Below are 72,089 nucleotides of genomic sequence, written 5' to 3'. Positions count from 1 at the left end.
AAGCAAGATTAAGAACATGGGTAGGAAATTTCCGTTCTATCAATCAACATTCTTTCCACAAAGACCATTGGAAATGGTTTCGCACAATGGTATTTCTCCTCTTGGTCTAGGAATGCGAAGATTACCTAATGGAATTTTGATAATCTTTGAAATTAACTCTCTATCAACTAGAATCTTTTTCTTATTTATCATAGTCTTGAATACCAATAAATCAAGATTAACATCATGGATGTTAGCATAAAAGATTCTTGTTAAAGTGTCAAATCCTTCACCAAGACCATTAAAGATGTTACCAAGATTATACTTCTCAAAACACACCAAATCTTCTTTATGACCACTTTCCTCTACTAATTTCTTCTTTAGTATGAATCCACTAGAAGAAATCTTAGCAAACATCATAGTACTACAATTATTGATGAATCTAATTCTAATAGAGCCTTGGTCACTTGGTATGTTCATACTCATAAGAGAAGATGAAACAAGATTTTTTGACATCTTCTTTGAATTCTTATCATCATTATTGAGAAAGATAAGAGAAAGAAATTGAGAAAGATAAGAGAAAGAAAATCTTAATTGATATGCTCCTTGAAGATGATAACAAGCCTTTGCCTCTTTTAGACCTCCGAAATTGGTTTTAATGGAGTTGATACGTGAACCCTAAAAGCATCCTTGTTCACGTATGTGAACAAAGAGATGAAGTATAAGGGTACACACACTGTAACCCTTATAAACCCGGTAGTGGGCTTGGACCCATTTATGAACTTTGACCCATAAAATAAAACATGATTCCAACTCTAAATCCTGAACCATGAGGTTCGCACACTGAGGAAATTTTAGATAGTAGAAAATTACATGACATTATTTAACCTTAGGTGGACAAAACAATTTTCTTTCAAAAGGAGCTTTTCTTGTTAAGAAGAATTTTACACTTCAAAAGCAAAACTAACCCATAATACACATAAAAATCACAAAGTTAATCAAACCGTTACTTACAGCATCTCAAGTTATATACAGATGGGGTGGGGCCAATTTTGTTACTAAGAGGCTAGATGGACAGAAGATCCCTCATGCACCATCTACGGTTGATATCTGTGAAATATACCAGAAGTATAAACATAGTAATGATGATACTCAGGGTTAATTGAACCTTTTGACTCCTTTTTCTTATGATTAAGGAAATGAGTTTTCCGACAACTGGAACTTGCAACAAAAACAGCAGAAACCTTTTTATCGATTTTACTAGAGTTGTTGACAAGACCCGACTGCACGTCATGTATACATGAATTAACAGAATTGGAATTTTCACCAGTACAAACCTTTCCCTTAATCAAAATTATTCATTCCATCGATTTAAAAACGTTTTCAAAAGCCTTAAATAGATCTTTGTCGGTTGGTCCATCATGATAGTATTCTCAAATATATTGAGAAACAGTCTAGTGAGGTTCCATATCCTTGAGCTTTTGTTCACACGTTTCCTGTAACAGATCTTTTTAAAGGAACCTTTATTTTTTTTCTCTTAGATTGTTTTCCATCATCTAAGATTTCTAATGTCTTAGATAACTCGAGATTATCTTGGGAGACCAGAGGTTTTTGGGAAAATAAACTCTGAATAATCTTTGAGGATTTCTGTTGTGCGTTACAGATGCACATAACAAGTTTCCCAAAGAGATTTCCCATCAGGACAGTCTTTAAGATCAAACAAACACAAACTCATTAGGTTTATAATGTTTGCCTGCTCTGATACCAATTGAAATAGCGGGGGTATAACAACCACACCCAATAATTCGTTCGAAAATTTGTATGGACTAACTCCAATATAATTCCGAGAGCACCATCTTATAAAGCGATCTCAATCAAAAAATATATCAAAGAGTTATATCTCAATATCTCAATATAATCTGCAATCAAACAAATAGAAATTTGTGAGCCCGATTGATATGAGAAATAACTTGGACGGTACCAAAGACCAATTCTCAAGTGCCAATCAATTCATATCCAACAATCAAGGTCAGATTTACCAATTGATTGAAATACGCACAACCTATGATATTTCAATTATATAAACAAATATAATACGTAAAAGAAATAACACGGACACCAGAAGTTTTGTTAACGAGGAAACCGAAAATGCAGAAAAACCCCGGAACCTAGTCCAGATTTGAACACCACACTGTATTAAGCTGCTACAGACACTAGCCTACTACAAGTTAACTTCGAACTGGAATGTAGTTGAGCCCTAACCAATTCTCACACCGATTAAGGTACGGTCGCGTTCCTTACGCCTCTTGAACCACGCCGGATTCTGCGCACTTGATTCCCTTAGCTGATCTCACACACAACTAAGAGTCGCTAAGACCCAAAGTCGATGACTTATAAACAAATCTGTCTCCTATAGATAAGTCTATTCTGATAGATAAAATGTCTGCCACAGAAGCACCTATGAAGTTTTTTTCTGGCTTTTTATAAATCAAGGTGAACAGGAACCAATTAATAATCCGGTCTTATACTCCCGAAGAGCAGCCTAGAAATATCAATCACCTCACAATAACTTAACTATATGGTAGTAGAAGAAGTTATTTTGGAATCACAAAGAATAAGACGAAGAGATTTGTGATTACTTTTTATATCGTACATATCAGAGATAAATCTCGAGCAAATATTAGAGAATATAGAACTCAATACGATAGAGAAAGTAAGATCAGAACACGCAACTACATAGGAAATAGTTGGGTCTGGCTTTACGAATCCCAAATGAAGTCTTCAAGTCGTTAACCTATAATGGTTTTGATAAAACATAGGTTAAAGGAGAATCGACTCTAGTCGCAACTAGGACACAGGAAAGTGTCGGGATTAGGTTTTCCAGTTGCTAAAGTTCTCCCTTATATAGTCTTTTAAATCAGGGTTTGCTTTCAATCAAAGCTAAGATATCTTAGTAACAAAGTATTCAATATTCACCGTTAGATGAAAACCTGATTTAAGATTCAAGCTAAGTCTGCTTAAAACTAAAGCAATATCTTTCCACCGTTAGATGGTCTTAGCTTGTTACACACAAATGAAATATACCTTCATTTAATGATAAGTGCATATTTCACATATATTTGGTGTAAATTCCATGCTAGTAATTGCTTATATTCTTGCAAATTATGTATATTATGCTTGTTTTCTTATATTTGTCTTTCATTAGGTGAATCGTTTAAAAAGAAGTGGAAATAGCTACAAAAGTGAAGTTCACAAGTGAAGAAGCGCCAAAGACCTAATGGAACTCGTTCAAATGGAGGATTTCTGGTCATCATTTTGTAGAGGACAAAAAGACGAAGTTAATGGTGAAAGAACAGAGTCACTCAGAGTTTGTATGAATAAGTTATGGGCAAAACAAGAACTTGGAAGACTAGAAGAGCAAAATGGTCATTTCATATGACAAGTGCTATCGACACCTTCTTGTACGTTAAGGGGTAGTCTTTCTGTTAAGGGGCTGCCATTTTCAAAGGAACTATTAAAGGCAGTCAGGTCTTCTACTTAGGGGGAAGCCATAGTTCAAATATTACTAAAGGAACCAACAGGGGCACCACCATCTTCACCCCCCTTTCACCGTCGACAGGTTTAGGTTATTTCTTCACGGCAGCAACTTCTGTGGTTGTTTTGCAGAGTTTGTTGAGGCTCGAACAGAGCTCATTGGGTCGTTAATATTGTCAGGAGATGTGAGCCATAGTTGAGATGGAGTTCTCAAGAACATGGAAAGAACTGGAAGGAGGAGATACAGCTGCCATCATTGCCGGCAGTGGTGATTGAGTTGCAGTTGGAGGAGTCTTTGATATCGATGATGAAAAGCTAAGGACTCGAGTTTGTTGTGATGATGGAGCTTGGGTTGTACAGAGAAGTGAACGAGATGGCAGTCATGGAGTTCGAACGAGGAAGGTTTGGCTTACTGCCATTACCGGAAACTGAAGATGATCGTGAAGAACGTATGGATATGGTGGTTAACGAGATGGAGAATATAGAGCAGTCACAAAGAAGATTTGTTGCTGCCATTAATGGAGTTGAACTCGAAAACTCAATGACAGTGATGATCATAACGTTGATGAGAAGACGATGCTGCTACCATTGACGATGAAACTGAGATGCATGGCAGTGATGACCAGATGGAGGTTGAGTCCGAGTCAGAGAAGAGAATGAGTCTGATGATATAACGAGAGATGAACGAGGAACTGTTGCCGATAATATCTTGGCAGTAAACGGCTAGGATTGTTAGCCTGGTTTGATGACTGAACGGAGGAGATTGAGAGGCTCTGTTAAGAGTTTATGACGGTCAAGAGACTTGGTTTGCTGTTAACTGTGAAGACTTGCGAGAGAATTCAGCTGGAGAAGGGATTTTAGTGATATTAGATAAGTTTCAGAAGCTAGAAAACAGCTACCAAGAGGTGCTTTTGCCGTTGATTTTAGTGATGGATGGCGAGGATTGAAACGCGTTTTAGTGTTTAAGTCGGCTAAGAAGAGGTTGATGATTATCAGTTACAAAAGGCTATAAATAGAGGTTGATAACATCAGCGGAAGGCACCTTTTCACCCTCGTTTTTATGCAGAGCAGTTGTTCGACAGAATTCCTGAAAGAAAAGAGAAGCCGAAGGAGATAGTTATATGCAGCAGTAGTTGAGAGTTTATTGCAATTCTGCAACTGTAGTTTGTATTATATATTTTCTCTACTTTCATAAACTCCAGTATGAGTAGCTAATTCTTTTCTTTGGTTAAGGATGTAAACCTAAGTCATAAGCATGTTATTCAATTGATGCATTAATCTCGTTATTCACTCTCAAATATCGTTCATGTTTTACTACGCATAATAATTGAATGATTGTGTTCATTTGATATGATTAGTTGTTTCGTATATTTAAGTTGCAAATTGAATATCTTAATAACTTGTCTACAACTAGTTAGGAGACTTAGATATCTGTCAAGAATCCTAATAATAAGTAGTGATTTGTGATTACTAGCGGTGTGAATCGTGAAGGAAGTCATAAGTAAAATTTGGCCTAGGTTGAATATGACACGATTGTGTATGTATTTCCTATGAGTAACTCGTCTCACAGACCTTAATGATTTTTTCAAGTTGAATCTATTAGCAATGAGCAATAGGTTATTTGATGAAAAATAATTCATGTATTAGCGATTGCAATATGTGTTGATATTAGGAGACGTAACGAAGTATTACACCGATTGGGGATATTTTAGAGTTATTGGTATTGTAAGAGAGTGATGATGATATTGACTGCTTAATTGAGTAGCATGTGTAATGATGGATGGCTAATTTCTTAACCAAGCTTTTCTCCTCTGATATTTTCTCAACTATTTACAACTTTTAGTTTAATTTACTTTGAACAACCAAAATCCCCCCAGTTTACTTAAGTTTTCAAATACGAATAACAACCCATATCTCCCTGTGGAACGAATCTGTTCTTATAACTATACTATTATTTATAATTGTGAAGTGAAAGAACTTAAATTATTTTTGCTAGGCTGACAGCCGACCAAATTTTGGCGCCGCTGCCGGGGAGGCATAGCGGATTGTTATTTTGTTTTTGATTTCTTATTTTTTTGCTTTTAATTTTGTTTTTGAGAATCTTGTTTCAGGTACTTGATCTCTGGCACCCATTACCAAAGGTGCGGAATTTCAACTCGCAGAGGAACAGTACTACAAGAACCTCGAAAATCACAACAAAAAGAGATGGTTGGCGGAACGAACCACCAAAACACTGGTAACCAGGGAAACCAAGGGAACCAGGGAAATGGCGGCGCTCCACCACCTCCACCTCCCAAGAGGACACTCAAAGATCTGACATCCCCATCGTTTGATCAACAGAAGTTGTGTGTCAACTTGGAAGATTCAATTGAGCTCAAATCTCAGTTGAATCATTGGTTACCGAAGTTCAAAGAGCTTCCAGGAGACGATCCAAATCGTCATTTACTATTGTTTCAACATAGGTTGACAAGTTTGAATCCAACTGGAACTGATCAAGGAAGAGCTTTACTGACAACTTTCTCATTTTATTTGATTGATTCTGCAGAAGAATGGTTTTATGGTCTTCCACCTGGAAGTATCACAACATGGAACGAGATGCAAAGAGCATTTTTAGAAAAGTACTTTCCCGCTTCTAAAGCATCAACTATGCGTAAAGAAATTAGTGGGATTAAACAAATTACTAGTGAGACTCTTTACGACTACTGGGAACTGGGAAAGGTACAAGAAGTTGTTAGCGAGCTTCCCACATCATCAAATTACTAGTGAGACTCTTTAACCACTAAGTTTGCAAACAGGTACGCAAACTATAGCTTCCGTACTTTGATCTTGTCCAGCAGTTTGCAAACGGGTATGCATACTACTGTCATGAACCTTAACTCAGGTAGAACCGTTCGCATACTGGTATGCAAGCTTGGTTCCCGGGTTTTAACAGTTAAAACCGTTCGCATATTAGGTATGAAAACAAGGTTCCCGGACCTGAGTCATACCAAAACAGTTTGCATACTAGGTACGCATACTGTGTTGTATCCAGCTAAAGGTTTTTGTTCTAAACTCCCATTTCAATCATTGAAACATCCTTAAAAGACGGCAATAACTGTCTCACACAAACTATTAGCTTATAAGTAATTTTAAAGTGATCGAATAATCAATACGAAACTTTCTGATTCGACATCAAATGATTGTCTCACACAATTCATGTAAGATATTTCAAGACAATTTTCACATGATCATCTTTTAACTTATTATTTAGTTTCCGACAACTAAATTGATTCCAACTAAACTCGTCAAGAATATGATGAACATAGCTAAATCAAAAAGCTTCCAACACATATTTCGAGAAATAGATAAGCGAGTTAAACTCAGCTCGAAATATCAAATGTGTATAATGTAAAATTATATATAGCTATACGAATTTGTCTCATTAGGAGATAGAATAGAATAGACTTCTGAGTGATAGATAAGTTTTAGTCTCCATATACCTTTTGTTGATGAAGTTCCTCCAACCTCTTCTCAGTAGATCTTTGTCTTCAATCGATGAACGCCGTGAAGTCTAAAGCTCAACTACACATTCTATATCCTAATCCGAGACATAACTCTAAGTAGACTAGAAATCAAGACTTATAGTTTTGATCAACTAAACTTGACAAACAAGCTTGAGATAGCAACACTTGCGAGTTAGACCGAGCAGTGCTCTAACAAGGACGACTCTAGATACAACTAGGACACGCCAACAAGTAGCGTCGGGATTCAAAGATACCAGTTGCCAAGAGTTCCCCTTATATAGACTTCAAATCCTAGGTTGCTTCAGATTTATGCTAAGATAGCTTTGGAACCAAGCAAACAACATTCACCGTTAGATGAAAGATTTTAATCTTATTCACATATACAAGATATACGTTATGGTTAGGTAAACCATAACCGAACCGTGTATAAAGACTATGTTTAACATGTTTAGCCGAAATTGCCGATTTGAAATTAAAAGCTTAACACTCAATTTCATGCTCACTAAGACATTAATACTGACTCACAATCATGTGATCAAATGAGTCTAGTGTTAGTTAGAGAATCGATTAAATGCGTTAGAGCACTGCTCGATTGAACTCGCAAGCGTTGCTATCTCAAGCTTGGTTGTCAAGTTTATTTGCCAAAACTATAAGTCTTGATTTATAGTCTACTTATACCTATGTCTCGAATTAGGATAAAATGTGTAATTGAGCTTTAGACTTCATCGATTGAAGATGAAGAATTACTAAGGGGAGCTTGGAACTTCATCAACAAAAGGTATGTGGAGATTTGAACTCATCTATCACTCGGAAGTCTATTTCTATTCTATCTCCTATTGAGACAAAAGTCGTATATCTATATAGACTTTATATTATAGACATTTGATATTTAGAGCTGAGTTTAACTCGCTTACATATTTCTCGAAATATGTGTTGGTAAGATTTAGCTTTAACCAAGTTCATCTTTATTCTTGACGAAATTCAAAAGATAATCATGTGAAAATCGCATGGTAACATCTTACATGATTTGTGTGAGACAGTCATTTGATGTAGACTTGGAATGTTTCATATTGATCTATTGATCACTTGAAAATTGCTTTGAAGCTAATAGTTTGTGTGAGATAACTATTCCCGTCTTCCAAGAATGTTTCAATGATTAATTTGGAGTTTAGAACGATTAACCATTGATTGGATATAGCACAATATACGTACTTATATACTAACAGTTGCAAGTTATTCCAAGTCCAGGAACCATAGTATGCATACCCGTATGCGTACTAGTTGGTTAGTTGAAAGTCCGGGAACTTAATATGCATACCAGCGTAATAGTTTAAGTCCGGGAATTCAACTGAGTTTGGTGGTTTACGACAGTATGCGTACCCGTTCGCATACTGGCAAACCCAGACCAAGTCCGGAAGTCTAAGTATGCGTACCCGTTTGCATACTTGAGTGGGTTAAGTTCTAAAATCGGTTTGTTCATAAACAAATACATTTATATATTAAGGAATGAAATCTTTTGCAAAGCGTGGCTATAATGTTCATGAATTGATTCAAGTGAATCAAAATCGATTTTGCTTCAATTGTGTCTTGTATACTTCTATGAGAATATAAACAATTGAACTACTCCATAACTAGTTTCATTTGAGTCATTTGAACTAGTTGTGATTAAGATGAACAAGGTTGATACGAAAGTGTTCATATGGCTAACTTCGGTTAACTATTGTTGAGCCAACTATGTGCACACGTTTGGGTACGGTTACTCATACCTAAATGAAGTCACATTACATTTGTATTTAACAAGCTAAGTTCGATCTAACGGTAGAAAGATATTAGTCTGACTCTAATCAGGTTTTCATCTAACGGTGAATATTAATGCTTTGTTACCAAGGTAGCATTGTTTGCAAACCCTGATTTGAAGACTATATAAGGGAGAACTCTAGCAACTGGGAAACCTAATCCCCACACCTCCTGTGTGATGCTAGTTGCGACTTGCGACTAGAGTCAATTCTCCTTTAACCTAGGTTTTTCCTAAAGCCATTATAGGTTAACGACTTAAAGACTTCATTGGGATTCTGAAGCCAGACCCAACTATTTTCTCTGTTGTTGCATGTTCTGATCTTACTTTGTTCTATCTTATTGAGTACTATCTTCTCTAAGATTTTCTCGAGATTTAATCCTCGATAGGTAAGATAAAAAGTAGTCACAAACATCTTTGTCTCATTGGTTGTGATTCCACAATATCTTGTTTCGCTTCCATAAGATTAAGATTATTGTGAGGTGATTGATATTACTAGGCTGTTCTTCGAGAATATAAGACTGGTGTATCAATTGGTTTTTTTTTCACCTTGATTTATCAAAAGACGGAACAAAAACTCGTAGTTATTTCTGTGGGAGTCATATTTATCTATTAAATAGACTTTTCTGTGTGAGACAGATTTGTTTATCAAGTCTTCGACTTTGGGTCGTAGTAACTCTTAATTGTGGGTGAGATTAGCTAAGGGAATTAAGTGCGCAGAATCCGGCGTGGTTCAAGAGGCGTAAGGAACACGATTGGTTAGGGCTCAACTACATTCCAGTCCGAAGTTAACTTGTAGTAGGCTAGAGTCTGTAGCGGCTTAATACAGTGTGGTGTTCAAATATAGACTAGGTCCGGGGGTTTTTCTACATTTGCGGTTTCCTCGTTAACAAAATTTCTGGTGTCTGTGTTATTTCTTTTCTGCATTATATTTTTATATAATTGAAATATCATAGGTTGAGCGTTGTTCAATAAATTGGCGAATCCAACCTTTGGTTGTTGATTGAAATTGATTCACACTTGGATATTGGTCTTTGTTACCATCCAAGTTATTTCTCATATTATTCTGGCTCAGAGATTTCTATTTGTTCGATTGCAGATTGATTTGAGAAATTGAGATATAACTCTTAAATGTATTTTCCTTGATTAAGTACGACTGTCTAGTTGATTCTCTTAGAAATATATTGGATTTAGTCCATACGGATTGCCTAAACGAAATATTGGGTGTGGTTGTTAGACCCCCGGTTTTTCAGAATGCAAATTGCTTCATAGAAATAATTTGGTCGCAATTGAATCATAATCGACATAGTTTGTAAATATACAAAGTACAAGTACTTGAGTCGTTCGTGAATCAGCCGAGTCACAGTATGCGACCGGTTTGCAAACTTATATGCAAGAACCGAGTTCCGGAGTCTACAAAACTTCTCAGTACATAAACCAGTTTGCAAACTTATGCAATTACCGAATTCCGGACTCTACAGAACTTTTCAGTTCACGTACCGGTTTGCAAACTTTGAACCAACTCAAAATTACGAAGTCAACGGAACTTTTTAGTTCACGTACCGGTTTGCAAACTCAAGACCTATGCCGTTTCCGGAGTTCACAGAACATTCAACTTGCGTAACGGTTTGGGTACTAAACTGGTTCTAGAACATAGAACTGTTTTGGATCGCATACCGGTTTTATTATTTTAACCCGGTTCCCTCACCACATTTCCACAATGGTTTGTATATGAATATACCTACCTATCCGGATCACGAAACAAACAGATTTTCCCATGATGTACATACGAGTATGCATATCACACAAATCTGAAAGTCGATATATAGCTACTCTGCTACGTATACGAATACATGTAATACGGCTTCAGATATATAACAGTTTTCTCAGTTTATAAGACTGATAACACTGTCTTGTATTCCGAATATAGTAGTTATTATTTCTATAAATCGATTCCAAACATTCCTGAATAACATCAATGACACATATCACTGTTCCAGGCTATTTTTGAATGATGAACTTGAATCACGAGTTGGTTCCGAACAATAAATTGTTCTCCACCGAATTTGACCAAGTATGAACAAATATTCATTAAGCTTAGTCATTATATTTCGAGAAATTCGTAAACTAAATAATTAGTTCTCGACTCGAAATTCTTGTCTACGCAAGCTAGTCTAATTAGTTATGCAACAATAATCTCAAGGATAGAAAAGTGAATATAACTTTAGAAATAGGTGGTTCAGTCTTCACTTACCTTTTGTTGATGAAGTTCTCCAAAATCTTCAATTGATCTTCGCCTTCAAACGGTAGAACCCAGACGATGACTTGTTCGTTTCTCAAATCAACTATCCTAGACCGAGAATTAACTAATTGTAGACTAGAAATCAAGATATAGTTTTGGAAACTAACTTTGACAACAAACTTGATATAGTAACACTTGTGAGTTCGACCGAGAAATGCTCTAACAATCTCGCCCTTTGTCAATTTTAGTGACAAAACTATATAAATACATATGGATAACAAAAATAAAGTTTTGAAAAAGAACTCCTCGATCCACCATGTCTTCTTGATTTTCTTGGTTTCTGCAACTCTCCTTGAACTCTTCGTTATTTCAAGTTGCAATGATTCTGAACGTGTTCAACTCAACATCGTTGTTGTTGAAGAACCGATTCCATAGTGATAACAACTTTCTGAAAAAAAATATTCTGATCAATCGTTGTTATACAAAAGCATAGTATTATTATCTTCTCTCCAAAGTTCAATTGTATCTCAACTCTGAAGTAATATTATAGTGATATGTTTCTCCCCCTTAATCAATACTTACATCTTTTGTTTAATAGGTAAACCTATTTCTTAAATGATTCATTCCCCCTTACATGATGATACACAAACCATATTTATGTAGTATGAAACTACTAAATAATTCTCCCCCTTTTGTTAATAAAATTAACAAAGGTACGAAAATCGCGGGATCATAATGAATACAACCAAAAGATATCTCAAGTTTTAAGGAAGATGGAGATACTACATAAAAACATAGTTAATGTAACTCCTAATACCAACTTATTTAGATGATATCACATAGTAATAAATACTTAGCGCTCATCCTAGGAGATTAAAAAAGATACAAGCATCCCCTTTATAATTCCACAATCACACTCCCCACAAAGATATAACAATTAAGCACAAGTTCATTTAAGAACTCTCCCCCATAAAATGTCATTCTCGAGAGGTGAGTGACCTTACTTTCGTGAAAAAGAAGGATTTTGGACATTAACAAATCACAAGGATTTGTATCCATAGTATCAACATAAATTGATCTCAAGGCCAGTTATGAACAACGAGACCATTTTACTCTATTTTACTCAACATAATAGAATCTTATGGAGTGTGTCAAGCATCAAAACACGAAAGTGTGATCACAAAAAGATCAATACTGCGAGAAAAATCTCAAAGAGTTTGTTCTATTTTCCGTTTATAAAAACATAATAGATTTAACTTTTGAGCATATATGAAATATTAGCTCGATTCACGAGAACGTAAAAGCATAAATATTTCTTAAGAAGTTTGCAATAATTAAACCAATAATTTGTACATACTGCAAGTTCATCTTCCAACAACTCTAGAATTTAAATAAATAAATCTAAAAACATGCAAGATGAAAAACGTTGGAAATAGCTATGTGTAATCACAATCTTTGCTATACCAAACCTAGTTATCCTTTTCAAGAATAAAATCCTCAAAATAAGTTTCCTAGATATGCATCAAGTTTTTAATATCCTGAGCAGAGAATTCCTTCTCATTGTTGAAAAACTCATTAACGATGGGATCATTTAGTTTTTCTAAGTCTTCAGAGATGTCTGTCAACTCACTAAGTTCTGCCTTCAGTTTACTCAGAGTATTTTTCGTCCAAGCCAGTGAGTGTTCATAGTAAGTTATATCATCCAAAGAGAGATTGATTCGGAACTTTAAATCATTCCTCTTAGATACGAAGTTTTTCACATTAGCCCTAAAATCATTACTTGATGACAAATAGATAAGAAACAGGTTAAGGAAAAACCTTTTTCATTTCCAGTTGACATCTCCTTTTTGTTCCCTGATGATTTGATTCTTCACACAAGTAGACGTTAACAGCTTCTACTGCATCCTTTTTGGTGATTCCTCTTGGCACAGGAGCCATGGAACTGATACTTACTTAAGAAGATGAGAGTAATTGTCAACCCTAAATAAACAAAATGACTTCCTTTATAAGTGTTCGTGAACCAGTGGACATAAAATAGACGTTGTCGTCTATGAGCCCAAATGATCATGCACAAACTTTGACCAACACCCTGTTATGTAAATTGTGGCTACTCAATCCCAATATCTTTATGTAAAATTGTAGCATCGCATTAGCTCAAATAAATAGAGTTTGGATCACAAGAGATGACCAATGAATCAAGTATGGATCACAAATATGCGACCTAGAATTTTTGGAGCTAGCTAAAAAAAAATCGTTCATACTGACCGTTTTATGAGATGAGACGAGTCACACAAAAATATGGCCAGTTTATACTTAAGCAGCCTTGTTATCACAAAAGGTATAATGTGATGAAATTTTATACAACCTCATTCCCTCAAGCTAAAAATGAGGTTGCATTCATTACTACAGTTAAGTAGTAATGGGGTGAGCGGAACACTCACCGCTTGCATCACTCGGTGGCTTTTCAAGGAAATTTGTGCAGGCAGGAATATTACATTTTCTGGTTCTTTTACTCATTTGTCTTCCCGGTTTTGAAGTTCTTTAATTGTTCTTTAACAATTGACTCATTTTTTTTGCATATCATTATGAAGTTTAACAATTCTTGTGTTATTCTTCTTGAACTTCCGACATTTTTCCTGAACATGTCTCTTACATCCACAGAAGGAGCAATGCAATGTGAGATCAACTTTTGAAGATTCGGTGACCTATTGAATACAACCAACAGTTTTTTCTTTAAGCGAACCGGCAGGAATGAAACAATTTTTGGTGATAGATGTTTTGCCTGAAAAACCAATACCGTTAGTTTTACCAAAGGACTTTTGCCAAACAACATAGATGAAATTTTGACTGAACTGCCTGAGAGCCCGTGGAGATCACACTTGAGGGTATTACTCTCTTCCTCTTTAACATACAGAGTTTCAGTGAATTTTTCATTAAATTTTCCTAACTCAAGACTCTCCACCTTAAAAAGATGATTCGAGTTTTTCCACAGTTCTCTTCAACCGTAGGTTTTCTCGGTAAATTTTTTCATTTTTATTCAAGAAATCTAACAACTCCTTTTCTGACTCAGAATCATATGCTAAATCAGAATCAACAGATGTTTCTGCATATGGAGCATAATTTTCTGTCTGATGTTCAGAAGTAATCTCACCAGCGTAAACAAGAGTCACAATGAGTGCATTATTTCCTTGGAGAGAACTTTCTTCTTGAATAAGAGAATCATCTTGAAATTTGGTTCGCGCACATCGTTTCCCAATTTGTATGTACTTCCTCGGGAATTTTTTTACTTGCTGTGTGACCAAGGATAAAGTTTCCTCATCACGATCAATACAACAATCGCCAGCCCAAGACAAGTTTTCCTTCAAAGAAGTCATGCTTATGTTGGTTGTGGCCTTAAGTGCAGTTGTGTTATCTTTAGCCACACTATGCTCATGATCAAGGATCTTTAACTTCCCAACGAGACTGTTTCTGGAAAGTGTATCAAGGTTATTTCCTTCTATAATGACATATTTCTTAGCCTCGTATCTTGCTGGTAAGGATTGGAGAATTTTCATCATAGTGTCCTTTAGGGAGATCGTCTTCTTTAATGCAAAACAAGCATTAGACGCCTTTTGATTAAATTCTTCAAATGAATCCTCATCAAACATACAGAGGTTTTCCCAGTCAGAAGTTAGGTTTTGAATCCTAGCAGCCTTCTCTGAAGTATCTCCTTCAAATAGGTTTCTAAGATATCCCAAACATCTTTAGACTTAGTTCACGAAGTCACATGGTGCCGAAGATCTGGTATTATGGCATGGATAATAACGTTTAACCCATCAGAATTATGCTTTGCAGCACTTGTCTCAGTTTCACTATATTGTATTAATGGCTTCACAACAGTAGCTCCGTCTACAACAACTGTTGGTGCATTATATCCAATAACCACAATTTCCATGTCTCAAAGTCACAAGCTTGTAGAAAGGAACGCATAACGATTTTCCACCATAAGTAATTTGAGTCATCAAACGCTGGCGGTACGTTTATAGATATTGCACTCCTGTCCATATAATCAGACTGCTTCAAACACAGACTTATTAGGTCTTAACGTGTTTGCCTACTCTGATACCAACTGAAAACGCCAGGGGTACCAAAATACACCACAAACTTTTTCTTAGGCAATTTGTATGGACAAACTCAACACAACTCCAAGAGTAAAAACTCAATCAAGGAAAATGCCTGGAGTTATCTCTCTCTCTCTCTCTTGTTGTTAGGACGTTTACAGAATTGAATCCGTGAACCTAACTACAAAGAGAGTTCTTGGAAGGTACCAAAGACCAATATCCAAGGATCAATCCAGTTTTATCCAACTAACAAGGTTGGACCTAGCTACTGTGATTGATCAATGCACAACCTGTGATATTTCAATTATAAAGATAAAGAATATAATGTGCAAAAAGAAATAACACAGACACCGGAAATTTTGTGAACGAGGAAACTGCAAATGTAGAAAAACCACGGGACCTAGTCCATATTGAACATCAACTATATTAATCCGCTACAGGCACTAGCCTACTACCAATTAACTTCATTCTGGAATGTAGTTGAGTCTGAACTCGATCTCCCACTAATTAAGGTACAATCGCGCTCCTTACGTCTCTTGAATCCCAGCAGGACTCCACGCAATTGATAACCTTAGACGGTCTCACACCAACTAAGAGTTGCTTCAACTCAATAGAAAACTTTAAACCAAATTTGCCTCCCACAGATTAAGCCTATTATTGATTTCCTGATTTACGATCTAAATGGATGATCAGATCAAACGATAGATACAGATAATGGAAATTGATAACAACTTAGACAAAAGTCTGGATATCCTCAAAATCTGGACTTATGCAACCCGAAGTGCATCCTAGATTATTATTCACCTCACAGGTATAAAACTTGCGGAATCAACAAAGTATGAGACGAAGAGACTTTGTTGATTACTATCTATCTTGATTGCTGGAGCAAGGGTCTACAAACAATTAAGATCAAGATACTCAAGTTATCAAGATAAAAGATAACTGGACATGGCTTCACGAATCCCAATGAAGTCTTTGTAGTCGCTAAACTTTAAAGGGGTTTCCGGAGAGGACGACTCTAGATACAACTAGGACACACCAAAAAGTAGTGTCGGGATTCAAAGATCCCAGTTGCCAAGAGTTCCCCTTGTATAGACTTCAAAGTTAAATCTATTATGTTTGGTAAACCTTAACCGAAGCTTGTATAAATACTATGTTCAACATGGGTAGCCGAAATTAGACGATTTGAACTTAAAAGATTAACACTCATTTTCATGTTCACTAAGACATTAATATTGAGTCAGAATCTTGTGATCAAATGAGTCTAGTATTAGTTAGAGAATAAATTCAAATTACTTCATAGAAATAATTTAATCGCAATTGAATCATAATCGACATAGTTTGTAAATGTACATAGTACAAGTACTTGAGTCGTTCGTAAATCGGCTGAGTCACAATACGCGGACCGGTTTGCAAAATTATATGCAACCGAGTTCCAGAGTCTACAGAACTTCCCACTTCATAAACCAGTTTGCTAACTTATGAAATTACCGAGTTCCGAACTCTACAGAACATTTCAGTTCACGTACCAGTTTGTAAACTTTGAACCAACTCAAAGTCTTGGAGTCAACAGAACTTTTTAGTTCACGTACCGGTTTGCAAGCTCAAGACTTATGCCGGTTCCGGAGTTCACAGAACATTCATCTAGCATACCGGTTTTGGTACTAAACTGGTTCTAGAACATAAAACTATTTTGGATCGCATACCGGTTTGATTATTTTAACCTGGTTCCCTTACCACAGTTCCACAATAGTTTGTATAGGAATATACATACCTATCCGGATCACGAAACAAACAGATTTTCCCATAATGTACATACGAGTATGCATATCACACAAATCTGAAAGTCGATATATAGCTACTCTGCTACGTGTACGAATACATGTAATACGGCTTCAGACATATAACATTTTTCTCAGTTTGTAAGACTGATAACACTGTCTTGTATTCCGAATATAGTAGTTCTATATTTCTCTAAATCGATTCGAAACATTCCTGAATAACATCAATGACACATATCACTGTTCCAGGCTATTTTTGAATGATGAACTTGAATCATCATTTGGTTCCGAACAATAAATTGTTCTCCACCGAATTTGATCAAGTATGAACAAATGTTCATTAAGTTTAGTCATTATATCTAGAGAAATTCGTAAACTAAATAATTAGTTCTCGACTCGAAATTCTTGTCTATGTAAGCTAGTCTAATTAGTGGTGCAACAATTGTCTCAAAGATAAAAAAGTGAATATAACTTGAGAAATAGGTGGTTCATTCTTCACTTACCTTTTGTTGATGAAGTTCTCCAAAAGCTTCGGTTGATCTTCGCCTTCAAACGGTAAAATGCAAATGATGACTGGTTCGTTTCTCAACTCCACTATCCTAGACCGAGACTTAACTAATTGTAGACTAGAAATCAAGATATAGTTTTGACAACTAAATTTGACAACAAGCTTGATATATCAATACTTGTGAGTTCGACCGAGCAATGTAGACGACGACGATGATGATGAAAATATTTCTTCTTCTTCTTCTTCTTCTTCTTCTTCTTCTTCTGTTCTTCAAGGTTTTTTTGATGAAGCTGATGAATAAGATAAAGTAGATCGATGATGGCGATGATGAAGATGATGGAGATTTTCTGTTTTTTCTTTCCTACTGTTGTTGTTGTTGTTGTTGAAGATGATGAATACGTTTCTCTGATATTTGTTCTTTGATTTCAAGTGAACTTTTCAATTTTTATGGATTTTTGTTGTGTGTTCATGTCAAAGAATGAACTCAGTTTTAGATCTTGAATTATTAAGTGTTCATTCGAAAGATTGAACTCTGTTTTTTGTGTGTGTTCATTTTAAAGAATGAACTATGTTCTAGGTTTGAATTAGTTTGTTTTTGATAGGTGTTCATTTTGACGAATGAACTCTGATTTTTGTTCATAATAATGAACTTTGATTGGGGTGTTCGTTTGAAAGAATGAACTATGATTTTTGTTCATAATAATGAATTTTTGTTGTGTGAATGAATTCGAAAGTACAAAAAGCATGACCAAACACCTGATAGTTCATCAAATAGAATGAACTCATACAAGAAAATAAGTAGGACGTTTAGAGTTCATCACAGGCATGAAATCAAAAAATTATACAAATAGAAAAGTTACAAAAATTAATAGTAATATAGTACGGAAAGGTGTTTTTATCCATTTTATTTTCAAATAAAAGGACCAAACCATAATTTCCCTCGTTGGTCAAACATTACAACAAATGTTTATTTTTGTGTGTTTTTTGGTTAAGAATGTGAGACGTATCACACTCATCATGCATTAGTGCTACAATACAAATCCTACACTCATCAAAAATCTTACACTCATCATGACATGTAGTTGACATGTAGTAGTAGTATATGATTTTGTAACTTAGTATTGTTTATCACAAGTTTTCTTATACTAGAATGGTCAAACGAAAATACTGAAATGCCAGGATATCAATGATAGAAAATCCCAGGATTAATTCCAAAAGAGCGAGGACCCGGTTTCCGCCACATATCTCAACGATAGAAAGGCTGGTCCGACTGCCATTGAATCAACTCTCACGATAAATCCTGGGATTCTCCTGAGATTTTTCAAGAAAATAATTTTGCAAGATCTCTTTGGCTGTGGTGAGATATTGTCATGGTTGCTGGCAGCAATTAAGGCGAAAAGAATGAGCATACAAATCAAAAATTGTAATACTCCTAAAGAATGTGTAACTGAAAATCTAACAGTAAGATATCACAATGTTATTCATTGGTTAATGACATTACATGATCTTCTTATCTCCCCTTGATCACCTGTTTTAACTCCTACACTACTAAGTCTGACAAATGAATCTCCCCATTTCTGAAAAAACGTATCTTGATTGTCAGAAAGCTCTTCCACTAGCTTCTTTGTTCTTGCATCACTAAACAAAACTGAATCTGATTGGAACAAACCCTTATGAGCTATAAGATTTTTATAGTATTGGTTGTCAAACACAAATGAAGTTCCAGGATCATTGTTGACAGTTATGGATGCACTCGCACTCGCAGGGCATCGCTTCATTAACTCTGACGCAAAGACTTTGTCTAAGGCTTTATCAGCCAGTGTAAGCTCTCCCTTTGAATTTTCTTGGAATCTGTCACTGAATGCATTACAATGGGCAGCTCCGATCGTGTGCGCTCCTGCATATAATCAGTTTCAGATTTTGAAGATTCAAAATGAGCACATCGATAGATAACATTACGTGGTGTTCAACGTATACCTGAAAGAACAACAAGATCATCCAAAGACAAGCCTTTGGAAGTAAACAATTGAGTCATTTGATCCATAGTGAAACTTGTGTCTACCATGTTAGGCCTCACATTTGAAGCTAAAGAAACTTTTGCATCTCTTCTTCCAGTTGGAACCTCCACACTAGGTCCTCCAAACTGCACACACACACTCATGTCAGGGCTAATGGTTACATCCCACAAAAACTCCTACAAAGAAACTAGAAATGGCAGTCTCGCTCACCCTAACATATGCTTTCAGTCTATGTAGATATCACTCAAATCAGCAATGTCCAAGAGTCCATGTTTCCATCCTAAAGCACCTTAAGCTTGATGAATAATGTGTCTAAGATATTGCGGGGACTGACTCTTAATTTTGAGAAATTCAGGAGTGGAACTTAAAATTGGAATCAGAAATGTATGTGGTTAGTTCTTACAATTGCAACAGCATCTCTAGCAGCTAAAGTGATAATATCAGCACAAGAAACTGTTGATGGGCAAAACAATTCAAGCAATTCTTTGGCTGCCGCCACCACTGCAAATCCTCCAAGTGAAGTATTTGCCGGATCACTTTTCTCTGTCTCTTTTCCATCCAATAGTACTGATCCATCACAACCCTATAGAAATAAATGTCAATATTACAAGAACAAATAATATATCAGTTTAATTACCAGATTCACTAAATATAAAAAAAAATATCATAGTCAATTTACCTCCACTATGCAGTCATGGAAAAGCAACCTAAGCAATTTTCCAGGAATTGTTGGGTCATTGTTTGAAGCTGCTCTCACTGTGTTTCTAACCATAAATTCAGCTCCAGGGCATGAAGTTTGATAGAAGTTAACGAAAAGATCACCGGACGACGAAGACGGAGATGAGATCAAGAAAATGTACACAAAAATTACTGCAATTTTCAGCTGAGTGGAAGGGCGGATCCATGTATAGTTATCAATTGGTAATCTTGAAGCCATGTCTGGAATGTGGAGCTTTTTTTCTAGCTTCTGGAAGTGTTGACCTTACCTTAAATCTCCATCGCTACCTCTTAAACAGTACTCCTAATCAATACCGCATTATGCACAGTACCCGAGACAATACTGCATTAATGCATTGCCACACCAAAGTAACTGCATTCAGCGGTTTCTCAGTGAAATAGTAGGTTATTGGGGGAAGAGAAGATGATACATTGGTACAGTACAGAGAAGACATGGCTGTCATGGCATATGTCTTTTCTCTGCAAAAAGTAATTCACCACCGCGTACTGCATTTAAGTTCTTTTCTCACCTTCCCCCACTTCTGACCAACATACTACTAGTGTTTTTTTAACTGCATCATGTCCTTGTTTTTACTCTCACACAATTTTCTAGAGCTAAGAACCGCGGATCTTCTGACGGTACTGTGACTACTGTCTTTAATCTTGAACATGTTGACCAGTTAACCAGGAAAAGTTACTTTCATATAAAAAATTTCGTACCAAGTATGATTTTTTTATTTTTTTGAAGCACAAGAAATTTTGAGAAAACAAAAAAACCACGTAAACAAGATCCTTGACATAAAAAAACAATCCTGTTAAAGGGCGGCATGTTCCATTGGAGGGGCGGCAAGGGTGATAGCAATGTCCCTCTTATTGGTTAGGGGATGTTTTATAAGGGGTGTAAATTGATCAGATTACCCTACTCCTATTTTTAATCTAATGGAATCAGAAAAATCAAAACAGTTTTTTTGATTTTTTTCATCTTCTCTTCTCTTCTCCTGGTCCATTAAAATTGAAATTTTCATCGTCCTCGATTAATCAGCGATTTGAAAAATTGATAATCGTTGATTGAAAACTATATTTCCAAAAGACCCAGTTAGGGTTTTGTTTATTGTGTTTGATTTAAGTTAGTTTTGTATCAAAAATTAGGGTTTTGGATCAAAATTGAAATTGAAATTTCTGTGTTGCATGTGAGTTACGGTTGGTAATAACTCCAATTGGAACCGTAACTATAGATTTGGTTGATGTTACGGTTCATTTAACTCAAATACCAACCGTAAGTTCTTGATTTTGAGATAAAATATTCAGTTACGAATTTTTTTTCCAACCGTAAATTACTTACGGTTGGTCTCGTTACTTAAGTTACGAACCGTGAGTTGTCTTGGATGTTTCATTTTCTTTTTACGTACGGTTTGTAATTGCATCACTGTTACCAACCGTATTTGAGTTACGACTTGTAACTCAAATAACCTTACCAACCATAGGTTAATTATGGTTGATTTCGATTCATTAGTTACCAACCGTAATTTGTTACGGTTGCTATATGTTGTCATTCTACCAACCGTAACTGGTATTACGATTGGGTTTTCCCCAAATTGAACCAGTTACGTTTGGTATTCGATACTTTTGGAGCCGTAACTGAGAGTTACGGTTGGTAACGAGCTAAATTCCAATCGTAAGTTCTTCTGAAATTTTGAAAGTTTCGATTTTTTTACGTACTTTAGATAACTTTGAGCGACAAAAAGCTAATGGGAACTAATTTAGAGATTCACCCATCTCAAATTTGTCACTGGAATCACTCATTTTGGTTGAGTGAATCAAAATCTAAGGTTTCACAAAAATGCTTTTTTTCTTCTCCTCACAACTTTTTTTTTTAACTCTAAAAATCTGATTTTAGAGTCATTATAAGTGAAAATTAATTATCAACACTAATCTTGATTATCAATATTAATCTTGATTATTAATAATAAGACTTAATTGGTCATTTCCATATTTTTTTGATAAGGGCTGGCATGAATTAACATGTAATGACCCTTTTTGTCTTATTAGATTGATCATGCCGTCCCTTTAACAGGATTGTAAAAAAACAACCATGAACAGCAGACTATTTGATTGACTCATCAGTTCTACATATCATCATATCTTTGTTCTGTCCTTTTTGTTATTTATGCAATTCATTAATCTCAGCATCACTTTCTTTAAGCTTCAGCAGTCTCAGCTGATTCAGCAGCAGCAAGGATAAGTTCTGGTGCAATACCTCCCATATCAGCATAGTTTCCATCAATCACATTAGGTTGTCCCAATGCCTTCAATGCCAAATGTGCTGCCTTCTGCCCTGATATCATCATAGCTCCAAATGTTGGTCCCTGTAGTATACAACCAATTTAACAAAATAAGTCACACAAATGTAAAATCAACCAAGAAAAACTCAAAAAATGAGAAAGAAATTTTGTTACCATTCTTGGGGCACCATCAATTTCAGCAACTTCCATACCAGTAACAATCATACCAGGAACAATTTCTCTGGTGAGCTTAACAATGGCATCTTCAGCAGTGTTCATGTCGAGAGCTTTCATTCCAGGAACAGATTCAATCAAACCGATACTCTTCAACCTTTTAACACCGGTAGCACCAAATGGACCATCATGACCGCACAAAATAACAACCTTAGCTTCCATCACATTAGGATCCATACAAGACTGCGTATCATGGTTCATCGCGACTAATGCCCAGTTTGTAACAACTCCTGCAACTTTATCATCTTTAACGATCAAATCCTCTGCTGCAACAGCATTGAACAGCTTCACGTTTGGTCTCGCCAACAGCTTTGACATGATGGTGGAAGTGAACAATGCAGCGTGTTTGATGACAACATAAGTGTCTTGTTCATCGTATTCGATTTCGAGTTCGTCCAAGAGTTTGTGAGCCGGTTTACGAACAACCATGGCTGAGAAAAGCTGTCCGCCTAACCAAGCACCACCACCTGGAGACACTGACTGTTCAATAATTGCAACGTTAACATTTGGATTCTTACTGATTTCATAAGCACATGATAAACCGGCTGAACCGGCACCAACAACGACAACATCTGTATCGGCGTAAGTAATCATGTCTGTCATGTAACGACGGGTCATTTCACGAGAAACGATTGATTCTTTGATTGGTTCGAACTTGAATGATGTAAGATCATATGGTGGTGTTTTTGCTGCTGATGACATACAGATTGATGATGATGAAGATGAAGTTTTGCTGTTTTGAGAAGTTGATCTGATGGGTTTGATTCTTGATGGGATTTGGATGCCATGGAATAATGAAGATTGGGTTTCTAAGAACGGTGCTTTGGAAAGTGGTGAAGTAAGGGTTGTTGCCAAGTCTACGAAAATTCTTAGGTTTTTTCTGTGAATTGGTGCTCAAGTGGGAAGAGTAAATGAGATCTAATAGGGAGTTTATATTGAAGAAAATCGTTAGTAACGATGAGAAAATCGTCAGTATTGATGAGAAAATATCTCATCCGAACTTTCCGGTCACGGAAATGCTATTCTCCGGGCTAAGTCACCGCCTACATACGTGGTGTCACCTACTCGAGGAAAACCCAGATTTTTTGACTCAATAGACTCAATATAGTAACTCAAAAGTCAAAATTCTATAATAATTCCTCGTGATCAAAGAATATTGAAAATGCTCTTCTTTCTAGATTGATTTTATGCTGTAATAAGATTCAATCCTAGCAGAAAATTATTGCACATACGAGAGGAGAAATAAAATGAGACTTAAAAGAGTGAAACGAGAAGAGAGAAAACTATCACGTCGAGTCTGATTTTTACACGCTAGTTTTGTCGAAAACTCACAGTACATTGGCCATTAAGCTGCCACCAGGAACAGAAAATATTAACAGAAATACACGCACAGTTGCACACCCTATGTGATATACTACATAATATAAGTTTTCTGGAGAAAGATGGGACGTAATAGCATCAAGCCGTTGGCTGATTAGAACTCTCTTTCTGGAAACAGAAGTGGAGCAACCAGAGACCAAATGTACAAACCAGCAGTGGCCCATCCTGTCAATATTCTGACCCACACCGAAGGCCATCCGACATCCACAAGGTTTCCACTTTCCCCAACTGAGGTCGACCACCCTGTTAATAACATAGCAGAGTACATGCTGGCAAGAGAAAATATGAGGTGGAAGAATGAATATGAATATGTAACAGCCCCAGATGATTTTTCATCCTTCTTATTATCTTCTTGCTGATCATCCTGCTTGCTGAATGGAAGCAAAGGCTTTTCTGCACATTAAAACAAAGAAACTCCATTATTAATAAGTAAACCTTTAAGCATAACACACACTAATTACAAACACTTAAAAACACGACTGTACTCGCTTTCTCATAATTCACAAATAAACCCTTAATTTTATATTAAAATTTCTCAAGAAACTCTATATGATAACATCAACAAACAACTGGATTTAAAATATGATTATCAGTAGAAACCAGGATCCATATATGCAACTACCACAGTAATGACCCTCTGATAACCCTAAACTAGTCGAGTGACTCACGTCTCATGCTTCAAATCTTTCTCCAGAATTGCAAGAATGAAGTAGTACTAACCTTCGCCTGAACTTTCAAGAAAAGTTGTGGAAGAACCAGCACGAACAGCAGAGTAAACGACGGAAAGAACTGTTGTAACGAGTCCCAAAGTAAGTGAACCAGTAGAGACAGCTTTGGAATGATTGTGAAGGCCGTTACATTCATAATCCCTTGGTTCACTAGCAAGCCCAGAGTAGCATAGGTATGTGCAGTACACAGATATAACAGAAGCAGGTAACAGACTTCCATTCACCTGTATATGTGGCGCATCAACCAATGAAATGATAACTATGTCAGAGGCGGAATGTTTAAACAATATAATATACTAAATGTGGTGGTTTCTCTTACGTAACCATAATTTACGTTTCAAAAGGATACTGCTCTCAAGAGTTTCATGTATAGTACTGACTACTGTTAATGAAGTTCATACATAAGATTATGCTAGATCGTTTAGGAGACACTAATATGGTAAAAATTCTACATACATAAGATATCATGGAAAATGAGTTCAGGCAATTGTAATTAAAATGCAAAACTGACAACTTACCGCTGGGTGCAAAGCAACGATTGCAAACACGAACACAAAGATCAGTGTGAGAACAATAAAGAAGGTATTGAGCCCACAATCATGCCCAGATGGAGTAAAGAAATGGAAGAGCAGTCCCGAGAAGGAGAACGTTGCCACGTAGCAAACAAGTGAAACGACAAATAGAGCGATGTACCTGTATCAGTGATATAAGTTTAGAATAAGGATGAATAACAAAAAATAATTATCTTAAAAGAAAAATTACTCCCTCCGTCCCTAATTAGATGACCTAGTTAAAATTTACTAGTAAATTCAGAAATGATTTTTCTCTCAAACCATACAACGGATTTTCGTAAACTTTGTATCATTGGAAAGCATTTTAAAACACCTACCTAATGAATATAAATATGGCTATGAAATTTTACATATTTCTTATAATAATAATAATCTATTACTCCACTTATTTATGGTATAGGTCATCTAATTAGGGACGGAGGTAGTATATCAGAACAATAGCATGTGAAGACGTAAGAAAGGTGGATAAATGGAATTTAAGTATTATAAAGATTCAAGTTTGTGAAACTGACCAGAACTGTTCATCCTTTTTAACCCAGTTGTCGTTCCATCCATGAACAAAATCCAGCAAGAGAACAACTTGAACAAGAAGAAACAATCCTGACCCAAATTTGGATATTGACTCTGCATTTACAGATCGCAAAATAACAAAAGCTGTAAGCCAAACTTCGTAATGGAAAACTAATACGCCGAGAAATTACCAAAGATTTATACGTAAGCATTCTTTAAAAATTCAATGGATGAATTGCTGCAGAGCACCATTGTATAACAGCACAAAAGGAACTAATAAGAAAAGAACACAATTATACAGCTAGAAACTGACATGAAGGTTACCCCAACTACCAAATATCATGGCTCAATATGCAAAGAGTTTCATGGAAGTTGTGTCCGAAGGGGTTAAAAGTCCATGTGAGAAAATATTTCACACTCTGACTTAGAAAAACTTAATTTTCGTAAAAAGACAAAACGAACAATGTCCAATAAGTATTTTGTATAATGGATACTGGGAGGAAGACAAACTGCAATGTAGTGTATGATCATATTTGCAGCATGAAGAAAAGAAATCCATTGCATCTAGATGATGCGAGTACACCTCGATATGTCATTCATATACACAGAACATACATTAAGTTATAAAATATCTTATGCAAATGCATTAAGTTATAAAATATCTTATGCAAACGGCGGGTCAATAGGAAGGTCAGTCACAGATTCTACAAAGAAAATTTTTTATGCGATAGAACAGAAGCTGCATATGAAAGTCACTCACCATAAAAGGTTACGATCCCATTTGGAAGGAAAAACATAAAAATCACCATCAGGCACCAACTAACAACCTTCATCATCCATCCACCATGGTGCAAACGGTCCCTAGGGTCCTTCTGGTCCTTGACACCAATCATTATAATGGCAAGGATGGTGAAAAATAAGAAGTTTCCCAAACTCACACGCAACACGGCATCAGTTTCAAACCACTCCCTATCCGGAGTCTGGGCAAAATGATTGATCCCTAAAACAAAAAAAAAAAAATTATCAAGAAAGATCAGTTTCACACAATTTAACCAATCCACAGACCCTAGATTTCAATGTTAATAACAATTTCACATCCAATATCAAAGGTACAATAGCAATCCATACAATTCAAGAAACAATGAGTACATACATGGGATTTTCTCCATGAGAGGAGCAGCAACTTCTCTGAGGATCCATGAAACCATAAGAGAGAAAGCGAAAAGACCACAATAAGCAATTCGAGCAGAGCGTCTACTGATGCTGGATACAACTGTTCTACAAGCTTCGCATGCACAAGCTGCACAGCATGAAGCCAGGCAAGATGCTGCCCACATATTTCTTCTTTAAAATCCCCCTTTGATTACTAAAACACACAAAAATCCGCGATCAATATGTTTACTTCATATTTTAAGCATAAAATTAGGGCAAACTTCTCGTTACAAGCGAAATTTAAAGCAATCGAAAATAACATGATTAGGTCAAATAATCACAGGCTAAAAAACAAAAAAAAGGAGCAATTATTCGTTGTTGAAAACCCTAGAAAACAAAATTAATTGGTAGACAGAGGGAAAGAGGAAGTACCAAATCGATTGAAGAAGATGAACGAATCCAATAAACTGGTGTTTCAAGGAAATTTAGGATTCCTTCTTTGAAAGTCGCGTATAGTGTGTCTTTTACAAAGAGAGAGCTTTTTTAAAGGTGGGTAGATGGACTATCCGGTTTATTTTCCTCCTCTCTCGCGGATTTGCAAACCAAATAGAACTAGGTGGCAAAACATTCCGAGTCATGGTGACAAATTTTGATGCTCATTTTTGGTGGCGTCATGACTCATGTGACAGATTTTGTTACATAGACTATTTCTGTTTCAGAATAAATGATACTCCCTCCGTACCGAGGCGGAATTTTGATTTTTCTTTGTCCCACTAAATAGACGGAGTCCTATTTTCAAGATGAATTTTCTCACAAATACCGTCACTTATTATGCATAAAAAATTGTGTTATTAGGACAAAGGGTAAACAAAGAAAAAACATGAAAAATGATGAATGCAAGGTAATTTTCTTAATCTAAGAGAATTGGTCCCTCCGCCTATATAGGTGATACGAAGGGAGTACTACTTCTATTTCAGAAAAAATAATACTTTTACTTTTTTTTATCTCTATTTAAAATTAGGTTTGGTTGAAAAACAAAATATGAAAGTGTCATTTTTGTTGAAATGGAGAGAGTATGATTGAATATAAATACCAAACAAATGAAAGTATTACTTTTCGTGAAATAAAGAGTGTATATAACATAATATAGGTAATAAACTAATTACTAGCCAACTAAAGAGGGTCGAGCCGATCCTAAGTCTAGAAGGACCATGTGTGAATTTAATCACATGACTTCTTTATATAGTCGATTTTTTTTCCTCTGATACTACACTTATAAATAAACACTTTTCTCTTGTCGATTAAAAAACCACAAAATATATGACGAGGAAAACTTAAAGACTCGTTTTTCATTCACAAGAATCGAATAGGTTGAGGTTTTTTAGTTAAAGGTTTATATATAATATGACTAACAAATTGGCAGTCTGGTGATTAAGTCCTCAGTTTTTGAGTCTATGTAGCTCTATATTTTTTAATCTCTTAAGAGGAAAGGCTTTGAGAGAGGGTCACAATATAATTTCATGTCACTTATTCAGCGCAACAGATTTTTGAAAATATGAGAAACTTTAGATCACAATATGGACTTTAAATAAGGAGTAGATTTTAGGTTGGGTTAGAAATTTTGGGGTCACCGTGGATTGCAAAGCAAATTTTTAGCTCAACATGTAAATTTTGTGTTAGAAAAACTTGTGATTATTTTTGGTCAGATTTTAAGTCTGAAAACATATTTTAGACTCCGATGTAGAATTTTAGTCATGAAACAAACTAGATTAAAATAGTAAACTTAAGATCGCACGTCTAAATTGATCAAAGCCAAACCGTCATTATACCTTTCTCACTGGTTTTTGCAGAATCGGTGGATTTTTAAAGTTTTGTTTCTAAAGAACTTTTTTGAAGTTTTGTTCAAACTGCTCAAATTGATTACAAATATTCAGACTTGTGGTAGTTTATAGTTAACCGTATGGTCGAGAAAAATTAGGCCAAGATGATCTCAGACTAAACATGAAATTAAACTTTCGAAGAGGAGGAATAACTAAATTTAGCCCAGCAAAATTTCTTCCTCAGGTAGAATGATAAGGCCGTAATTGTTATACCGTTAAAAAATAGTTTTACATTTAGATTAAACTAAAGAGATATAATAGGTCTTCCCAGCTTTTATAGCAATATCGTGGTTAACAATACAAAAAGAGAAGGTTGTTTAGCCCTATTTGAGTAGCCAAGAAGGCAACTCTACGGTAAGTAAGCGTATGCAGATAGTCTATAAAAGTTGTTGGAAAATTAGACATCTTCATTGCGATGAAACGATTCTTGTCTAACTAAAGAGTCTAATTTTCTTTCTGCAAACCGGAATACAAGGTGTTTTTTAAGTTAGGGATTCCTAGCCAGTGTGCTAGTGTGTATACCTTGCAGGGGTGGAATGGTTCTAGCCCCCTAAAATCTCCAAAATTGTAGAAAAATCCTCTATTTTTTCTTATTTTTTGTGTTTATTCCATCATAAATATAAAATTTAGTACACTGAAAGTACCTGCAGTATTACAAAATTATTTTGGCCCCCTTTGAAATCTTTTTCTGTCTCTACCTATATTTACAGTCAGCATAACTCTCAGTAATCAATTAAAAAACAAAATTAGCAGCTAGTATTTGACTGCAAGTGGTCTGGAGTTGAAATCATTTAGAGCATCTCCAATGCAAGGGGTAAAGGTCTTAAATTAGCATGACACCTAGGATTTAAGACCTTTTCTACTTCTTCAATGCAAGGGTGAAGGTTGTAAGTGGGGGTAAGTGAGAAAGTATAAATAAGACTTTCTTCATTGCCTTGGATCTTAGGTTCACATCATCACTTTGTCTCTAAATTTAAATAAAAAGGTGTAGGTAAGACCTTGGAGATTGGAGATGGATTTTAGGTCAAAATTTCTATCTTTATTTATTTTTGTCTTTTAGCAAATGACCCAAAAAAAAAAGATGATAACAAGACCTCCACCTAGGATGACCTTAACCCTTTGCATTGGAGATATCGTTAAGTTACTCATTTTCAGAAACATTGTCCTCAAACTCATAAAAACATTCAAGTTACTCAAGTTAATGTTGAGATGGGGGAGTGGGGGCATAATTGTCCCACCACTGCAAGCTTCAAAGCCTATTATTCCCTTCTATGCGTAGTTTGTTTCCCATACCCACGATCCTAGCTCCTCGTTTATCGTAATAAAAGCCATTTGGAAAAATTACATATCCAGATTCCAGGGCAGGTAACAGGAAAAGTTGACAAAGATTCAGAACTTAGACCAAAACGCTGGAATAGCTCAGCTGGTTAGAGCGTGTGGCTGTTAACCACAAGGTCACAGGTTCAATCCCTGTTTCTAGCGTCATTTTTTCGAAGCAGAATTAGTAATCCTATAAATGGCAACGAAGGAACTAAGGAATGACGTCTCACAGAAGAGACATCAGCCTGAGAAGAACTGGATATGACCTAATTGGATAATTATTTTGGGATGCATTCTGTTTTGTTTTTTTTTCTGCTTCGTATTTCAATTGCCACATTGCCCGTACGTAGTGTGTTTGGTATCATACTCAAAGTAAGACAGCCAGCCTCCTAAAACAGCTAGTCTAAAGTTCACTGTTTTGCTGGGAGTTTGTGTGAGAAACTTGAATTCTTCATCAACCAAATTAACCGCCCATATCTTCCCTTTGTTATCCAGCCAATGAAGTGCCCCATCTACAAGTACACCGCAATGATCCATGAAAGAATGTGCAATTCTTCCTTTGTCTCTCCAACCAGTACCACTACCCAAAGTGTAAATTTAAACGAGCGCATCACATTCATCATTTTTCATTTCGTAGTAGATTATTCTGACAACCTTATAATCTTTCGTATCAGTATTCGTACAACCGAATCCATAACAAACTTGCTTAGTTTTTCCACACCTTGGCAAATTGACATACTCTCGGATCACAGGATTACATATGGAGACATATGCACCATTTTCTTTAGACAAACAAACTAATCCATCACATGAGCTAATTAGTTCATCAGCACTAGAAATATTAAGGTATGTTAACATCTTTGGATATGTAATACTACTCTTATTGTTTTTGTTTCCACGGTACTCTGCATAAGCCATATCATAATAATCATCATGACACTCTACAAAGTAAAATAAGATTCCCATGTCACTGGCACCATTACTATTCTTGAAACGAGGATAGTATTTATAATTATGAAAATGGAGAAGTTGAAGCAATTGAGAATGTAAATGTTTTTCGACAAACTCAGGCCTCCTAAAGACCTTTAACCAAGTTTTGCATACCAGTTTGCTATGAAAAACTCCCTCAGACGGTAACGGTACTCTAGATATGATGTCTAATAATATTTCTTCAGGTATAACCCTTTTCACCAACTGATTTCTACCAGATTCATCAATCGAACTAAGATAAAAATCCATACCTTATGATCTTTCGATTCTCTCCTTGCTTATGATCTTGCGTATATTATTAGGAGATGTTGGAGAGGAGAAGCGGGATACGGAGATTTGTTGTGTTTATTTTCCGGTAGTATTTTTTTCTTCCGAATCAACTAGGGTTTCACATACGGAGATAAAATTCAGATATATGATTTTGTTGTCATATATCTAAAGAGTTTGGGTCAACAAAACGGGTACAACGGCAATTTTTCAAGTAAAATTCGGGTTCCGAAAAAGAATTTAGGCCATGTGACTATGTAATTAGAATTAGTTGCCTTATGCATGGCATTTATATTTCTACAATTAGAAGTCAATGATTCACGGCATAGTCAAGAGATATCTCCCGGGGAACTTCGCTTTGTGGAAATGGAAGACAACATCTTTCAAGAACAAAAATGCACGTCCATCTCGTGAATCAACTAGGAGACGAATTCATGCAAGAACAAAAATGCACGTCCACCGTATTTGAGGGTCATGACACTGCCACCACCTCAGAAGTAGAAAGAAAATACCAACGGATCAGTTTATAAGGTCATTCTCACTTCAGTCTCATCAGCGTCATACCACTTCAAACGCCAGTTCTTCCAGCCATGCCCATCCAAAACTACCGGGTTACGATGATTAAGAAGCCAAATTCCTAGCTATCAAGAGAGAACATTCAAGAAGTAGTACCAGTTTTTCCTCTTGATTTTTGGAAATACGAGGCTTTCCTCATGTTTGTGGTGTTGTAAGCTACCATCTTTCTTTTCCCTTGTGCTTTTCTTGGGTATTGTATCATTATCTATAGAAACTTGTTATACGATTGAAAAAATTTAGACTCACCTGTATATTCCAATGATTTAGTTTGGGTACGTTAGAGTAGGCCAGTAACCAGGTAGATTTTTGTTCAAAGCAGTCAATGCAGGAGAAAATGCCAGGCCACCTGCTGGCAGATTTTTGTATACTAGGCAATCTTGAGCCACAGGGCTTCTTAGATTATAAATAGTACTAAAACACAGTGAAGACTTTAGAAATTTGGATCATAAAGTTCTAGCATTGAGATAAATAACATATTTCAAAACACATCTGACCTACTAAGAGTGTAAATTCAGCAATTCGTTAACCTAGAATACAATCTTGCTTCACCAAGTTACCACTAATTCAAAACATACATTGAACTGGTCAAAAGATTTACCTTCACGTCGAAAGGATCATGACGCCATGTTTCTGGCGGATACAACATAAAGTTCTCCAGTTTACTGGTATAGACATCGGCATATTGATGAATGTTGTAGGCAAAAGCAGATTCCTGACTAGTATCAGCGAGGAAGGTAGCACCAAAAGAGCTATTAAACATTCTCTTCATCTTAGACCGTGCCAACTGCCTCTCCTCATTTAGTTCCTTCAAAAGCAAGTCAAGTATAGGGTGTCATTGGGTTTTCATTTTAGCTTCAAGGCGAAGTTCGGAAATTTTGCCTTACATTTCTAGGCGGTTAGGCCTATTATTCATCTGGGTAGAACAGTTGAGCTAAGAAAAACTCAAATTATGCAAATCATGATCGAATCTATGGGGAAAACATGATACAATAATGTAACGTACATGTGCAATGGTGATAGCAGTGGAACCGAAAGATTATTGTCTTTCTACACCCACCGAGAAAAATCATGTATAGTTCTTTTAAGACATGATTTTAAATTAGTTGTGAAAGACAATGCCCTATTGAGCCATGACTTTCACAGCCAACTTAAAGCCACGTCGCAAAAAAGGTATCACAAAATTTCTCTAGGTGGGCGTAGAAAAACCTAAATCTTCAACGGGTTCTAATAAATCCCTGGTGTGGATTATAGAGCAGAAACAAAACCAGTTGTTACCAGAGACTTTGGTAAATGAGATAGTTTCTTGACATGAATGATTAAATTATCTGAAAGAACTTTGTAAACTAGTGTTATCTAAAGGAACTTTGTCCTGGTGATTGACAACAAACTTCCTGCTAGATCAACAACACGATACATGAAATCCACTATCGCACCTGAACTACACAACTCCGCAAACTTGCATAGCTGAACTATGCAGATATTTCCGATTTCGTATAGTTTTTCGGGTTTGATAGGATTCTGGTTAGTATTTTACAAAGAGAAAATTTTGATAGGTATAACCAAAGAACTTAAGACTGACACGTAAGAGATAATTTCCTAAACCCAAGAAAAAAACCAAAAAATCATAAGATTTATTTGAACGATTTAAAAACTTTTTTATTACCGAACTCAAAACCAATTGAACCCGTGGCAGAGTCAGCATAAGCAACAAGCAACTAATTCCTTCGGCACTGGCCCACAAACCCTACTTTGACCTTCTAAAGCTAGTTCCCTTCTTTGTTCATATATTGCCCTTGAATTAGGGTACATATATCGACCAAAAAATCAAGCCTTAGAAAGATTAAATAGACCTCGAGAGGCAGCAGCCTTCAGGGAAAATTAACCCCATGACATAAGCTGGCTCCACCCGCCACTGATTCTCATGGTTTTGTGATGTGAGCTACTGAAACACCTTACATGATATAATAGACCTTCCCGACACCAAACCACACATTTAATTCCTCCCCTAGTTCTCCTCAGGCATAAGCCAGAGTGAACGCTTATGATAGGATACTGTTCCAGTCAATTGTAAAAGCTTCACTGCAAGGGTAGTTTTTATACAGTAAAATCCACTAGAAAGTTATGCTTGGTATTCAGACCCGACTCTCATCTACTGACTCTACCCGAACAATATGGCATAATTTCAGCACTGACACCCTTTTTCAAAATAGTGGACCTCAAACAAAAGCCATACCTGTCTAGCAACATTTAGCTAGCTTAGCAGCAAATGCACTTCTAAAACAGTGACTGAAATATGTAAACTAGCTGGATATACTCAGGGGTCTATGGGGAAACAATAAAAAAGTGTAGGGTACATACTAGGCTTGTAACCGTGTCAAACACTGTATTAAGCTTTAACATTGACTAAGCGTTGCACCATTTAACAAATTGTGAGATCCCAAATGTAGCAGACGTGGGCATTGACAAGCTAACACAACTGCAATAACACTCAGATCACTAATCACTCATAAGAAATCGGGTTTACGATGCAAAAATCTAAAACTCCTCAGATCCAGAATCAATCAATAACTTTGCACAAAAAGACATGAAGAAATAAAAAGAACAACACCAGGCTCAAGCACATGTGCGGCAATAAAACTGCAGCAACTCAAAAAAACCTAGCTGTGACTAACAGAATCTGTACCATATCAACAAATTAGCAGAACTGACCTAGCTCAAAACAACGATCAATCAAAACAGAACTTGTTCTAAACAGCCCAAAAAACCCTAGTGCAAGTCTGTAAACATTAAGCATCACATATATTAGGGTTAGTCCTGTAAATCATCACTATCTAAAATATTGGATTTGTAGGAGACGTCCAAAGTTAGAACCCACCCACATCATGTCCAAAACAGAGTAGCTGATGCTCTCGCGAAGATTTCTAGAATCAACATTGTAATTTCAGATGGGAGCTAAACACTCTTTCAAGTCATGTCATTCTCAATGATACACGTGACATGGACAAGGAGTTTAGGGACACATTATAGTAGAGTGTTAGAGTCTAACCTGCATGGTATAGCAGAAGTGTTGTGTAATCTCTTTGCAGTTCATTGATTCAATTATGTTTTTCAGAAAAATAATAATTCGGAAATGCTTTGAATCCCACAAAAAAATCCAAGAGAGAGCGGGTGACCCACTTCTCCAGCACCTATCCCAATGATAGAAGGACTGCATCCATTACTATTGGATCTTCTCTGGGTACTGCATCCATTACTATTGCATCCATTACTATTGCATCCATTACTGTTGTGAACGTAAACCCGCCTGCAAAAATTCCCGTTAAAAATCCCGAGAGAAGATCTAATGGTTTTTGGAAAACCCCTCTAGCATTGGGATATGTGCATGGAAAAGTGAGTTTCGGGCGACTCTCCTTCTGTCAATTACAAAAGCTTCCCTGCAACCCGAAGACTCAGCTTTATTATTGATATTTGGAATTTTAAGAGAATGTGAAAGTCTAAGATCATCGAAGTTAAGGTACTAAATGCTCATATTAGATGGAATGTAAGCCAAGTTGTGTTTCATCCCTATCAAATCCAGGGGAAGTTAGAAACACAAGGTGGCTACACAAACTCTAGCTTATGAAAATTTTAGGTACAATTCAGTAGTAGATTTACCGTGCACCGGACCATCAATAAGCACAGCCATCTCAAAACAAACATCATTTGCACGGTAAATCTACTACTGAATTGTGCTTCAAACATTTTAAAAACAGTATAAAACATGCTTGGCATTGAGAACGAGTCTCATATGTTATACTTTTTTTTTGTGGTGCTATGTCAGGCCTACAATTTCCAGTAAAAAGTTCATTATCATTATTATTATCAAAGTTCGGGTGTTTAATTCTCAGTCTAAGAGACTTAATCAAACATAATAGCCAGCCTCTTTTTGAAAGTAGTTGGGTCTCAAACAAAAGCCGTAGCCACCGGATATATTAGAATCGCTAGCTTAGCAACAAACTCTAAAACAATGCTAAAGTATGTAAACTAGATGGATAGAATACTCCTAGGTCGACTTATGCGCTTTGTAATACTAGGAAGAGATTTGAGAATGATCCAGAGAGATCTTTGAGAAAACTTCATCATTTCTTCCCAAACTGAGACCTGTAAGTCCTGTGGCAGGGTGAAATCTAAATCATTCACATCTAAAGGATTACCCACGTATCCATATATTGTATTTGTGGTGGATGAATCCCAACAATCGGACTCCAAACAATCTACAAACAACACACTAGTCATAGAGTGTCTAAAACTAGAACCCATACATCATGGTTGACAATGGAATTAGCTTTGAGCCTTCAAGGCAAAGCTAATCAAGAGAAACTAAGGCATAGAAATGTTAAGCTAAGAAAAACTCAGGTTATGCAAATCAAGAGCCAATTTATGGGAATGCAGAATATAAAAAAAATGCAGGGGACATATGTGCAGAGTAGATATGAACTTCACCCTCCAACGAGAGTACACATTGATATACTAGGCTTGTAACCGTGTCAAACACCGTATCAAGTCTTAACACTTGACTCACTTGACTAAGCCTAGCACTATTTAAAACAATCAAATGAGATTCCGAATGCAGCAGATGTGAGCATTGACAGGCTAACACACCTTCAACAACATTCCTTCTCAGAGTTTGCTGTTGCGATTGCATAAATAAATCAGCATATCTTTGAGCAAGGCTGACAAATATCAATGATTAACCAAGAATAAGATCGATTCATACTATGAAAAAAATCTTGTTTTGCCATGGAAAAATCTTAACTTCTCAGATCTAGACTCAATCAATAATTTTGTAAAAAGAACACAAATAGGTTCAAGCATATGCGGGGACATAAACTGCAGCAAACCAAAAAACCCAGCTATGACAGACAAAATCTGTACATACCCTATTCAAAGTTATGGATTATGGAGCAGAAACAAAACCTGTTGTTACAGACTTTGGTATATGAGATAGTTTCTTGACATTGGAAGATCAAGTTATCTGAACTTTGTAAACTAGTGTCTTATAATGGATCATGGTACTTCCAGCTTTTGGGATTTAGTTTGCTGATGGACTAACTATAAACTATAGATCCCTTCTCTCCAGTTCTTGCCCTAGTGATCCTCAGGCATATGCCCAAGGATGATTATGATGGGAAATTCCGTTGAATTGCAAATGCTCCATGCTCATTTATCTATGAATAGGTCTACCCTAGAGTTTTAACAACCTAAACACCAAAAAATAATAAATAGTAGTTCTGACTGACCGTCCTTATGAAATCCTTCAAAAACTGTTTCACATAGTATGGAGCTCGCCTTCCCAAGATTAAAAGTGGGCCTAATTTTGTGTGAGCTGAGTTACTTTTAGTGCTAAGACTTTCATGCGAGACCTTCTATTTCCAAAAAGATTAATAATTCATAATTGCCCGAACTGATCAAGATCAAACTAGTTTGATTCAGACAATAATAAACATTTTTGGAAACGGTGGATCTCAAATGAGAACCATGACACCCACTAGATACACTAGAAATATCAGCAAAGGGATTGGATAAATGCGGGAGATGATGTAGCATCCGTCCAGTGAGGAAAGTCACCACATCATGTTCCAGATTTATCCCATCCCATTTGTCCCACCTATAGTCGGGTCTTAGTATAATATTAGTGTCGGATTGAAAATCTCAGTCTGGCAAGTACTTTTCCTTCTTTGTACACTCAAAACAACTGTTGAACTGTTAACTAGTTCAGCAACAACTACAACCTCTAAAACAATGGCTAAAGTGTGGATAAACTCATTCTATGATCAGTTTACTCGCATGATTTGAGAATGAACTTGATTAGAGGTTTAATCTAAGATCCAGAGAGTTTTCTTCAAAAATTTCATTGTTAGTCCTGTTCTAAATCTGACTTCCATACATTTCATCGTTAGTCCTGTTCTAAATCTAACTTCCATACCTAAAGGATTGTCCAAATATCTATAAATCGGATTCGTGGTGGATGAATCTCATCTATTGGACAGACTCCACAAAATCTACACACACCACACTAGTCATAGAGAATGTCCACATTTGAAGGGAAAACTATTTAAAAAGCAATGAATGGCGAATACCAACCTCAATCCAACAAGTCCACGAGCTTGACCTCGCCCAGTATGCCGTGTCCCATACATCTCTCTATTTCCTCTAGGCTACAGAGAAGATTAACAATGTGAATTTAGTAATAAGCATAGAATCATTAAGCAAAAAACATTCTTACACAGGAAACTAAAAATAACTCTACAGATAATGCACACCTTTCGACAACCAAAGAAGCATCTGTCAAGCTCAATAGACCCAAAGAAATACAACTTCAAGAGACACCCCTTTAGCTTATCCTAATACAGTCCTCTAATTGGAAAAGACGGATCCCAGTTGAACAAATCTCTGGATACTTAAACTGATAAACTGTAAACACAAAACCAAAAATAAACTAAATCACTTGTTCCAAAACTTATCTTAAAAACAGTCAAGCAACAAACAAATACAAACACATAATTGGTACTACTAACCTCATTTACAATGTGGTCTTTTGCAATGTATACTCATAATCAAAACCATGCACTTGTATATCGTCCAATCTAAGATTCTTATTCACATATATACCTAAAAATTTCACCATAATACACAAAATTACTGTCAGAATTACAACGAAATCAAAATCAAAATAAGATGAAGGAACGAAAATGAGAAATTTGACCTTCAGGATTCATTTTAGGCAGAATATTGAGTGCTTCTGGAATCTTGAGGAAGCTCCTTCTAGCAGAATCAAATTCATGTCTCAACATCATTTCCAGAGTTCTCTGATCATAAAACCTAAAAAATGAAATTAGAAAAGGAAAGAACAGAAAAATAAGAGAGAGAGAGAGAGAGAGAGAGAGAGAAGGGAAATATGATAGAAACAAACCTTGAGGTGATTGTGGAGAATCAGGGGTGAAGGAAGGAGACATGGAGAGACAAGAAGAAGAACCATTCTATCAGAAAGATTTCGGTATAATTACATATGTTACAATATAAACATATAAAGGGGTAATTGGATGGACCGCAAATCCATGGACTGTAGGCCCTGTAACACTCTCCCTGGTGCGGTTCAATAATAAAACTTTATATACACTGCTTCACATATAGTGCTTTGAATGTAATTCTTCAAATGACGTCCTCTCCTTGATGGCTTGTGACGAAATCAATCGCCTCATTAAAACTTTGACAAGTAAAAACCCAGTGGGTTAAAACCTTGGTACAACTCTTCACATGTTGTCTTGTACTTTACACGTAGTTCATCACATGCAATACGATCTTCAAAGACGGATGAGTCTAAGTTAATTGTCTCGTTAAAACTTCGTCAGGAAAACCCAGAGGGACAAAACCTAACTAAAGAAAAAAAGTACAATATTAAGCAGTAAAGGTGATCCAATATGTTGCCTCATTAAAACCTTGACAAGGAAAACCTAATAGGATAAAACCTTAAAGGAGGGAAAAGAGTACAACTAGACAGATCCAAGTAAAGGTGATCAATTGCAGATGATCACTTTGCTCCGTTGAAGTTGACTAGTTTCTTCACAACTCCTAAGGAAGAAAATCCTCGTAGGAAAGACAATAGGCTTGGTTGGGAAATTACATTCCCGGTGTTTGTTGTTGTCTCATTAAAAACCTTGACGAGCAACAAAACCCTGTGGGAAAAAGTAACCTCGGTGAAGGAAAATATTTCAACACAACATTAGATGCTCCCCCTGATGTCAGACAATTTTCATTAGTCTAATGCAGTCAAAAGGAGTTTATCACACTTTACTTTGGTGACATGAATGTTTATAAGACCATGTTGTTGATTCTGGAAGTTACGTTGCTTAACGGACTATCGCGTTTCATTTCTTTGATTCAGATATTTTCAGTAATATCAACGTGATATTTATATCTTCAACGTTCAACATACTTGATGTTTTTAGTATTGTCTCGCTAAAAACCTTGTCGAGTAACAAAACCCTTTGGGAAAAACTATTCTCGATCGAAGGGAAAAAGAGTACAATACAACTTCAATTTCGAAGTAAATTATATGGACATCATATCCTTGGACCCTCCCCCTGATGTCGGCATCTCCCCCTGATTACTTTCAGAGTTGTTCCAGACTGTTCCTTTAGTCATGTACTTTTCAAAGCTGAATATCGGTAATAACCTAGAAAATAATCTACCATATCTCCCTATGATTACTTTCGCTGGAGAAGAGATTATTGTTCCTTCATAATCAACAACTTTTGTATTGCACTTTCATTAGCATTCCTTTTAATGTCTTCGTAGGGATAAAACAAATTTATGTCAATGGTTACTTTTAAGTACATGATTACATTCAATATACCATTCCAATGACGTTGTGTTGGCGCGGAGCTATATCTAGCTAACAAGTTCCCTGAGGATGTAAAATTTAATCGAGTACATTATTATACTAAATACAAAAATGCGTCTATTGTACTTAGATATGGGAATTTCATCTCCCAACGCATCTTCGTCATATTTCTTTTTGACAAAATGGTTACTTACTTACATTTGAACCTCGACTAATCATGGGAGTGCTATCAGGATGCATGTCTTTGTTAAATTTCCTGACAACTTTAGACATATGCAAACTGGTGGAATAATATACCACAAGTTCAGTAATCCATCAAGCTTTCCCTAGATTTTTCATCTCAAATTTGGATTTTAAATAGCTTTTAAGGTCTCTTATCACATCAAGAGTACACATCATGTTTGTACCATCAACATAAATAGCTAGAATTCCAAATCAGGAACTTTCTTATGAATATGCAAGGAAAATAACTTACTTGTCTATCCCCTCCAAATCAAATAGCCACTTAGACGGGTATACCACATCCGTCTGATTGCTTGAATCTATAAGTGAGCGTTCTATCTAACTGTAAACGCACTCCGTGGTTTAGAGCCATTTGATTTGGGCAACAAAAGTCTATCAATTACTTTTGTAAATATCTTCTATCTCTTGATTCTTTCAGAGATACGTAACAACCACATACATATGCTGCATTTCAAGTCCTTTTGAAATTACCAAGCTAACTAGGTAGCAGAACTCTATAACGTTCATTACAAGAGAACAATTCCAGGGCTTTGTGAGAAACCTCGCGCCACAAGGCGGGTCATTGTACTTTAAGACTACTTTCTTCTCATTATGCTTTATGAAAAATTAATTATATATTTCCAATAGGCTTTACACTTGGTTGGTTAACACTACCACACTAAATACCCGTATATTTGCTAAAGAACTAAGTTCTACCTGGATTGTGTATGCCAAATATGCTATTTATTTGAAATTAGTCAAAGTAAAGCATGGTTCGATCTCATTGTGCTCTACTTATGGAGCAACTATTTATGGATTATATCATTATTGTGCACGCATGATCCTTCCATTAACTCATGTGCATTCTCATAATCCGTCAGGATTTCATTGTTCTTTAGAATCATTTAAAACTTCGGAGCGTCCTCCAATTTGATTCATGGACATATTCAGAGACAATCTTATGAGATGATTTCTGATGATATAAATAAGTTTTGCCTTACTCACCTACTTCCTTTCTAGGTGAGGATTGATCGAACCAAGTGGCCTTTCCATCTTGCTTTATGGAGCCACGGCCTCAACTACACTTCCACCAAGTGTAGTTGCAATACCTTAGTCTATGGTGTACCCCATACCGAGGATTTCTAACCTTGCAGGAATATTTGCAGCTAGTATGTATGATCTTGTCACTTTATCGACATCAGTGTACATTCTGAAAATCAAATATTCTTTATCACTTCACATTTACATTTGTGGAGTACAACAATCAATATGAGACATAGTGGGAACTCACCACGAAAATTCCTGTCGTTCCCTTAGATGATACTTTTTTTTATCTCCCCCTAACGACGGGAAGACTGTCTCATTAAAGTGATAACCCGCAAATCTAGCGGTAAGAGATCTCCTGCCTAAAGTTTTAAAATGCGGATAATTGTTGAGAGTAAATATCCAACAAAATTACTTAATCATTTTCGTAACCCATCATAGTACGATGTGGACTCGTAATGGCACATATATAGTGCAACCAGAAATGCGTAAGAACACAAATGTCAGGCTTAAATTCAATTACCAACTGGTACGCAGAAAAAGTTGACTAATATTGGGTTCTAAACCGAATTAAGTAAAGATGCGCGTAATATTGCATATCTCCAAAGCAATAAAAGGTAGGTTGGTACGCATAACCTATTCCTTGAACACCATCTGTAACCTTTGATGGTAGCTTCTGCGAGACCATTGGGTATAAGATGCTCTATGTTGATCCTATTGAACATGCAATATTCATCAAGTCCTTTTGATGTAAATTCTCTAGCATTAACAAGGGTGGTTAGCCTTTGCACTTTGCATTGTGTAATATGTGCTAGGAGTTTTCAAACACAAATTTCTTGGGAACTATAACTAGTCCAAAATGTCAAAACATTCACCAGATCCATCAGTCACTTTAATGGTCCGCATTCTGCATGAATATTTTTCTAAATTTCACCTTGTTTTCTTTGTAATATGAAAATTTTACCATTTGCATCTTAGGATGGTCTCGATCTTGTTTTACTGAAGACTTTGTAAAAATGAGTAATATGCTTTCTTACCTAAAAGCATAATGGGAAGGGGGTTGTGCATCTAGTAATTTAGAAAACACTTATTGAGAGATATGTCGTCACTTTGCATTCTGTCAATCTTTTTTCCATTTTCGTTCACTCAAATAAAGTGATATTTGTATGAGTTCTGTCAAAACAATCATCATGTCACAAACAATGTTTCTTTATGGTTATGCCCAAAGCCTGTATGAGTCAGTCATCGTCGGAGTCAATATGGATTCAATAATCCAAATATTATAGTGAATTACATTGCACTAGATTGACTCATTAGTTTCTCTAAAATATATTTCCTTCCAAATATATTAGAGACAATAAAAGATGCAATCAGTTACATTCTCATCATTTTGATGTTCCATATGATATCCATTTGCACGGGTGATGGTTTTCCAAAAGTTGTTGTAGTGATAGTGGTAAAAAGATTCGTTTCAGACTTGTGAATGAAATGAAATTTTTAGATTTAAAAAAAAAATATATATACAAAAAATATTAACAATGGGCGAGAGGTACTGGGACTAAGGATTTGTCCGAATTCACTACACAGGGTTCATTCATATATTCTTTGACAATTTAAAACTCAATAAAATTAACATGGGCTCTGATTTTGCCAAGATAGATTCTCAAAACATCGATTGTAAGTCCTAAGCATGATGTATCAAAACAACTAAGCTAAGCATACATCATCAAATTAAATAACAACCAATTAATTCAAATCATATTTCAATTTTAAATTAATGCAAAAGTCATAAAATAAATTTACCCATGTATGAAATTCACCCTCCTTCGTCGTCCCAGTGTTGGGTTTAGCTCATCATGATAAAAACACGCTCAAAATATTTATTTATTGCTCAAATGGTGTTTACAATGAAGAGAAGAAGAGAAAATGGTGTAAACAGCTAATGTGCGACCCACAAGAAGCGTCATAAAAGAACGATAAAAGAGAAGTGCTATTGTCGTTGTGGTTCTAAGACCCACACCTACGACCCAAGCCTGTGAGTCTGTTTCACTGTTGATAAACGACTGTCCCTGCGAGTCTGTTCTTCGTGTTCTTGGTGTTCTTCATCATCAGCAGGAGCAGAAACAGAGTTTCATCAACTCTTGATTTCTCGCTCCTGAGCTCTCCTATCGACCCCGAACTCTCGACACCCTTTCTACTCAACCCTAGCAACCTATTTATAGCCAACAGACCCATTGAATCTCGCTCATTCACTCCATATAATTCTCTTTAACTCGGCAGTAAAGAACATATTTCTGGGAATATTTTCTTTCCTGTTTCATCTTCTCACGCGTTTTCAAGCCTCCAAATTACCATACTTAACTCCTTCACGCTCCAACAGGCTGTGAGGGTCTTCCATGCACGCACAAAACACGTTGAATCTTCTCCAAATCACGTGAAACCCGTGATATACACGAACTGCCCTGTTTTCAACCCGTGAATTGTTTAGCTGATTCTAGCCAATTCTGGTCGAACCAAACGCCCACAGTGTGTTTAGTAGGCCATATCACAACTATCTACCAAAAATCAGCCATTGAATCTCCCTAGAACACGTTCAACAATTCGATCAAAAATCTTCAGAAGTGTTCTCCATTTTCCCGCCAATTTTTTTTTTTTGAATTTGTGAAGAAGGTCACCCCTTATCCAGTGGTCTCCCCCTTATCTGTTGCTGGAGTCCGAATAACACATTCCCTTGGGGTGCCTTTAGTAATTTTTCTGGGGTGTTTCCAACACTTTTTCTGGGTTCCTCCGGTGCATTTCTGGGGTGTCTTTAATACTCTATCCTAGGGTGTAAAACACCACTTTTCGAGCCAATTTCGCCGCAAGAGCTTATTTTTCCAAAAACATCTACAAAAATATAAAATAACACAATAATTATTTAATCGATTTTACATTGAGAACAAAATAGACACATAAATGCGTCTATCAAATACCCCCAAACTTATTATTTGCTAGTCCTCGAGCAAAATTTATTTTTGAAAAGTGACCGAGTTAATCTCGGGTGGGTTTATCAAAGGTGTACCCAAAAAAAACCTTTACTCCTAATTGGTCACAAGTATCCAAAGAGCTATGAGGACATACATATTCTCAACCTATGTCCAAGTAAGTAGAATGCCAGAGAAATTAAAGGTGTCATCTCTAAAGCTGACTGAAGAAAAGGGGAGACACATCCACACCACTGCTAGATAAAGAAATATCCGCTACACAGCTAGATAAACATTGTAAGATGCGCCCGCTGCTTTACAGCTGGATAAGATTAGGAGAGAGATAAAAATGAGAGGGACATCTGCTACACAGCTGGACTAATTACGTGTGATGAGTTAAACCAGTGCTAGAAAGATTTTGTGCCAGATTGAAAGCAGACTAACAAAGCAACCAAAATGCATCTTTCTTTGACTCTCTCACAGTGCTCAGTAGAAACAACGCCTTCTTCGGTCTTCAAGTGTTGATGATAAAATCTTGAACCTCATAGAACCTTGAAAATTAACTCTTCTCTTCGATTTCTTGCTTGACTTATAAATTTCTTCTTCCCTATGGCCTTATTGAACAAAAAGAACGAAATGATGTTTCATTTTATTTTATTTTCATTTTTTTTTTTTCATTTTTCATTTTTCACTTTTTTTGAAAACAAAAAATTACAAGACAAAAATTTACATGGCCATGAGAGAAGGACTTTCAAAACTTGGATCTTCGTAACTTGTGATGTCTTGGTATCATGGATTCTAACAACTTATATCATTTGCTCTTATAACTTCAACTTTGATTTTTGAATTATTCTCTTCTATTGTTGCTTCTAAACCTAAAACGTCTTCAACTTTCTTCATAGATTTTGATGTCGCTCCGCTTGTTGATGATGATAAGTTTCTACTGAGAGAGAGTCGTAATCCAGTAACTAAGACTACATTGTGAGGTTGCTTTGTCTTTCTGGCATTTCCCTGACCTACTTGCCTTTTCATCATGTATGGTTAGGTCCATCACAGTTACCCTCTAAAAGGAACAAGTTCTCTCCTGAATTTCAAGGATCTCAATGTCTTTTTCTCTAATGTCTCAATAAGTTGTTATCTCTAGCATTCCAATTTCTATCTTTTCGGTGAGAAACAATATGTAAACTTAGCTAACCGGATACCATGTGACGCTAGAAGTTTCAAAAGTGCAACTAAAAAGTTTCTCCCATACCCCCAAACTTAAATCTAACATTGTCCTCAATGTTCTAAAGATAAAATTAAAAGCATATGAACAAGGAGAAACTGTTACCATTTGAAGCAAAAGAGTTAAGGAAAGATATTACCGTGTCGCATGAGATTGGGTTACCTCCCAAGAAGTGCTAAGTTTAAATTCTTCAGCCAGACATCGGAAGGAATTAGTCACCTCATAGAATCAAAAAGTAACAGCCGAAATAACTGTGGGTCTTCAAAACCAAAAAGAGCTGACCAAAGGAACTGCAGTAAACCAATAAAATGAACAAGACTAGCATGCCCTTACCTAGTTTCCTGATTAAGACAACTACGTCTAATTGTGGTTCAGGTTCAGGTTCTATAAAAGGGTCTAAATATATTTCTTTAGGCTGCAACTCCTCAAAAGTGAGATCCGAATTATTAGGTCCTAGAGTCTGTAAAAACTCAAATAAAAATTTAGAAGCACATAATAATAACCTAAATAATTGAGGATCCTCTAAGTCAATCAGGTTTGACTTACAAAATTGACCACAGTGAGGGTAGTAGTCATTCTTAAGAAAATGTGTTGATTCTAATTTCCTAAAGCATTTAGGTTTAGTCTCACAACTAAATATTCGACACATTTGAAATATAAACGCTCCCACATTTGGAAGAAAACTATTTGGTGGGAAAACAAAGTCAATAAGGGTATCATAGCCTGGGCAAACCACATCAACCAGAGGATGGGTTTCTAATGACTGAACTTCTTTCTGGACATTATTAGGTTCGGGAAAACGTGTATGGAGATAATCTTGTTCGATGGTTGAGGCACAAATGTCAAGCCCTACACGAGGGAACTTTCAAAGAGTTAAAGGTAAAGCACAGGGAGAATGATAATCACCCCCAAACTTAGAGTTTTGGGTGTCTCTAGGTAGACTAACTACAATTTCCCTAATTTCTAGATAATCGGAATCCTGAAAATGGTCAATTGCTTCTGTTAGGTTATACTCAGGAGATGCATCCTCACTCATATTTAAAAGCTCTACTAGTTCATCTTCTTCGTCTAAGACTATTGTTTCTAAATCTCTAGACTCTAAAACATTATTCTCATAATAAACTCGTTCCTCTAAATCATTATCGGCTTTGTAAACAGGAAATACTACATCGTCTAAAATGAGGGTATCTCTAGTCAAATCCTCGTCCTTTTGAACAGGTGAATAATTATTAAAATTATTTGGATTTGAAATAGAAATAATATTATCATTGTAAAGCTCAATTGGAGTATCCATTTCCTGATCACTATTCCTACATAAGTATGATTCTCCATCAACACTATCCTCATCATAATAACATGAAAAAGATCGAACCTCATCAAAACAAGTAGTGCTACCAATTCTAGCCTTGTTATCTTGATTATGTAAATAACTATCTTCATTCTCAAGGGTATTATTGGATACACTATATTGGCAATTCAAGTAATTTCGAGCAATTCTTTCGTTCGTCTCAGCTATCCGCTTGAGGTGGTCTTCTAAAGAAGGTTCACTCATTATTGTAGTTCTTTCGTCTATAATTATACTATTCATCTCAGCTAACTTACGCGTCGACTCAGCTAACTTCCTGAGGGACTCTTCTAAAGGAGGAATAGGAACAGAGGGATCATAAAAAGGACTACTTTTCAATAGTTTGTTGTATCCTCTAGAGACGAAGAACTAGTACTATAATCTTCTTTCTCGTAAGACTGATGCATGTGTGGATAGTAATTGGACTCACCAGGGTATGACCCATATCCTTCCAAAGGATGGCGTTCCCAACCACTATTCCCAACATGGTCATAAAAAGGATGATGTCCATATTCAAATTCAGGTCGATAATCATTGTATTGGCTTCTATCATACCAGTTCGACATTCTTAATTACAAGGGAATTCTACACAATCACAAACAAGGATGACTCGACCAAATCAAACCTATAGAATCTAGCAAACAAAAAGCATGATGACTCCACTTAGATTGTTTTCTAGACCAGCTTGTATTCCTTTGAAAAGGAATTCGTTACAATTTGAGCACACCCCTATGGAATCAATCTGAGCTAATGTAAGTTGAATCGAGGCGAGGGAAGCTCAGTGGAGCTTTGATACCCAAGGCCTCACCGCTATCACAAGGCGGCGCAATCACGCATTCAACTCACAGAAACCATCATGAACTTCGAAGTATGCTAAAAGAGTAACCAATATTTTTCGAACGACTTTTCTACTAAGCTCGTTACCCTATATGTCTCGTTCTAGTCAAAACTTTAAGCTTAGGTTCGCGTTAGGTTTCGTTTACCTAAGGCGGGCAAGAAGGGAACGGTGTTGAAATCCGAACCCTTATCTTATATGGCCAGTTCATGCCCTTTACTAGGAAATTAAAGCAGCCGGTTCAGTCCTCAATCACCTTAAGGCAGACAGTAAACCCGCTGACAGTAGATTCGCGGGTGTTTAGAAGTTTACCTCCCGTACCAGACGGGCGAAGAACCGTTGTAGTCGACTCGGGCCACTGACTCCGGTGTCAGTGTGCGAACCCGAGGGGCCGAGACGATATTGTAATCGTCGTCCTTCCCCGCAAACAGTTTATATTTAATTTTTTTTATATAACCCTTCCGTAGGGTTTAAAATTAAAATAATTTGTCCAAAGTCCAGTCCAATGAAAAGAAATACAAAAAATAATAATAATAATTACAATAAAAAAATGGAAAGTCTCTTAAACAAACAAAAAAAAAAATTCTCTCTTTTTTTTTCCTCTCTTTTTTTTTATTTTTTTGCCTTGTCTTGTTTCCTTCTCTTTTAGCTTTAAGCTTTGATTTCAAGGTCTTTAGTATACAACTTCAAACCTGTAATACAAAGACACAACCAAAGAGACGTAAAAAGAACAAATTGAATAATAAAAAATAATAAAAACCTAAAAATTCTACCTAAGCACAAATCCGCATCGGCGACGCCAAAATTTGATGGTTTTCCAAAAGTTGTTTGTAGTGATAGTGGTAAAAAGATTCGTTTCAGACTTGTGAAGGAAATGGAATTTTTAGATTTAAAAAAATATATATATATACAAAAAATATTAACAATGGGCGAGAGGTACTGGGACTAAGGATTTGGCCGAATTCACTACACAGGGTTCATTCATATATTCTTTGACAATTTAAAACTCAATAAAATTAACATGGACTCTGATATTTCCAAGATAGATTCTCAAAACATCAATTGTAAGTCCTAAGCATGATGTATCAAAACACCTAAGCTAAGTATACATCATCAAATTAAATAACAACCAATTAATTCAAATCATATTTAAATTTTAAATTAATGCAAACGTCATAAAAAATAATAAAATAAATTTACCCATGTATGAAATTCACCCTCCTCCGTCGTCCTAGTGTTGGGTTTAGCTCATCATGATAAAAACACGCTCAAAATATTTATTTATTGCTCAAATGGTGTTTACAATGAAGAAAAGAAGAGAAAATGGTGTAAACAGCTAATGTGTGACCCACAGGAAGCGTCACAAAAGAACGATAAAAGAGAAGTGCTATTGTCGCTGTGGTTCTAAGACCCACACCTACGACCCACGCCTGTGAGTCTGTTTCACTGTTGATAAACGAATGTCCCTGCGAGTCTGTTCTTCGTGTTCTTGGTGTTCTTCATCATCAGCAGGAGCAGAAACAGAGTTTCATCAACTCTTGATTTCTCGCTCCTGAGCTCTCCTATCGACCCTGAACTCTCGACACCCTTTCTACTCAACCCAGCAACCTATTTATAGCCAACAGACCCATCGAATCTTTCTCATTCACTCCATATAATTCTCTTCAACTCGGCAGTAAAGAAAATATTTCTGGGAATATTTTCTTTCCTGTTTCATCTTCTCACGCGTTTTCAAGCCTCCAAATGACCATATTTAACTCCTTCACGCTCCAACAGGCTGTGAGGGTCTTCCATGCACGCACAAAACACGTTGAATCTTCTCCAAATCACGTGAAACCCGTGATATACACGAACTGCCCTGTTTTCAACCCGTGAATTGGTTAGATGATTCTAGCCAATTCTGGTCGAACCAAACGCCCACAGTGTGTTTAGTAGGCCATATCACAACTATCTACCAAAAATCAGCCATTGAATCTCCCTAGAACACGTTCAACAATTCGATCAAAAATCTGTAGAAGTGTTCTCCATTTTCCCGCCAAAAACATTTTTTTGAATTTGTGAAGAAGGTCACCCCTTATCCAGTGGTCGCCCCCTTATCCGTTGCTGGATTCCGAATAACACATGTCCCTTGGGGTGCCTTTAGTAATTTTTCTGGGGTGTTTCCAACACTTTTTCTGGGTTCCTCCGGTGCATTTCTGGGGTGTCTTTAGTACTCTATCCTAGGGTGTAAAACACCACCTTTCGAGCCAATTTCGTCGCAAGAGCTTATTTTTACAAAAACATCTACAAAAATATAAAATAACACAATAAGTATTTAATCGAGTCTAACAATACAGAACAATGAGAACAAAATAGACACATAAATGCGTCTATCAACGGGTTACTTGGAAATTTAACAAGGTGTGATTATCTCTTGGTACATCTAGAGATTTTGCGACGTCTTTGTTCTATCTTGAAAAATAAATGAGCAGTCCTGCTCTCGATAAGATAGGGAATTGGCCATGCAAAGTTCTTGTTGCCATTAAAGTTGATGTGAAAATTGGTTGTTATTATGATACACATACACATTACATTGTATATACCAACACCTATGACCAGGCGCATTTCCAACTCTTTTATTATGATGGGAGCTAGAATTACATTTTAGTTGATCCCATTTTCAATTGATACCTATACTTTGGTGTCATTACTGCTGGGAAAAAAAATAATATTTTTGTCTCATGATATATATGTCCCTTATCACATGCTTTATATGAGTCGGTACGTCTAAACCTCATTACTTTGGGGATCTTTCCATTTTCAATTTTGCTACATTTAGCTTAATTTGAGAAATTTCTTTATCTCAATAGGCCAAGAGAATCTCACTACACATGTCAACCACTTACTTTAGGTTGAATGTATTACTAAAAATAATTCTCTTGTTGTCATACTTCAACATATACCGGTTCATTAGTATTATGGATGAAGTAGAGAAATGAAAATTTTATGACTCATATCATCTTTTCTGAGTTCTTCCACAAAAATTGGAATACATGTGATTTTATTTGAACGTATGTTTTGAAACTGCTGAAAGATTAATAGTCGAGCAAGTGGATACATTCCACGGAACATTCAAATTTTTGGGAAAATATCGAGTATCCAATAATGGTGCTCAAGTACTTCTAAGCCCCAAATAAATACATTGGAATTGAGTTGGTACAACCAATTTAACAAAAGACATCACTGAACTATAGCCAATATCATATTCAATTGAACAAAATAACATTAAGACCAAAATTCTTAATGATCGAGATAAGCAATCATAATTTAAATTGACCTTTTATATGATATGGACTTATCTTAAGACAAAAAAAAAACGGAACTAGGCATGTTCTAAAAACCAAATAAATAAGCCCAACAAACATCCGATATAAAGACCTATATTAGATACATACCTCAAACAATGGTTCCCACTGTATACAAATAAAACAGGAACAATCTTTGTCGCGCACGGCCAGAATGGAACGGAGCATAACAGAACCGGGCATGTATGAATAGGACTGGGTTGAACCAAACTTGGCTGGACCGGACTGGGCTGAACCGGACTGACTTGAACCGAACTTGGCTGGACCTGACTAGGCTGACCGGACTGAGCTGAACCGGACTGGTTTCTTCCTTCTCACGAACAGACGAGGCGGCTTTTCTTTCTCCTCGTAAAGACGAACAGACACAGTGACGAATAAGATAATTTCATCAGCAGGTTGGGTGGGATGCGAACACGATATTTTCCCACAGACATAACAAAATCTAGATTAATTAAAAAATCTCTTTACTATTACACAACATTGGCAAACTCTTATGAACACAAAATTATGATGATAACTCCCTCTAATCAGATCTAATTACTAATGCAACTTCTTTCAGCATTTGTTTTTTAATTAAAGACCAAAAAAATGAAGAAAAAAAAATCGTCCATAGCTAGATATATTGGATTTAGCCAAAATCAAAAACAGGGAAAAGAAAAAAAAATATATTTATAGGTAAAACAAATCCAACTTATCTGATTTGATTCCAGAGATTTCCACATTAGCTTGACGATGATGCAGATCATCCATGTTGGGAAAAAAAAAATTAATCGCTCTACGGTATAGCATCGGGCATGATAACGTGATTGAGGAGAATCAGGGGTGAAGGAAGGAGACATGGAGAGACAATAAGAAGAACCATTCTATTAGATAGATTTCAGTATAATTACATAGGTTACAATATAAACATATAAAAGGATAATTGGATGGACTGCACATCCATGGATCGTAGGCCCTATAACATGAGGAGTTAATAATTGATGAGTATCATGGTATTCCAGAAAGTGTAATGTCAGATATAATTAATGGGGTTAAAGATTTACTATAATTACTCTTAAAATATAGTAATTGCACATTGGAGATTTGGAAGCATATGATGGAATTGTCAGATACCTGTACTAAATTGTTGTATGAAGCCTATCCTTGGTACTTTTACTGTAAATATTTGTGACCTTCTTAAGCGGAAATGCTAGCTATCCCGACAAAATATTCCGCTCATAAATCCCGACTCTATATATGGCTATTTGTTCCAGAGGCACATATGAAAATGAATCAATCATATCAAACCATTTATTTGTTTCATGCAATGCCAAGCTTAAAAGTGTGGAGCATATAGTACTAGCATGCTTTATCAGACCAAGTATGAGCAAATCCATGAAGCTTTATGGTGAGACAGTGCACATCAACAGTTTTGCAATGGGTTATAGCTACTATATTCAACATATCAAGAGAGACAACAAAGGTTAGAGATGGTACAAATTTGTCATAGAAACAATTTTTTACTATTGCCATGAAAAATCCATTGCAGGCTCATGCTTCTCCAAGGGATGGCCACCACTCTTGCATAACTAAATAAATTTAAGAGATGAGCAAACATGAACTGTGGCAAATATATCAAGGTCCAAAAGAGCAATTTTATTCAAACCAAAACAAAAGAATTACAAATTCAAAAAGCATTAATCTCTTATAACTCTAGAGCGTCCGTCAGAACCAATTATCTTTGCATATTTTTCTCCTATAGCTTTTAGTGACAGAAAACTGTTCACATGTAAGATTCCTGAAACCTGGAATTCATTTTAAAGAAGTATTTGATATCCAAGTTCTCAGGAGCTTTATTTTCCGGGTTATAGACATAGAGATATTTGTCATCTTCCCAATAGAGAACCCCACCTGTATTGATGAGAGCAAATGGCAGACAATTACGTGGCATCCATAGTGAGAAAACTACACTCCATAGTCGAAATTGTTGCTCTTTTGTAATCTTGTTGAAAGCCCATAACGTTGTGATGGTACTACCATGCTGAAAGTAAGACAGCCACCCACCCAATATAGCTAGAGGAAAGTTCCCATTTTCGCTGGGAGTTTGTGTGACAAAGTTGAATTCTTCATCAGCCAAATTAAAAGCCCATATCTTCTCGTTATTGTCTAACCAATGAAGGGATCTGTCTGTAAGTTGACCAGGATCATTCTCGAAAGAATGTGCAATTCTTCCCTTGTTTATCCAACCAGCACCGCTACCCAAAGTATATACTTAAACTAGCGCATCACATCCAAGTTTTTTTTTGTCATATATTATTCTCACGATCTTGTAGATCTTCGTACCAGCATCATCACAACCAAATCCATAACAAACTTTCTTATTTTTTTCCACATCCTAGCAAATCAACATACTCTCGCGTTAAAGGATTCCATATAGAGACATATGCATGATTTTTTCTTGATAAACAAATTAGTCCATCACACGAACCAATTAGTTGATCAGCACTACAAATGTTAATGTGTCACAGCTTCTTTGGATATGTAATAGTACTCTCGTTATTACCATTTTCATTGTAATATGCATAAGCCATACCGTAATAATCTTCATCTTCATCATCCACGTCACGCTCTACAACGTAAAATAGGATTCCCATATCACCCGCACCATTACTATTCTTCAAATGAGGATAATATTTATAGTTATGGAAATGGTGAAATTGGAGTAACTGAGACTGTAGATGTTTTTTTGTCAAACTCAGGTATCTTAGACACGCCTAACCAAGTTTTACATACAAGTTTGCTTTCAAAAAATCCCTCAACCGACACTCTAGAGATGATGTCAAATAATATTTCTATAGGTATAACCTTCTTCACCAACTGATTTCTACCAGATGCATCAATCGAATTAAGATAAAAATCCATACCTTTAGACTTTCGATTGCCTCCTCGCTTGATGATTTTGTGTATAATATTACTGCTTCAAGAGGTGATGTTTGAGTGGAGAAAATATTTTCAAAACCCTAATATTTGAAAGTGTGTTTGTTGTGCGGTTCAATCAACCAGGGTCCACAAAGTTTGGGTCACACGGGCTTTCGTGTGCAACTGTAAATACTTTTTAAGAAGTGAAAAATACTAGAACCCCTTACTATATGGGTTCAACATATAGAAGCCCCACTAAATGGATCATACATTGTCAACTCCATACTTTCAGAAAATGATATTGCTAGGCCCAAAATATCAATTTTTCTTCATATCCGGTGCATAATTAACTATTACGAATTTTAATAATGACAACACTACCCTTTAGTATATATACAAGAGGAATATCAGAATACATTTTCATTTTTCTATTTTCTTTCTCTCTCTCATCTTTATCTCTTTCTCTGTTGTAGAAAAATGGTTTCTAGGGTTTCTGAGATTCATTTTTCATCGTCTTCATCAAATCTTCGACTGCAACAACAACGATCGATTGCATCTTCTCCTTCTATGCCTCTATAATTTCAGTTATGTCAAAGATCGGTTGCATCTGATCAAAAGATAGATCTTATGGAAGATGCAGATGATTTTTTTAATCCGATAATTAACCAAAGAAATCGAAGAGAAACATCAGTAAAAACGAATTTAAAGGTAGGTTAATATTCTCATAAAGCTTTAATTAATAGATTTCGAGTTGAAATCAAATTTTCTGTGGTTTGATTTTAATGATTTTGAAAAAAAAATGAAAATTAATCTTGATTTCATTATCTGATCCTTAATCAGAGTTAAAATCTTTACTCATGAGAAAGATGAGCATGATTATGCCTATAAGTATCATCTTCTCTTATGGAGTGATTTTAGTTGATTGATTTCATAAACAAATTTCAGAAAAGGATTTTAGGGTTTTCAGAACCTAAATCTTCGTATTCTTTTCAATTAACTTATTCCAATCGAAATCGAAGCATAGACTTACGATTTTCTACTCACTCTGGTTGTTTTGATTTAGATTTTTCCAAGAATTTTGAACAAAAATTCCAGATCTGTTCTTTGTCAAAATCGTCGTAAATCTTAATTTGTGGCTACGATCTAAAAACTATTTTGAGATTCAATATCAACGAATCATTGTCTATGTTACCCATAGATTTGATTTGAATTTCATCCACTCTTAATTTTCGATTACATATGAACTGGTCTAGTGCTGTTGGTGGTGCAGGTGGGGGTTCTTTAGGAGGATGAGGAGGCGATGGTGATATAGAGCAGGTTTGAAGGAGGATTTGAAGTCAGTGGTGGTGTTTATCAAAATTGATAAATTGAATGAGATTGTAAGAAGAATTGGGATAAACCATTTGAAGTTTCTGTTGCCGATGCTAGTATAGTGGTGGTGATCATCGTCACAAGTAATTAGCTTATTTTATTTATTGATTTGCTAAGTTCTTTTATAGAGTTGCTGATCTTTTGTTTTTGGGTTCTAATTTTTTATGAACTGCTTTATTTATTTGTTTAGTTTATTTGGTATTTTGATTTTATTATAAATGAACCAACAGAAACACTCTTGAATCACAAAAGAGTTTGATTCCTCTATTGTTGTATTTTCCTGAGAAATTAGCAAGCCATATGCATTTCTAACTGCCGGTTACACAAGCGACATATTCTAGTTATAAAAAAATTATTAGCAGTGATGATGTTTCGTTGAAGTCTCTATACACATCTGTTTTGTTAGTAATGGATGTGTAACTTACGATTACACAAGTCATATGGATGTGTAACTGGTGACTACAAAGACCATATGGATGTGTAACTTCCGGTTACACAAGCCATATGATGAAGTTACACAAGTCATATGATCGGCGCATTGTCCAAATTGTTCTCTTTTTTATTTCCTTTTTCTTCTTGTTGTTCCATATTATACCCCTAACTCTTTATTTAATATCTTGCAGTATCGATCCCTAATTGATGAATTGTCAACATCTCACTTATCAGACCTGCAACAGTGTGCATATGAGATGCAAGCAGTGCTGAGCTTCGATGCTCGTGTTGTTGGAAGTATACTGCCATTAGATGCAAGCTGTGAAGACATTGAGGTGAAATTTTATTTCAAGCTTTTTTACGTTTTGTTCTTTATTAAACATGAGGTTATTACTACTTTTTAAGTGTTTTTCATCTTTGCTTTGCATCTTTGTTTTGTCTTCCGATTTATGCTACTTGAAAAGCTAAATTGAACATGAACTAGTGACCTATCAAGTGTTTATGTTGAGGAAAATATTTGAGTTTTCCTCTTGGTTAATGTTATTAAATGGTGGTTGTAGACCTTAGAGGATGAACAAGTATTTCGAGTGTTTACTTGAAATGAGTATGCTTAGTTCTGTTATTGCAATGTCTATGGATTATGTATTTCGATACCGATTGAGGCTTGTTGTACATTTTATACTGCATGCGTCTTTTTGGATAGTTCATGTGTTGGCTTATGGAGTATCTACCTTAGACAGTGCAGTTGCTTGTCAGAAATGCTAAAAGGTCAGTCTTGTGCCTTATTATACATTTCCTACAGTTTTTGAAACATTAAGCAAACTAAGCAAAATGTAAATGTGCTAGGGTAGGAGTAATAATTAGTGGATATATTTGTTGAATTCTTTGTGTTGTGTTGTGTTGCGTCTTCGGTACCAAAATAGATGTATCTGAAGACCTCTAGTTTTCATACATTGTTTCTGCCACATAATTTTTTGCAATGCTACTTGCTTACACATGAAAACCATATCTTAGAATGTGAATGGTGACTACTACATTAGTTTACACCGTCTTTGAACCTTGTTAGTTTTGATGCTTTGATGAATTTTTTTGCTAAAGGTACACAATTAGGCTCAGTATTTGCTGATCATACACAAGTCATATGTATGTGTAACTCATCCTTACACTAGTCAGGTGCATGTGTAACTTCTAGTTACACTATCCAGATGCATGTGTAACCAAGGGTTACACATGCTAAATGAACATGCTAAAAGTGTTATTCTTATTTACACTACTATTTTGCTATGGCACCTTCATGTGAGCCTATTTGCTATTTTAATAGCAAACCACCATTTTGTAGAAAGAATTTCTCTCTGAGTTGTTTTTCTGCTTGTGTTAATCCCCTCCCATATATATCTTTGTAGTATGATCTCAGTTGTCTTAATGTATGAGAAAAGTGTTGGTGAAGCTTCTAATTGGGCTGTTTATTTTCCCGTTTACATATATGTTTGAAGTTTTTATTGTTTAACCACCTTGTCAAGGATGCGATAGTTCATGAATTGACCTCATCTTTCGATGTTAACTTCGTATTGCAGATAGGAAAATTCGAGCTTCATATCATGGAGGGAGAGTTTGCTGATCCTCAGATTGTAGTTATGCTTAGTGAAAACGGGACAGGGAAGACGACATTTATTTGTTTGCTGGTACACCTATTTAGATCCCTCTCTTGTTGTTTTTAGTTTCAAATTCTACATCTATACTGCGCATTTATTCACATTACACAAGTAGGATGCATGTGTAATTTCTAGTTACACATGTTATATGCTAACTCCTAATTACACAAGTAGGATGCATGTGTAACTCTGAATTACACTAGACATATGCATGAGTATCTTCTAATTACAGATGCTAAAATGAACAAACCTTGTAACCAAAAATTACGCATGCCAGTTACACAAGCTTTATGGATGTGTAACTGCTAGTTATACATGCTAATTGGATGTGTAACTGTGAGTTACACATGGTATGTGGATGCGTATCTGTTGCATATGCTTATATTTTGGTGTGTTTGATGAGCACTTGTTTTGAGTTTGCAAAAAATTTGAATTCTTGCAGCAAAGTTGTTTCTTAAGCTCTGGTTTTTAATTACTTGATTTCACATCTCCTTATGATAGAATGTGATTTCGTGCAGGTGAAACTGGATATACATTGTTGTATGTACTGTTCATTTTAATCTTATAAATACTGATTGTGTATTGTTATATTTCAGGTTTCAGATATCTTCATAAAAGCTAATTGCTTAAATGTGATAATGGTCTCGCTGGAATTGGAGTTGACGCTGAATACACAAATCAGATGCATGTGTAACTCTCAATTACACTAGATAGATGCATATGTAACTCTCAATTACAATAGACACAAGAATGTGTAAATGAATATTGTAAATGAATATTCATTTACAATATTAAAATAAAATTAAATGAATATTAAATGAATATTGTAACTCTCACTTCTAGTTACACATGCTAAGAAATTATTGTAAATGAATATTAAAATGATACATGTATTTTTTGTATGCGTTCTTTTTTATGTCTATTTTTTTGATGTGTAACTTTGCATTACACATGGCATAAGGATGTGTAACTTCTGGATACACATGCCATATGCATGTGTAACTTCTGTTTACACATTCACACTATACTTTAATAATTTTGGGCCTAGATTTAATAATTTTGGGCTTAAATTTAAATTTTATTTAATTTGAGATTTGACAATATATAAAACGGCATTAATGTCTTTTAATAACTCGGGGCCTCAATTTAAATTTCTTTCAATTAAGGGCCTCATATTATGAATAACCCATTTATCGGACCTTAGCCTAATTTTCCCTTTTAAGAACCATGGTAATTCGTGTTCACGAAACAACACGCGTGACTATCTAATTGGAAGTCGATTGTTTGTAATTAGAAGTGTTTCCTTATTCAGATTGTGGTAGTTTTGGAAATAATTAAGCTATATATACGTGATTAATCTCCTGTAGAACTCTCTCAAAACCAATCTTACTTAGCCAGGTTAAGCCTTCATAATTCCTAGTAAAAAAAAACAATTTGTAGCAAATAACATGAACAGCTTATTCTCAATTTTCTTTGGATGGAGCAAAGCTTCTAAATGCAAGACAGCGATAAAACGACTTCAATGTCGATTAAAGTTATTGAAGAACAAGCACAAATTAATTATAAGACAGTCGCGTGAAGACATTCTTCGGCTTCTAGAGAATGGTCAAAACCAAAGAGCGTTCGGGCGAGCTGAGAAGCTTTACGAGGACAAGGGTAGAGTGGATGTTTATGAACTACTTGACAATTTCTGTGAATTCATTATGATCAACTTAACATACATTTGGCAAAGCAAGGACTTCCGCAATGACATTAATGAAGCAGCATCAAGTTTGATATATGCTTCTGCAAGATGTGGTGGTGATCTGCCTGAGCTGCTTAAGCTACGTAAGCTGTTTGGCGACGTATATGGGAATAAGTTTGAAATTGCTGCAGTGGAATTGCTTCCAGGAAATCTCGTGAGCCCTCCGTTAATCAAAAAGCTCTCAGCCAAGTCAATATCCGACGATGTCAAATTCAGATTGATGAAAGAAATAGCTAAAGAAAATGGATATGCCTTCTACTATGATGATTCACGGCACTGTGGAAAAAGTTATTTATTGAACAACACTCGAGAGATATCTCCAGAGGAACTTCGCTTTTTGGAAATGGAAGACGACTTTCAAGAAAACCACGCTTCATCTCCTGAATCATGCACCGGGGAAACAAATCCATCGAAGAACAAAAATTTGCAGAGGTCCACGACACTGCCACCACCTCAAAAGCAGAAAGAAACACCAACGGATCAGTTTACAAGGTCAGTCTCACTTCAGTCTCATCAGCGGCATAGCACTTCAAACACCAGTTCTTCCTCTCCTTGCAGCCATGTCCATCCAAAACTGCCAGAGTATGATGATTTAGAAGCCAGATTCGTAGCTATTAAGAGACAACATTCAAGAAGTAGTACTAGTTCTTCCTCTCCTTGCAGTCATATCCATCCAAAGCTGCCGGAGTACTATGTTTTAGAAGCCAAATTTGTAGCTATCAAGAGAGAACATTCAAGAAGTGGTAGTAGTCATTCATGAAGTGGTACTAGTTCTTCCTCTTAATTTTTGGAAATCTGAGGCTTTCCTCAAGTTTGTGGTGTTGTAAGCTGTATCTTTTCTTTTCTCATGTTCTTTTCCTCGGTGTTGCATCCTTTTGGATCCCCCTAAATCCTATGTACTCTCTTATTTCAATCTCTATAATAAACACTTGTTGTACCGATCAATAAAGGATAGACTCACCTTGTGTATTCCAATGATTTAGTTTGGCGATGTTAAAAGTAGGCCATGGTTTACCAGTAATGAGGAAGATTTTTGTCCAAAGCAAATTTGAGTCAATGCAGGAGAAAATTCCAGGCCACCTGCTGGCAGAAAAATAATAGATCACAGTGAAGACTTTAGAAGTTTGGATCATAAAGTTCTCGCATTGAGATAGATAATGTATTTCAGAAAAATTCAGCCCATTGTGAGAAATACTAATTTTACGATCAGTTGTATATACATTATTATACTTTCTCCCGGCTGATCAGTGTTAATTTCACTATGTCAAAAGAATGCGAGGATTCTATACTCTTAGGTCCTTGAACAAATTCGATGGAACCTACAAGAGATTAAAAAGTTAAAACCAGAGAACAACTGTACTTATAAAGTTAGGAGTTTGATTTGTAAATTACAGAAAACTGTAGAATTGCGCAAGCTTATGAAGTCTAGACTCTGATACTAAAAAAAAGAGTAAAACATCACTTATTTCTTGGATGAGAAAAGTAGACATGAGAGGTGGCCATCAAGGTCTAAAGGAACAGGTATTCAAATCAAACAAAAGAATTACAAATTCGAGAAACATTAATCCCATATTATACAACTCTGATTCATCCATGCGAAACTAAAAATTAGCTCCCTTTTGATAGTCATCGAGTCTCAAACAATGGAGTCTAAAATTACGTTACTTAGTTGTGTTTGGTTTCCTAAATCATAAACACTAGTCCTACTAAGGTTCATTTTTGGTTTCTTAGATCATAGTCAGACACAAGTAGACATACTAAGGTCAGGCGCACTTTAGATTATATACCCTTTTCACATTAGAGATCTCAAAACAAAAGAAAACATTTGACCTACTAAGAGTGTAAATTCAGAGCAATATACCTTCAATTCGTTAACCTAGAATACAATCCAATTTACCACTAATTCCAAACACACATTGAACTGGTCAAAAAATTTACCTTCACATGATGTGGCATGATCTTCACGTCGAAAGGAACATGAAGCCATGCTTCTGGCGGATACTGGTACAAACATCAGCATATTGATGAAAGTTGTAGGCAAAAGCCGAGTCCTGACCAGAGTATCAGTGAGGAAGGTAGCACCAAAAGAGCTATTGAACATTCTCTCCATCTTAAGACCGTGTCAACTGCCTCTCCTCATTTAGTTCCTTCAAAAGCAAGCCATGCATTTCTAGGGGAAGAAGTATAGGGTGACATTGGGTTTCATTTTAGCTTCAAGGCGAAGTTCTGAAATTTTGCCTTGCATTTCTAGGCAGCTAGGCCTGTTATTCCTCTGGGCAGAAGAGTTGAGCTAAGAAAAACTCAATTATGCAAATCATGATCGAATCTATCGGGAAAACATGTTACAAAAATGCAAGGTGCATATGTAATGGTGATAGCAGTGGAACCGAAAGATTATTGTCTTTCTACGTCCACCGAGAAAAATCATGTATAGTTCTTTTAAAACGTGATTTTAAATTGGTTGTGAAAGACAATGCCCAATTGAGCCATGACTTTCGCAGCCAACTTAAAGCCACGTCCCGAAAAGGTACTACAAAATTTCTCTAGGTGGGCGTAGAAAAACTTAAATCTTTAACGGGTTCTAACAAATCCTTGTGTGTATTGTACAGCAGAAACAAACCTGTTGTTATGGAGATTTTTGGTAAATGAGATAGTTTCTTGACATGAATGATGAAGTTATCTGAAAGAACTTTGTAAACTAGTGTTCTCTGAAGGAACTTTGTCCTGGTGATTGTCCAGCACTTCAAACGATACATGAAATCCACTATCGCACCTGAACTACACAACTCCTCAAACTTGCATAGCTGAACTATGCAGATATTTCCGATTCAGTATGGTTTTCCAGGTTTGATAGAATCCTGGTTAGTATTTTACAAAGAGAAAATTTTGATAGTTATAACCACAGAACTTCAGACCGATACATAAGAGATAACTGCCTAAACCCAAGGATAAAACCAAGAGATCATAAGGTTTAAACGACTGTTTTTACTACTAAACTCAAAACCAATTGAACCCGTGGCAGAGCCAGCATAGGCCACAAGCAACTAATTCCTTCGGCACTGGCCCACAATGCCTATTTTGACCTTCTAAAGCAAGTTCCCTTCTTTGTTCATATATATTCCCTTGAATTAGGGTACATATATCGACCAAAAAATCAAGCCTTAGAAAGATCAAATAGACCTTGAGAGGCAGCAGCCTTCGGGGGAAATTAACCCCATGACATAAGCTCGCTCCACCCGCCACTGATTCCCATGGTTTTGTGTTCTGAGCTACTGAAACACCTTACATGATATAACAGACCTTCCCAACACCCAACAACACATTTAATTCCTCCGCTAGTTCTCCTCGGGCATAAGCCAGAGTGGACGAATATGATAGGATACAATTCCATTCAATTGTAAAAGCTTCTCTGCACTATAGGCTCATATTAGACGGAATGTAAGCCAAGTTGTGTTTCTTCCCTATCAAATCCAAGGGAAGTTTGAAAGACAAGGCGGCTACATAAACTCTAGGCAGAGACATCTAATCAGCACAATAAGCACAGCCATTCCATAACAAACATTCCTTTATACAGTAAAATCCACTAGAAAGTTACGCTTCGCATTGAGACCCGACTCTCGTCTACTGGCTCTACTCAAACAATATAGCCTAATTTCGGCAATGACACCCTTTCTGAAAATAGTGGACTACAAACAAAAGCCATACCTGTCTAGCAACATTTAGCTAGCTTAGCAACACATGCACTTCTAAAACAGTGACTGAAATATTTAAACTAGCTGGATATACTCCACGGTCCAAGGATAAGATTTGCAATACTTGGCAGAGTTTTGAGAATGAAAATGATTTGAGGTCTAATCTTGGATCCAGCAAGATCTTTGAGAAAATTTCATTCATTTCTTCTAAAATTGAGCCATGTTAGTCCTGTTGTAGTGTAAAATTGGATTGCCCAATTGGACTCCACAAAATCTAGAGACACCAAGAACCCATATTATTCTTGAGGGGAAGTTCTGGAATTTTTCCTTGCATTTCTAGGCCTGTTTATCATCTGGTTAGACGAGTTAAGCAAAGAAAGACTCAAGTTATGCAAACAGTGATGCTAGACGTAATGGGGAGAAACCCCGAGATTTCTCCCGACTCTCATAGTTCTGTAGGCCCTGCACCCCCAGGAGATTAACAAGGCTGCTTTATGGGCGACGGGTCCAATGAAGCTTTGAGATTCGAGAGAAAAGTCGGGATTTCTCCCTCGGGACATCTCGAATTGTTGTTATGTAAATCATGAAGGAATCTATGGGGAAACAATAAAAAAGTGCAGGGTACATCCTAGGCTTGTAACTGTGTCAAGCGCTGTACTAAGCTTTAACACTTGACTAAGCCTTGCACCATTTAACAAATTATGAGATCCCAAATGCAGCAGACGTGAGCATTGACAAGCTAACGCAACTGCAATAACACTCAGATCATAAGAAATCGGCGATGCAAAAATCTAAAACTCCTCAGATCCAGAATCAAACAATAATTTTACACAAAAAGACATGAAGAAATAAAAAGAACAACACCAGGCTCAAGCGCATACGCAGCAATAAAACTGCAGCAACTCAAAAAAACCTAGTTGTGGTTAACAGAAACTGGTACCACATCAACAAATTAACAGAACTGACCTAGTTCAAAACAACAATTAATCAAAATAGAACTTGTTCTAAAAAAACCCAGTGTAAGCCTGTAAACATTGAGCATGACATATTAGGGTTAGTCCTGTAAATAATTCACTATCAGAATGTGGGAAACGTCCAAAATTAGAACCCACCCACATCCTGTCCAAAACAGAGTAGCTGATGCTCTCACGAAGATTGCTAGAGTCAACATTGTAACCTCGGATGGGAGCTAAACCCTCCTTCAATTGCTAGTCATATCATTCTCAATGATAAACATGACATGGAGACGGATTTTAGGGACATGTTATAGTAGAGTATTAGAGTCTAATCTGCATGGTAGCAGAATTGGTGTGTAATCTCTTAGCAGTTCATTGATTCATTTATTTTTTTTATTAAAATAATCATTCGGAAATGTTTTGTATCCCAGAAAAATATTCCAAGAGAGATCGGGTGACCCACTTCTCCAGCACCTATCCCAATGATAGAGGGACTGCATCTATTACTATTGGATCTTCCCTCGGTAAAAATCTCGGGATTTTTTCAGTTGTGAATGTAAACCCACCGCAAAAAATCCCGAGAGAAGATCTAATGGTGTTGGACAACCCTTCTAGCATTGGGATATGTGCAGGAAAAGTGAGTTCCAGCGACTCTCTTTCTGTCAATTACAAAAGCTTCACTGCAACCCGTAGACTCAGCTTTACTATTGATATTCGAAATTTTAAGAATGTGAAAGTCTAAGATCATTGGAGTTAGGGTACTAAATGCTCATATTAAACGGAATGTAGGCCAAGTTGTGTTTCTTCCCTATCAAATCCAAGGGAAGTTAGAAAGACAAGGTGGCTACAAAACTCTAGCTTATGAAAAAGTTAGGTGCTGATGGGGAAGATATCTAATCAGCACCGGACCGTCAATAAGCACAGCCCTCTCAGAACAAACATCAATTATACAGTAAAATCTACTATCGGATTGTGCTTCAAACACCTTAAAAACACTATAAAACATGCTTGGCATTGAGAACGAATCTCATATATTTTACTTTTTTTAGTGGTGCTATGTCAGATCTACAATTTCCAGAAAAAGCTCATTAATATCAAAGTTAGGGTGTTAATTCTCAATCTAATAGACTTAATCAAACATTATAGCCTACTTTAGGCAATAGCCAATCTCTTTTTGAAAGTAGTGGGTCTCAACCTCCTTCAGTGGTTTCCGTATGCAAATAACAAGCGCGTAATACTTTCTACTTCACTGGCATGAGTTTGAGTTGGCCTAGGAATCCTGTTAAGTTGGAGAGATCACGCAGCACGTTTATTGCTTAGTAACTAAGCAATAAACCTACAGGTAGTTGGACTGGTTCTGTTTCTATTTGCACCCTAGGACCAATATTTAAACGAAGGTCAAAGTAATTAAAAGTTTTGTAGACATTTATAAACCAAGGTTAGACAATAACTGTAATGATAATTTAATTTGAACTCACCTCCAACATAGAACGCATCCCCCCATCAACAAAATAATATGGAGAATTAGTCATCAAGAACAGTTTCTTTCCCTTCTCCTTGAGCATCTTTAAAAAGTGTAGCATCTGGCCTTGAATAACATCCATGAAACACCGAGGTTATTGCACATGAAATTAAAAATAAATATAACCACCAGCTTATTGCTAGTTGATGTAAAAGAACAACATTTTGACTGAAATTTAAGCTTAGGAACCGAAATTATCATGAGTCATCAGACTCGTAACCAAGACAACAATATCCTACATGTACATGATATGACTTACATTTTTTACTACGTATCTCTGAGGATCTGAAAGAATTCCCCTGTGGACCAAACCACTTGGGTGAACATGCTGGATTGCACGGTTGACATCTTCATATATGTAGGAAGCATCAAACTGCAATGTAGCATCTACAAAGTGCTGGACAATATATAAAAAGGTCAAACAATTGAAATGCAATCAATCAGGATAATGTCGTGGAAAAACTGCAGACCATTGTGTTTACACGTTGCAAGGTTTCAAATGCCTCATTATGCATATAAAAATCTAAAAGAAAATAACCATTGGCATAGGACGAAACAACCTAACCTCCTAAATACGAATATGACATGGAAAATTGGAAGTGATAAGATTTATGAAAAACATAGAGTACAGAGCATCTGAAGGGAAAAACTATTTAAAAAACAATGAATGGCGAATACCAACCTCACTAAAGCAAAAGAAATCCATCAATTGAACAAGTCCACAAGCTTGACCAATATGCCGTGGCCCATACATCTCTTCTATTTCCTTTCGGCTAAGCTGTAAGACAATCACAGAGAAGATTCAAACAATGTGAATGTGAATGTGAATTTAGTAATAAAGCATAGAATCATTAAGCAAAAATCATTCATACACAGGCAACTAAAAATAACTCTACAGATAATGCACACCTTTCGACGACCAAAGAAGCATGCGTCAGGCTCAATAAGCCCAAAAAAATCCAACTTCAAGAGGCACCCCTTTAGCTTATCATAATACAGTCCTCTAATTGAAAAAGACGGATCGTATTCAAAAGTTGAACAAATCTCTCGATACTTAAACTGATAGAGTGCAAACACAAAACAAAAAATAAACTAAATCACTTTCTCCAAAATTCATCTTAAAAACAGTCAAAGAAAGCAACAAACAAATACATCCTTCGTACTACTAACCTCATTTACAATGTGGTCTTTTGCAAGATCATATATCAAACTCTGTAAGTTAGCCAAGTAATGAGCCAATGTATAGTCATAATCAGAACCATAGACTTGTGTATTGTCCAATCCAAGATTCTTATTCACATATATACCTAAAATTTCACCATACACAAAATTACTGTCAGAATTACAATAACCAGCAATTGGCTGAGGTTAGTAACACTAACAAGAGCTTGGATTGACAGCTCGCATTTCTAGAACAGACAATAAGCAGTTCGGCTGAATTAAAACCGTTAAGACCTGTCCTTTTATGCAAACGACGGGTCAACAAGAAGGTGGTCACAGATTCTACAAAGAAAAAATGTTTACGCGATAAAATATAAGTAACATATGAAAGTCACTCACCATAAAAGGCGACGATCCCATTTGGAAGGAAAACATAAAAATCACCAGCAGGCACCAACTAACAACCTTCATCATCCATCCACCATGGTGCAAACGGCCCCTAGGGTCCTTCTGGTCCTTCACACCAATCATTATAATGGCAAGGATAGTGAAAAATAAGAAATTCCCCAAACTCACACGCAACACATCATCAGTTTCAAACCACTCGTATCTGGAGTCTGGCTAAAATGGTTAATCCCCAAAACAAAAACAAAAAATAAATCAATCAGTTTCAAACATTTTAAGCAATCCAGACACCCTAGGGTACATAAAAATATCAAAGGTATAATAACAATTCATACAATTTAAGAGAAAGCATGAGACATACATGGGATTTTCTCCACGAGAGGAACAGCAACTTCTCTGAGGATCCATGAAATGGTAAGAGAGAAAGCAAAAAGACCACAATAAGCAATTCGAGCAAAACGTCCACTGATGCTGGATATAACTGTTCGACAAGCTTCACATGCACTAGCTGCACAGCATGAAGCCAGGCAAGATGCTGCCCACATATTTCTTCTTTAAAAACCCCCTTTGATTACTAAAATACACAAAAATCCCCAATCAATACGTTTACTTCATATTTTAAGCATACAATTAGAGCAAAATTCTGAATACAAGGGAAATTTAGAGCAGAAAGCAATTCAAAATAGGATTATTAGGTCGAATAATCACAAAATAATAGCCTAAAAAACAAAAATGGAGCAGATATTTGCTGCTAACAACCCTAGAAAACGAAGATAAACAGAGGGAAAGAGAAAGTACCAAATCGGTCGAAGAAGACGAACGATAATCTTCACGAAATGATGAATGATAAGTAAGGTGGTAATAGCTTATGTTGTTGGATTTCATTCAATACTCTTGATTTTTAGTTTGTTTTCAGTTAATATGTTTTCTCGAACTGTTAGGGTTTTAGTTGATTTTCCATGGAAATTAGAGCATTTTTAAATGTAGGTAGATAGATCCGGTCCTATTTTTTCTTCTCTCGCGAGTTCGGGGACCAAATAGAACAGGACCTAACGAAAGGCCTACCAGATTCTTATATAGGTGGTATGTAGTATGGACTCTTGGTGACAAATTTTGATGCTAATTTTTTGTCACGTCATGTGACAGATTTAACCCCTCTATTTCAAAAAAAAAAAATGATACTTTCAATCTTGTTTTGAACGTGACCCATTGTTACGCAGAAATGAAGATTTTTTCAAAATCGGAAACCTAAATCCGGAATTAAACTATTCCTTCGTAACTTTGATATCTGAAATATCCACTCCACAAACCCCATCAGCCTGAGTAATAAACAAGATAATTTCTCCAAATCAATCTGTCTTTCTGCCAGGGAGACAAATTACAGACAACATTATCATCGTTCACGAGCTTATTCATTCAATGAAAAACTCAAAAGTCACAAAAGGTTATTTCGCTTTGAAGTTGGATCTCTCTAAAGCTTTCGACGGAATTGAGTGGAACTTCATCAAATCAGCTCTATCAGCACTAGGTTTTGGTGACACGTGGGTAAAGCTAATAACGCAATGCATTTCAAATCAGCTCTATCAGCACTAGGTTCTCCGGCTCCGAAATTTACCACTTCCGTAAGTCTAAGATAGGGTGACCCACTTTCACCATACTTATTTTTAATTTGCATGGAGATTCTTTCTAGACTCCTAGAAAAAGCAGTTTCGGAAAAGAAAATTTCGGGCCTTAAAATAAATAAAGATGCTCCAAACATCTCGCATCTTTTCTTCAAAGATAACTGTTTTTTATTCACAAAAGCTAATCTAGGTGAGGCAAAAAATTTATTAGACATCTTATCAAGATTTGGAGAAATTACGGGACAGATATTCAACGTACAGAAATTCGGTATCTACTTCATTCCTAGAACTCAACATGGGAAAATCATTGCGAGAATTCTAAAAGTTCCTTTAATGATAAAAAATGATAGGTATCTGGGAACTCCTCTCTTCTTCGATAAAAATAGAAAAGAAAATTTTGAACATTTGTTACAAAAATACTATGCCACTCTTCAAGGCTGGAAATTTAAATTGCTCTCTCAAGCTGGCAGAACAGTTCTGATAAAATCCATTCTTCAAGGTTATCCAACTTACCAAATGCAAGTGCTAGCTCTTCCTAAAGAAACGCTAGATCAGATGGACAAAATCCAAAGAGATTTCTGGTGGAAAAAAGACAAGCCCAAAAGCAGAGGAGGATATATTAGGGTTTGGGCCAGCATCTTCAAGCCTATATCCCAAGGAGGTCTTGGAATCAAGAATCCGCACCAGTTTAACATAGCTCTCCTTACTAAACTAGCTATCCGGCTCATCTCATAGCAAGATCAACTTTGGGCTCAACTTCTCAAAGCAAAATAGTTCTCAAACTCTCATCCTCTAGAATTAGATCTTCCAAATTATCTTGGATTTGGACTAGTATAAAAAAAAGGTTTGGATCTCATTAAAGGCAATTTTATCTGGCAAGTAGACAATGGCACTTCCACAAAAATTTGGGAAGACAAATGGGATCCTAGCACAGATATTATTCAGAAGCCCATCAATATTCAAGAGCCGGTTCCACATAGGGTAAATGAGTTGATCACTCCCGAGGATACATGGGATCAAGAAAAACTTAATACTTATTTTGATCCGGAAATAAAAGCGAAAATCCTAGTTATTACTCCAAAAAGACAAGAACAAGAGAAAGTCAGATGGCAACATCATCCTTCAGGAACCTTTTCGGCAAAAAATGTTTATAACTTTCTCATAAACCAAGATCAAGAGAGTAATCCATTAATGATGCAGGGCAGAAGCGTTGAATAGTATTAAATCCAAAACAACATGTTTCCGAGATACCACTCTCAAATAAAACACTAATTTTCATTAATCAAAATCTTCTCCCATGAAACTAGCTTCTGCTTCCCTTTACGAGAGCGTTGTAGTTTGTGTTGTTGCCACCACGAATTAGCTCTTCCCCGAAACATAGTTGCTACCAGTTGAACTTGTTTGTTATCTGGTACCTCCTTAAATTCCAATACTTCCTCAATTGTATTCAACCACGAAAGAAACTCTTCCGGTTCTAAACCACCATAAAATTCTGGAACCTCCACTTTTATTTCGGCCTTCCAGCGCTCAGAATCGTCACGTCGGATTATCCTACCTTCACGGCGTCTTCTACCAAAAGGGTTGGTATTCTCCCTTTCTTATTCGATGGTACTATCCCCTTCTTCTTCGTCTTCTTCTTCATGTCGAATATTGTTCTGGCCCATCATCACTCGGATTTCATTCAATATTTCTTCCTTCATCATATTATAATCAAATGGATCAACTCCCTGGCCTCGACCACGGCCTCGTCCACGTCCTCGACCAATTGCTAGTCTTGGCATATTACTAACCCTAGAATCGAATTGGCTCTGATGCCAACTGATGCAGTGCAGAAGCGTTGAATAGTATTAAATCCAAAACAACATGTTTCCGAGATAGTATTCAACGCTTCTGCCCTGCATCAGTTGGTTCAGAGACAGGCAACGCTCCTGCATCATGTTTCGAGGAAGAAATTATGGTGTTGTTCGAAGAGCCGCTCTCAGCGATGAGAAAGAGAAAGTGGTAGTAGATGATCTAGAACGGAAGATTAAGGCGCTCACCCTCCTATTGGCTGAAATGCATCATCAGCAAGAGCCCCATCATGGTCCTAGCCTACAACGAGTGGAGGAAGTGACCGGTGATGAAAACAAAAATCTCTTTGGCGACAAGGAGAAAGGATTTCAAGGAGTTGCACATGATCCGCGAGATTCGTTGGAGTCCGGATTAAAGCTTGAAATCCAAAGGTTTGATGATATTTTTTCTTTCTCTGGAACTAAAGAATATGAAGTTATTGTGGATTGGAATTCACCACCGGTCTATGATGATTACCCTGATGATGAGATCATGTTATGTTGGTCCATATTCTCTTGAAGCAGTATGTAATCAGGTGGATCAACGACATCAACTTCACTATTTCGATGCGCAGGTATTTTCCGGTTCAATAGTAATTATGTCACTATTATCTAAGTTGAAGGATTATAAGAATTTTCATCGAAGAATTATTTACCCAACAACAAATACTGGCAAAATTCGAGGGCGAATTTTTTTTGAGAAGGGGAGAATGGTGGAGTATTTAGGGAAAGTGAATATACTCGCATATTGTTATTTTTCTTTGATTTATTATTATTATTTAGCAAATAATATTTAATTAATTAAGATATTTTCTCTTTTATTATTTAAGTAACTTTTAGAAGTATCTAATAGTATTTATTTTAGTATTTTATTAGTTTAGAAAATATCCATTAGATAAGGTAGTAAGTATTTTTAATAATTAAATAAAATATTTGGTTATTAATTGATAAGGAGTTATATATATAAAGAGCTTCATGTTTTGATATTAGAGGAGAAGATTTTGATTAATGAAAATTAGTGTTTTATTTGAGAGTGGCATCTCGGAAACATGTTGTTTTGGATTTAATACTATTCAACGCTTCTGCCCTGCATCAATTAACCTCCTTTCGCTGGAAAAAAATATGGAAACTCCAAGTAATCCCAAGAATAAAATTATTCGTCTGGAAATTAGCTCAAAAAGCACTTCCAACTAACTCAAGACTCGGGGCGCATAATTCATACATAAACACAGAGTGTCCAATGTGTAATTCCCAAGAGCAAGAATCAGAACAACATCTTTTTCGCGCTTGCCCCTTTGCAAGAGCAATTTGGTTTGGTCTTTATTTAGAAGCGGTAAAAGCTATAATTACTTCGGGTTCCATGGAAAATTGGATTA

At 36.2% G+C, this 72,089-nt stretch overlaps 5 protein-coding genes, 1 long non-coding RNA gene and 1 other non-coding gene across 7 annotated transcripts; 2 read left to right on the top strand and 5 right to left on the bottom strand.

Moving 5' to 3' along the window:
- Positions 1 to 18,923: 18,923 nt before the first annotated feature.
- Positions 18,924 to 20,576, bottom strand: LOC113279576 (peroxidase 46-like). Its single transcript, XM_026528259.1, has 4 exons — positions 20,140 to 20,576; positions 19,864 to 20,043; positions 19,420 to 19,585; positions 18,924 to 19,339 (listed from the first exon to the last, which is right to left on the bottom strand). The coding sequence occupies exons 1-4, from the start codon at positions 20,395 to 20,397 to the stop codon at positions 18,924 to 18,926; spliced, it is 1,020 nt and encodes a 339-aa protein (XP_026384044.1). The 5' UTR covers positions 20,398 to 20,576.
- Positions 20,577 to 22,375: 1,799 nt separating this feature from the next.
- LOC113279575 (thiamine thiazole synthase 2, chloroplastic-like) lies at positions 22,376 to 24,039 on the bottom strand. Its single transcript, XM_026528258.1, has 3 exons — positions 24,026 to 24,039; positions 22,634 to 23,573; positions 22,376 to 22,543 (listed from the first exon to the last, which is right to left on the bottom strand). Exons 1-3 carry the CDS (start codon positions 24,037 to 24,039, stop codon positions 22,376 to 22,378), a joined length of 1,122 nt encoding a protein of 373 aa, XP_026384043.1.
- On the bottom strand, positions 23,930 to 27,700 carry LOC113282647 (probable serine incorporator). Its single transcript, XM_026531695.1, has 7 exons — positions 27,468 to 27,700; positions 27,037 to 27,249; positions 26,644 to 26,883; positions 25,886 to 25,997; positions 25,320 to 25,494; positions 24,794 to 25,025; positions 23,930 to 24,466 (listed from the first exon to the last, which is right to left on the bottom strand). Exons 2-7 carry the CDS (start codon positions 27,218 to 27,220, stop codon positions 24,168 to 24,170), a joined length of 1,242 nt encoding a protein of 413 aa, XP_026387480.1. The 5' UTR covers positions 27,221 to 27,249; positions 27,468 to 27,700; the 3' UTR covers positions 23,930 to 24,167.
- Positions 27,701 to 30,323: 2,623 nt separating this feature from the next.
- On the top strand, positions 30,324 to 30,397 carry TRNAN-GUU. The gene has a single exon. It is a non-coding gene; the product is annotated as a tRNA-Asn (tRNA).
- Positions 30,398 to 32,511: 2,114 nt separating this feature from the next.
- LOC113282646 lies at positions 32,512 to 39,095 on the bottom strand. The gene is made up of 6 exons (XR_003327085.1): positions 39,021 to 39,095; positions 38,814 to 38,929; positions 38,626 to 38,719; positions 38,371 to 38,521; positions 38,192 to 38,265; positions 32,512 to 32,873 (listed from the first exon to the last, which is right to left on the bottom strand). It is a non-coding gene; the product is annotated as an uncharacterized LOC113282646 (long non-coding RNA).
- A 20,051-nt stretch (positions 39,096 to 59,146) lies between these two features.
- On the top strand, positions 59,147 to 60,286 carry LOC113279574. The gene has a single exon (XM_026528257.1). It carries the CDS (start codon positions 59,231 to 59,233, stop codon positions 60,284 to 60,286), a length of 1,056 nt encoding a protein of 351 aa, XP_026384042.1. The 5' UTR covers positions 59,147 to 59,230.
- On the bottom strand, positions 59,240 to 67,807 carry LOC113279573 (5'-nucleotidase domain-containing protein DDB_G0275467-like). Its single transcript, XM_026528256.1, has 10 exons — positions 67,624 to 67,807; positions 67,434 to 67,474; positions 67,257 to 67,314; positions 66,867 to 67,003; positions 66,606 to 66,755; positions 66,379 to 66,474; positions 65,956 to 66,093; positions 65,653 to 65,757; positions 60,747 to 60,845; positions 59,240 to 60,606 (listed from the first exon to the last, which is right to left on the bottom strand). Exons 1-9 carry the CDS (start codon positions 67,805 to 67,807, stop codon positions 60,810 to 60,812), a joined length of 945 nt encoding a protein of 314 aa, XP_026384041.1. The 3' UTR covers positions 59,240 to 60,606; positions 60,747 to 60,809.
- Positions 67,808 to 72,089: the final 4,282 nt, after the last annotated feature.

Source organism: Papaver somniferum, chromosome 5, assembly GCF_003573695.1.
Source record: "Papaver somniferum cultivar HN1 chromosome 5, ASM357369v1, whole genome shotgun sequence".
In the NCBI taxonomy this organism is placed as follows: domain Eukaryota; kingdom Viridiplantae; phylum Streptophyta; class Magnoliopsida; order Ranunculales; family Papaveraceae; genus Papaver; species Papaver somniferum.
Note: the sequence above shows the minus strand (reverse complement) of the source record. Positions and strands in the feature narration are given on the sequence as shown.

Bases quoted from the DNA above. Each gene is read 5' to 3' on its own strand.
- LOC113279576 (XM_026528259.1), bottom strand. From the start codon at position 20,397: ATGGCTTCAAGATTACCAATTGATAACTATACATGGATCCGCCCTTCC. The intron at 20,044-20,139 runs GTAAATTGACTA...TTATTTCTATAG, and splicing joins TCCATGACTGCATAGTGGAG to GGTTGTGATGGATCAGTACT. The intron at 19,586-19,863 runs GTAAGAACTAAC...GTGTGTGTGCAG, and splicing joins CTAGAGATGCTGTTGCAATT to TTTGGAGGACCTAGTGTGGA.
- LOC113279575 (XM_026528258.1), bottom strand. The intron at 22,544-22,633 runs GTAACAAAATTT...TGTATACTACAG, and splicing joins TTGATGGTGCCCCAAGAATG to GGACCAACATTTGGAGCTAT.
- LOC113282647 (XM_026531695.1), bottom strand. From the start codon at position 27,220: ATGTGGGCAGCATCTTGCCTGGCTTCATGCTGTGCAGCTTGTGCATGC. The intron at 26,884-27,036 runs GTATGTACTCAT...TTTTTGTTTTAG, and splicing joins TCTCATGGAGAAAATCCCAT to GGATCAATCATTTTGCCCAG. The intron at 25,026-25,319 runs GTAAGTTGTCAG...CCACATATACAG, and splicing joins TCGTTGCTTTGCACCCAGCG to GTGAATGGAAGTCTGTTACC.
- LOC113279574 (XM_026528257.1), top strand. From the start codon at position 59,231: ATGAACAGCTTATTCTCAATTTTCTTTGGATGGAGCAAAGCTTCTAAA.
- LOC113279573 (XM_026528256.1), bottom strand. From the start codon at position 67,807: ATGTGGGCAGCATCTTGCCTGGCTTCATGCTGTGCAGCTAGTGCATGT. The intron at 67,475-67,623 runs GTATGTCTCATG...CATTTTAGCCAG, and splicing joins TCTCGTGGAGAAAATCCCAT to ACTCCAGATACGAGTGGTTT. The intron at 65,758-65,955 runs GTAAGTCATATC...ATTCAAGGCCAG, and splicing joins AGAGATACGTAGTAAAAAAT to ATGCTACACTTTTTAAAGAT.